General features: G+C 38.3%; 3 protein-coding genes across 3 annotated transcripts; all 3 read left to right on the top strand.

Annotated features, from left to right (window-relative positions):
- The first annotated feature begins 6,730 nt into the window (after positions 1–6,730).
- Positions 6,731–7,342, top strand: LOC122638756. Its single transcript, XM_043831607.1, has one exon. The coding sequence runs from the start codon at positions 6,731–6,733 to the stop codon at positions 7,340–7,342; it is 612 nt and encodes a 203-aa protein (XP_043687542.1).
- Positions 7,343–21,848: 14,506 nt separating this feature from the next.
- LOC122639625 (senescence-specific cysteine protease SAG12-like) lies at positions 21,849–30,346 on the top strand. The gene is made up of 3 exons (XM_043832498.1): positions 21,849–22,196; positions 28,977–29,089; positions 29,708–30,346. The coding sequence occupies exons 1-3, from the start codon at positions 21,865–21,867 to the stop codon at positions 30,292–30,294; spliced, it is 1,032 nt and encodes a 343-aa protein (XP_043688433.1). The 5' UTR covers positions 21,849–21,864; the 3' UTR covers positions 30,295–30,346.
- A 19,372-nt stretch (positions 30,347–49,718) lies between these two features.
- On the top strand, positions 49,719–60,611 carry LOC122640610 (senescence-specific cysteine protease SAG12-like). The gene is made up of 3 exons (XM_043833825.1): positions 49,719–50,179; positions 50,797–51,389; positions 60,602–60,611. Exons 1-2 carry the CDS (start codon positions 49,735–49,737, stop codon positions 51,381–51,383), a joined length of 1,032 nt encoding a protein of 343 aa, XP_043689760.1. The 5' UTR covers positions 49,719–49,734; the 3' UTR covers positions 51,384–51,389; positions 60,602–60,611.
- Positions 60,612–60,948: the final 337 nt, after the last annotated feature.

Here is a 60,948-nt window from a genome sequence, read left to right as displayed (position 1 = left end):
TATACCTATTGCTCGTGGTCGCGAATTGTAGGCACGTGGTTCTTTTGATATACCTGAAGAATAGGTCACACAAACTCAGAGTAATCGAGCTAGTGCCTTTTTTGAGTGGCAAAGCACTCCACAGCACACTAGTGAATACCCTCGCTGGTGATTCTAAACTCGTATAGTAAATATCAAGGGCTGTAGCTTCGCCGCAAATTACCCATGACTACTCATAGGGTCCAACGACTAACTACGGGGGTAAGAGGGGTTCCCATGCAGTGTATGTGTGTAAGAAAGTGGTACAGGAAGCGGCTATCATCCGATCTCAGAGTACTTAGTATGACGTGCCTCACCTCCCCGGGGGTAAAGGCACGACAGGGAGTACCCTCGCCGTTTGATTTTATTTCGAGCACTATGCATGATGCGGTTAGTACACACAGGGGTTAGCCAGACAAACATATTATGGTATTTATTTATTTATTTATTTTGTATTTTATTTTGTACATTTTTTTATATATATATATATATTATATTTTTATTATTATTATATATATTTTTTATTTTTATTTTTTTTTTAAAGTTTAGAGAGAACATTCTGTCATTTATTGATAGCACCTATTTAGAGAGTTTGACCTCAGGTGGACATTTGTCCACCAAGTCCTCAGTGAAGTCGCCATTGTAAGTATTGTGGTCCTCGGGACGAGGGTTCCTCAGCCCTTATGGTCTATGGCGACATAGGGTTTTGGGAGAAGCATGTGTGTGTGTACATGGATATGGATAATATTGTCAATGTATAGTATTGATAAATGGGGGATTAGGATCATACATTAAAATATGCTAATATAATGTGAAGTCGCCACCTAGGGTTAGGGCCTAGGACCCATTAAGTGTAGCCCTATCCATTGTGAACGGAATCGGGCTACATGACTCCATATGGTCTTACCGAAGGTTCGGGTAAGGGGTCAGGTTACGAGTGTGGAAAGGTGTTAGGCACCCACCTCGCCCGGCCGAAGCCGGTCTCTCTATATTAGATGCTACATAAAGACGAATGTTCTCTCTCTTTTATTATGAGGATGAGGGATATTATGAACTACATTTAGATGCTATGAATTGAACTAAACATAATAAACTACATTACATATATGAGAAATACGGACTAAAATGATGAAATATGGAAGGACTACATTGAATCAACAAGAATGCAGTAATTATAATTGTATGGTTGTATTCCCCTGGCTCAAGGGAGATAGACGAATAGACTGACGTCGATTCTTTGTCGGCAGAGTAACGGATCTTTCAAGTGATTTGGAGAGGGGTAAACAGACAGAATAACATCTGTAATAAAGGAGTTTTGATGGTTATCCGTGCACAGACGGGATAACAACGCCAAGGAGCAAAAGCGCTCTATACTCAGAGGGACAATCGAAGGATCTGTCCACCACAAGAAAACTTTAAGCACTCACACTCTCATGAGAGAAGGAGGAGAAATGAGGGTGAAAAGGGAGGAAAAGATGCTAGGAATTGGGGAGGGTCTCTCCACCCAAAATTCCCTTGGGAAATGTGGGAGGGGACCCTCCTATTTATAGGGAGGGATCCCTTCTCTCTCCTAGCCGGATAAGTCCTCCACGGCACCGTGGAGATGTCCACGACGCTGTGGGGGACTTTTCCAAGGCGCCGTGGGTCACACCCCCTCATGGCACCATGGAAATCCGATACAAATCCCCACGGTGCCGTGGGAAGGCGTCCACGGTGCCGAGGGAAGGATCCACGGCGCCGTGGGAGCGCAGTGCCATTTTTCCTTGTTTTTGGGCCTAAAATGGGCCATTTTGTGCTTAGTATGGCTCTTGGTCTTATGGGTCAGGTACCTTGGGTCTAAAATGAGGGAGAGTGTGTCGTCCATCGTCCATGTCCCGTTGTCATCATCGCCAATTAGGGGGTAACAAAAAATCAGCGTCTACAACAAGCAATTCTCAAGTCAAGCCGAGTTTCCTTAAGTCTCCAGTAGACGATAACATGTATGGTATCAAACCTACTTTACCATAAGTAGGTTTCAAATATGTTTTACATTCACTACTTTCCATTTTGAAAATATTTACTCAATCCCCAAAGTTAGTTAGTACTCATGCCACAAAAGAGTAAAATAAAAGCAAATTTCCAAAATTGCTCCTAAACCATGATGGGTAAAATAGGAAGGAAGGGGCGTGCAACTTTCTCTACCTGTTTCCTTTTTCTTTTTTTTCTTTTTTTTTTATCGAGTTTGCTTTCACCCATGGTTTATGGGATCACATTAATCGTGGAGCGGGAGAAGGTGGGAATAGGTATAATGAGGGTATTTTGGAATATACTAAAACCCTAGGAGCGGTATGGGATCCAATTCACCTTGAACCATCTGCTTTTTGTTTCGTTTTATTTTGTTTTTTTTTTTTCTAATACATTTCTATTGTTTGCAATTCCAGAATTAAGGTGTAATTCCCTTTGGACTGGATGCTATAGTTTGTTTTCATATATATATATATTGCCCTGATTTCAATGTGGAAACGTAGCAGATGACCTACTGGTTAACCTGGATCCGGCTTCCTGGCCTTCCACAGGAATACTTGCTTGCATGATGAAATTTTGTTTTCAATTGCTAATGCAGTGGGGTGACCTGTGGCCATTGAAAGGAAGACAAAGGATTCGTTTTATGGCCACTTCACTAGGGTTTGTGTGGATGTGGATGAAACCCTGCCTAGGGTTACAGAAGTATTGGTGGAGCGGGAACAGCAAGGTAGTGCAGAGTTATTCGTCTTCAAACAACCAGTTGTGTTCGAGGATCCTCCGTCATGTTGTGGGGAATGTAGGAAGTTTGGTCATAAATCAGATTCTTGCCCAAATCGTGTGTAAGAGCCAAGAGAGGAACCTTCGATTTTGGGTGCAGTCTACGTTGATGATAATGAAAGACCACGACGTGGGATCTGGAGAAGGAAAAGAAAGGCAGGTTCTCCCCCAAACCATGCCGTGGCGAGTGGGGCCTTGGGGTCAGGAGAGGCGAGCATGGGGGTGGAGGTTCCACAGGTGCAAGCGGCTTATGAGGGTTCAGCGAGTGCTATGGAGTTGGTGGTACATCAAGGGGCTGAAAAAGATGTCCAGCCTGTTCATGCAGATTTGGGGGGTTCTATTGAAGTGGTTTTGGAGTGCCAAGACATCATGGGCATTCAAGAGCAGCCCTCAGAGGTGGAGGAAGTGAGGCAGCAGAAGAAGGGGGATGCAGAATTTTACTTGGAAGGCTAGGGGAGTGGTCAAGATCCATCCATTTCGGTGATGGCCTTTGATGAGGTCGGGCAGGTGGATGCAGCATTGGTTGGCACTTTTACGCCAGTAACGAGTAGAAGAGCTGGTAAACAGCCTATGAAGGTGTAGAATCAACCACACAGAGCCGCAAGGGATTCCACGAAGACCTTGGTTTTAAAATGAAGGTAATCTTTTGGAATTTGTACAGAATTCTGAACAGCCGAACAAAGGCTGCGTTAAGAATTCTAATCAAAACTCATGCACCTGATGTGTTATGTATAGCGGAGCCAATGATTGGTCTAGAAAAATACCCAAAGGTTTTCTTAAAGCATTTGGGGTTCTCTGTTGAGTGTGTGCACAATGAAAGAGAAGGAAAGAACCCGAATCTGTGGATCATATGGAGGAGCTGCTTTCGAAAGCCTGTGGTTATTAGCTCCTCTGAGCAACAAATTACAATTTTCTTCTAGGTGGGAGGGGAGAAATTCTTTCTCTCATCGATTCATGCTAGTAGCTTCCGTGCACGGAGGAGAGATTTGTGGTTGGACCTTTCGTGTCAACCTATTTCGGTAATGCCCTGGTTAGTGATTGATGATTTTAATGCCACCCTACTTGCTTCAGAGAAGCGGGGTCCTGATGCCTTTAATAATGGATCTGCAATGGAGTTTGCTACTTTTTTAGACGCCACCTCCCTTATCCAAGCCGCCTTCTAAAGGGAATAAATTTACATGGAGCAATAACAGGAAGCAAGGGAATGCAACAGCAGTTTTGGAAAGAAGCTTTTGTAATGCGGCGTGGCTAGATGTGTTCAGTGATTCTTACCAGCGCGTCCTACCACGATCTGTCTCTGATCACTCCCCCTTAGTGGTAGCTTTGGAAGCGGTGCCAAAGCCTTTGAACTGCCCTTTTAGAATGCAACGTTTTGGCTGGAACATAATGATTTTGCTGCTGTGGTTGAAAGGTCATGGGTTGAGTATGTATCGGGTTCCCCTTTCTTTGTGGTGGTTTAGAAGCTTAAGCGGGTAAAGGGGGTCCTAAGAGCTTGGTCTAGGTCTGTGTTCCCCAACGTGAATGTGGAGGTTGACCGTTCTAGAGTTGCTTTTGAAGATGCACAAGAGGTTTTGGAAACTATGGGAAGCTCTGAGTTCTTAGTCCAGTGTGAAGAACAGGCAAGGAAGGAATATGTCTCAGCTATTACCCTACAGGTGAAATACTGGGCGGAGAAGTCCAGAGTTAGGTACCTCACTTGTGGCGACTGTAATACAAAATTTTTTCACCTTGCTACAATGATTAGACGGTCAAATAGCCTTATTAGAATGTTGAGGAAGCCAGATGGAACTATTCTCACTGAAAACACTCAGATCGGTAGCTTTGTTACAGAATTCTATGAGGAGTTTCACAAGCGAGTTCCCTCAGTGGCCCGCCCTGAGATTTTAGTGTCCATCCCCCCTGCTATTTCAGAGGAAGACAACGCTTTCCTTACTGCAGTCCCTAGCAGAGTAGAGATTAAAGCGACGGTTTTTTATTTGGATCCAGATTGTGCCCCAGGGCCTGATGGTTTCCCTGGGGCTTTTTTCAGACATTGCTGGAAGATCATCGAGAGAGATGTGTGTAGGGCTATTATGAGCTTTTTTCGTGAGGGCATTATCACTAAGGGGGTGAATAATAATTTCATCACTTTAATCCCCAAAGTGGATGAAGAAATTACCCTGGACAAGTTTTGGCCTATTGGTCTGGGGAATTTTTTGTATAAATTGATTCCTAAAATCTTGGCCACTCGATTATCGGGGTTCATGTCTAAGCTGATCTCCGAGGAGCAAGAAGCATTCCAAAAAGGGAAGGTGATTTTTTCCAACATTTGTGCTGCGTCTGAGTTAACAAACATTTTACATGTAAAATCTTATGGGGGAGGAATGGGTCTCAAACTGGATATCCAAAAAGCTTATGACACAATGGAGTGGGACTTTATGTTTGATGTTATGAGGAAGTTCGGGTTTTACACCTCTTGGGTAAACACGATCCATAAGCTCCTATCCTTGGCTAAGCTCTCTATTTTGCTTAATGGAGGACCTGTGGGGTTCTTTGGTGTTGAGAGGGGACTCAGGCAAGGGGATCCTTTGGCACCTCTTCTATTCATTATTGCAGAAGAAGCTTTATGTAGGGGTTTCACAAAATTAAAGGAAGCAAGGAAGATTTTGCCTCTTCCAAGGCCACGTGGGGTCGCGGTCCCCACCCATTTGCTTTTTGTTGATGATGTTTTCCTGTTTGTTAAAGCAGGTATCTGCTCTGTTCGATGTCTGAAGGATTTCTTGGGAGATTATCATGAGTACTCGGGGTAGAGTATAAACATACACAAGAGTAAGATGTTCCTGTGCAATGTGAGTGCTACTAGAAGGGCCAGGATAAAGGACATTGTCGGATTCTCTGAGGGAAGTTTTCCTACCAGATTTTTTGGAATCGACATTTTTAAAGGAAGGGTTCAGAAGGATGCAATCTCGACATTGATGGATAAATTCAAATCCAGATTGGCGGGATGGAAAGGAAAGCCAATTTCAATGGCAGGGAGAGTTCAACTGGTCAGGTCAGTTATGTCAAGCATGCCAATTCACACCTTCTCAGTTTATCGGTGGCCTACTTCTTTCATTTCTTTAATGGAGAGATGGGGTCGGAACTTTATTTGGTATGGAGATCCAGATATAACTAAGGGAATTACGGTGAAATGGGAGTGGGTGTGCAAGCCTCGCGAAGAGGGGGTCTGGGCATCAGGAAATTAAGGGAGGTTAACAAGGCACTACTTTGCAAACTTTTTTGGGGAACTAAGGCCGATAACTCCCTTATTAGTAACTTACTTCGATCAATATTCACATCTAAGGGCAGTATTAAACACCAGATCAATTCTTCATCTTCAATCTGGCTTGGGATAAAGAAGATGTGGGATTTTGTCTCAGCACATGAAGCTTGGGTTGTGGGGGATGGCTCAAAAATTGACTTCTGGCATGATCGATGGCTTAAGGGAGATACTGTCGCAGCTCACCCTGGGTTGCATGGGTGGGAGTATTGGATAAAGACCCTTCACACGCCACTGGCTAGCTTCATTACCAATCAAGCATCCTCCATACCATTACCATCGATCAAGGCTGAGGACATAAAAGTTTGGACCCTATCCAAACAAGGTGCGTTCACAGTAAAATCGGCGTGGGAGGGCGTTAGAAGAGCAGAAAACCGGATAGCCTAGCATTCAATGGTCTAGGCATCCAAGTTGCAACCTCAACATTCAATGTTTGGCTGGGGGTTGATGCAGAAGAAATTGCCAACTGATGATTTGGTTGCCCAGAAAGGCGTCCCATTAGCCTCATGCTGCAACTTATGTTTGAAAGCTACTGATTCTCAAAGACACATTTTTCTTGAATGTTCCTTTTCTTTGAAGTTGTGGCAGGGGTTTCTCTCTTGATTTCAAAGAGCATGGCCAGCAAAGGAATCAATGCACGAGTTGCTCGTTTGGTGGAAGGAGAAAGCCGACTCTAGTGCTCTTGCTAAGGTGTGGCTAGCGGGTTTCATCCTGGTCCCTTTTCATATATGGAGTGAGCGAAATAGGAAACGCTTTGAAGGGAGTTGCAATAGGTCTGCCTCAGTTTTGCGACTCTTGAAATCAGATCTCAGGGACGCCTCAACGCTAATGAAGTGCTTCATCAAGTCTATGCAGGATCTGGTTTTAGCTCGTGATATTGGTGCTTCTTTTCCAAATGCCAGGGCTAGAAGGATTATGGAAGTTCAATGGAGAAAACCTGAAGAAAATTGGATGAAGCTAAACATTGATGGTTGCCCCATAGGGAATCTGGGACATTCAAGTGCAGCAGGGATCCAACGAAACTGCCAAGGACACCCTAAGGGAAGTTTTGCACAGTACCTAGGAGTGTCTACAAACTTTACAGCTGAGTTCTTGGCATTTTTTCTTGGAGTTCAAATGGCCAGGGTGAAGGGAATACAGAGGCTTTGGATAGAGTGTGATGCAGAAGCAGTGGTTACATCAATAAGAAATAGTATAGTTCCTTGGTTGTTCAAACAATCTTGTGGGAAGTTGCAGCATATCTGAAAGACATTATGTGGAAAATTACACATAGCTATAGGGAAGCAAATACAGTAGCAGATCTACTAACCAAAAGGTGCGCCTCTTCTAATGTCTCCCAGCGATGGGATGAAGCCCCAAGCTATGCTAGAATTGAGATAGAGTGGGATATCCTTGAAAGGAGTAGGTTTCGGCTTCGATAAAGATCTACAGAGGGACTAGGGTGTTTCCAAAGGGTTCCTAATTTATATTTGGTTCTGAACTTTGATGGTTGCTAGCCATAGTTGAGAGGTTTTGATTTTGCCCTGACACTCCTAGTTGGGGACCTCTCCGATCTTGTATTATGTACTCTTTTGTTGGTTAATATACACTTTGCTGACTTTTAGCCAATATATATATATATATATATATATCATACTATATTATAAGTGTAAAAACTAAAAAGTCATGGCAAATCTTTTCATACCAAAAATACCCTTCAACAATATCAATATGCCAGAAAATACCCTTCATTAATCATTAATCCTTAATTATTAATTTTATTATTATAATTAAATAAGTTTACATTGAAATTTGCACAACTTGAAATAAGTATACATTGAAATTTCCCTTTTTTTAGGTAAGTGGATTTAAATTATTTAAGAAGTGAAGAATGAGTAGTAATAGTGATACGACTATCAAAAAAAAATTTTAATTATTAGTTATTATTTTTATTATTATTAGTAAATAAATTTACATTGAAATTAGCACAACTTGAAATAAGTTTACAATGAAATTTCTCTTTTTTTTTTTTTGTAAGTGGATTTAAATTATTTAAGAAGTTAAGAATGAGTAGTAATAGTGATACGACAATCAAAAAAAATTTTAATTATTAATTATTACTTTTATTATTATAATTAAATAAGTTTACATTGAGATTTGCACAACTTGAAATACGTTTACATTGAAATTTTCCTTTTTTTAGGTAAGTGGATTTAAATTATTTAAAAAGTTGAGAACGAGTAGTAATAGGGATACGACTATAAAAAAAAAAAAGACTTTTCCATTCTTCCAAAAAAAAAAAAATAGAAACGACTCTTCGTACTAAAGATTACTCTCTCTCTCTCTCTCTCTCTCTCTCTCTCTCTCTCTCTCTCTCTCTCTCTCTCCCTGCTTTAGGAATCGGTATCCTAAATGGGGATAATACCATGTTGCTTTTGTTGTCCTCTTGCTTCCTCTGCATTTTATGGCATTCAAGGAAGGAAAAGAGAAATAATTCTTGGTCTTGGAGTTGGAGATGTACAGGGTCATACTCATATATTTAGGATACCTTTCAACCTATCCTTCCATTTTTTCTCTTGACTTGGGTCTTCATCAATTGGGTCTTGTGGAAGAGGACGAAAGAGATTATTGGGATATGAGAAAAATTAAACAATAACGAAGTAATAGGCAAGAGACATGAAAGTTTCTTTCAGCATTTCAATTACTCCCGTCAACGGTCAGCTTGTCCCATTGTCTAACGTTCCATTTCCTTCTTGACTTGGGTCTTCGTCAATTGGGTCTTGCGGAAGAGGACGAAAGAGATTATTAGGATATGAGAAAAATTAAACAATCAATAAGTGATTGGCAAGAGAAATGAAAGTTTCTTTTAGCCTTTCAATTACTCCCGTCAACGGTCAGCCCATCCTATTGTCTAACGTTCCATTTCCCTCTTGACTTGGGTCTGAAAGAGATTATTGGGATATGAGAAAAATTAAATAGTCACGAAGTGATAGGCGAGAGACATGAAAGTTTCTTTCAGCCTTTCAGTTACTCCCTTCAATGGTCAGCCCGTCCCATTGTCTAACGTTCCATTTCCCTCTTGACTTGGGTCTTCGTCAATTGGGTCTTGGGGAAGAGGACGAAAGATATTGTTGGGATATGAGAAAAATTAAATAGTCACGAAGTGATAGGCAAGAAACATGAAAGTTTCTTTCAGCCTTTCAGTTACTCCCGTCAACGGTCAGCTCGTCCCATTGTCTAATGTTCCATTTCCCTCATGACTTGGGTCTTCGTCAATTGGGTCTTGGGGAAGAGAACGAAAGAGATTATTGGGATATGAGAAGAATTAAGCCGTCACAAAGTGATAGGCGAGAGACATGAAAGTTTCTTTTAGCCTTTCAATTACTCCCATCAACGGTCAGCCCGTCCCATTGTCTAACGTTCCATTTCCCTCTTGACTTGGGTCTTCATTAATTGGGTCTTGTGGAAGAAGACGAAAGAGATTATTGGGCTATGAGAAAAATTAAACAATCACAAAGTGATAGGCGAGAGACATGAAAGTTTCTTTCAGCGTTTCAATTACTTCCATCAACGTTCAGCCCGTCCCATTGTCTAGCGATTCCCTCTCTGCTGCAATGAGCAATGAGTGATGACCTCGTTTTGCATAATTTGCTATCAATCATCTCTCCACAATTTCTCTAATTTCCTTGAAAATTCCACCAAACATCAATGAGAATCTAAGATTGTAATTGAGAGATTGATTGAGCTTCTTTTGTTCTTCCACATGTCAAGACTGGTTACTCTCGCCCTGCCCTTCTTTTTTTTTTTTTTTTTTTTTTTTGTGTAAACCCATTGTTCCCCCTTAAAGTCTTGGAACCAGACAAAAATTTGTAATAGGAGCTTTGATTTCTACTCCTACAATTACGGTGCTCTTTTATATGATTGCACGGTTTTTAAAACAGTTAAATTTGGTTGGGGCAATTTTGTAACTTTGATTTTATTTTATTCTTGCATGGCATGAGTACCAATCAACTTTGAGGATTAATTGAATCTTTTTAAAATAGAAAGTAGTGGATATAAAATAAATTTGAAACCTACTTATTTTGTAATTTCCGTTCTAATCTAGTGGATCTAAGAAAAATGGTGTCATACCGAAAGGGTAAAAAAAAATAAGGGAAGGTTATAAATTATTTGACACCTTGAAAGGTGTCAATAAGAAAATCCCTAATTTATAACCTTACTTTGTTTCTCTTTTAATATGACGCACTATTAATTAACCAATAGCTGCCTAGTGCAGTTGGTGAGCCGTGGTGCACTTCATGCCCATGCTCACCAGGAGGTCACTGTTTTTAAAAACCTTAGGACAAAAAAGGGATAGATGAAGAAACTGCATACACTAGAACTAAGAACAACCACTATCAAAGCGATAGCAAGGTGTTTCCTGATAGTTCTTAATAATATCCTGAGGAATAGACAAAAGAGAAGAAGGCCAACTATGAGAAACCTATAGTGAAGTACTATTCTTCGCCAACAAGTCTACTCTATTGTATTTGCTTCCCTATAACAGTGAGTGATTTTCCAAATAATTGATTTTCGAAATTACTCATAATGTGCTCATTGTTGCTCAAATGGATTGGTTAAACATTAACGTACGTCTATGGTTTCAATTAAGAACAGAATAAAACTGTCTCTACTATAATGACAAATAAAGATTCCGCTTTGAAAAATCAAAATATATAGTAATCGGTCTCAGTCAATATCAATATTGAATAGGTCAAGAATCGGCCGATCCGATACCTATTCCTTGAACCATGATTGAGATAGAATATTTCAACTGGAACAAGCAAGAAATTGGAGGATGAAATTGCATGATTAGCTACTTTTGGGTTTTCATTTACAAAACTGTCCACCCTATGTTTGAGTTAACAAAAATAGACAAAAACAAGTTAAGGTTTACAAAACTGGACAAAATAGTGTCCCTCCCTCCCACACTTACTTTTTAAGACATTTTTACCCCTATCATTGCCTTCTTGCCGAGGCATCCTCCGTTCCCTGCAACTCTACCCTTGTCCCAGCCACCGCCATTCTCTGCTACCCCAAGTAACAGAGGAAAAAAAAAAGAGATTTTTTTAGAGGGGAACTGCCGAGGAAGGAAGGAGAGTCACTGTTTTGTCTAGTTTTGTAAAACTAAACTTGTTTTTGTCTATTTTTGTTAACTCAAACATAGGGTGAACAGTTTTGTAAATGAAAACCCAAAAGTGGCTAATCATGTAATTTTCGCTTTTATTAACCAGTATTCCCAATAAGTTTAACGAAACAACTCTGGGACGAACTCACACAAAATCAAAAGCAATCAATCAATCCATCTTATCAAAGATTCCTAACTAATTGGACTTGCAATCTACACGTAACTAAACCAAACCTATATTGGCCATATAATAGGATTATACCCTTTGAATGGTGTCATGTAGAAATAGTGAACGATGCTGGATGAAAATTTAGTGATACATAATGATACTACTAGGTAGGCTTGTGGATTTTTTTGGCACACCCCTCGGGATGCCATGGCATGTATTTGACAGATATCTGTCAAGTTCCTCAAAAAAAATTTCTGGTGAATGTTAATATGTTATTCCTCCAGACCAAGATGGCTTGCGTATTTCTATTGTTTGCTATTCTAGAATTAAGGTGTAATTCCCTTTGGACTAGATGCTATAGTTTGTTTTCATATATATATTGCCCTGATTTCAATGTAGAAATGCAGCAGATGACCCATTGGTTAACCAGGATCCGACCTCCTAGCCTTCCGCAGGAATACTGGCATGATGAAATTTTGTTTTCTATTGCTAATGCAGTGGGGTGACCTGTCACCATTGAAAGGAAGACAAAGGATTCGTTTTATGGCCACTTCGCTAGGGTTTGTGTGGATGTGGATGAAACCCTGCCTAAGGTTACAGAAGTATTGGTGGAGCGGGAACAACAAGGTAGTGCAGAGTTATTCCTCTTCAAACAACCAGTTGTGTTCGAGGATCCTCCGTCACATTGTGGGGAATGTAGGAAGTTTGGTCATAAATCGGATTCTTGCCCAAATCGTGTGCAAGAGCCAAGAGAGGAACCTTCGATTCCGGGTACAGTCTACGTTGATGATATAGAAAGACCACAACGTGGGATCTGGAGAAGGAAAAGAAAGGCAGGTTCTCCCCTAAACCATGCCATGGCGAGTGGGGCCTCGGGTTCAGGAGAGGCGAGCATGGGGATGGAGGTTCCACAGGCGCAAGTGGCTCATGAGGGTTCAGCGAGTGCTATGGAGTTGGTGGTACATCAAGGGGCTGAAAAAGATGTCCAGCCTATTCATGCAAATTTGGGGGGTTCTATTGAAGTGGTTTTGGAGTGCCAAGACATCATGGGCATTCAAGAGCAACCCTCAGAGGTGGAGGAAGTGAGGCAGCAGGAGAAGGGGGATGAAGCGTTTTACTTGGAAGGCCAGGGGAGTGGTCAAGATCCGTCGATTTCGGTGATGGCCTTTGATGAGGTCAGGCAGGTGGATGCAGCATTGGTTGGCACTTTTACTACAGTAACGAGCAGAAGAGCAGGTAAATAGCCTATGAAGGTGCGGAATCAACCACACAGAGCCGCAAGGGATTCCACGAAGACCTTGGTTTTAAAATGAAGGTAATCTTTTGGAATTTGCACGGAATTCTGAATAGCTGAACAAAGGCTGCGTTAAGAATTCTAGTCAAAACTCATGCACCTGAAGTGTTATGTATAGCGGAGCCAATGATTGGTCCAGAAAAATACCCAAAGGTTTTCTTTAAGCATTTGGGGTTCTCTGTTGAGTGTGTGCACAATGAAAGAGAAGGAAAGAACCCGAATCTATGGATCATATGGAGGAGCTGCATTCAAAAGCCTGTGGTTATTAGCTCCTCTGACCAACAAATTACAGTTTTCTTCCAGGTGGGAGGAGAGAAATTCTTTCTCTCGTCGATTCATGCTAGTAGCTTCCGTTCATGGAGGAGAGATTTGTGGTCGGACCTTTCGTGTCAACCTATTTCGATAATGCCTTGGTTAGTGATTGGTGATTTTAATGCCACCCTACTTGCTTCAGAAAAGTGGGGTCCTGGTGCCTTTAATAATGGTTCTGCAATGGAGTTTGCTACTTTTTTAGACGCCACCTCCCTTATCCAGCTGCCTTCTAAAGGGAAAAAATTTACATGGAGCAATAACAGGAAGCGAGGGAATGCAGCAGCAGTTTTGGACAGAAGCTTTTGTAATGCGGCGTGGATAGATGTGTTCAGTGATTCTTACCAGCGCATCCTACCATGATCTGTCTTTTGATCACTCCCCCTTAGTGGTAGCTTTGGAAGTGGTGCCAAAGCCTTTAACGGCCCTCTAAGAATGCAACATTTTTGGCTGGAACATAATGATTTTGCTGCTGTTGTTGAAAGGTCATGGGCTGAGTATGTATCGGGTTCCCCTTTCTTTGTGGTGGTTTAGAAGCTTAAGCGGGTAAAGGGGTTCCTAAGAGCTTGGTCTAGGTCTGCGTTCCCCAACGTGAATGTGGAGGTTGACCATTCTGGAGTTTCTTTAGAAGATGCATAAGAGGTTTTGGAGACTGTGGGAAGCTCTGAGTTCTTAGTCCAGTGTGAAGAACAGGCAAGGAAGGAATATGTCTCAGCTATTACCCTACAGGAGAAATACTGGGCGGAGAAGTCCAGAGTTAGGTACCTCACTTGTGGCGACTGTAATACAAATTTTTTTCACCTTGCTACAAAGATCAAACGGTCAAAGAGCCTTATTAGAATGTTGAAGAAGCCAGATGGAACTATTCTCACTGAAAAGACTCAGATCGGTAGCTTTATTACAGAATTCTATGAGGAGTTTCACAAGCGAGTTCCCTCAGTGGCCCTCCCCGAGATTTTAGCGTCCATCCCCCATGTTATTTCAGAGGAAGACAACGCTTTCCTTACTGCAGTCCCTAGCAGAGAAGAGATTAAAGTGGCGGTTTTTGATTTGGATCCAGATAGGGCCCCATGGCCTGATGGTTTCCCTGGGGCTTTTTTTAGACACTGCTGGAAGATCATCAAGAGAGATGTGTGTAGGGCTATTATGAGCTTTTTTCGTGAGGGCATTATCACTAAGGGGGTGAATAATAATTTCATCACTTTAATCCTCAAAGTGGATGAAGCAATTACCCTGGACAAATTTTGGCCTATTTGTCTGGGAAATTTTTTGTAAAAATTGATTCCTAAAATCTTGGCCACTCGATTATCGAGGTTCATGTCTAAGCTGATCTCCGAGGAGCAAGGGGCATTCCAAAAAGGGAAAGTGATTTTTTCCAACATTTGTGTTGCGTCTGAGTTAACAAACATTTTACATGTAAAATCTTATGGGGGAGGAATGGGCCCCAAACTGGATACCCAAAAAGCTTACGACACAATGGAGTGGGACATTATGTTTGATGTTATGAGGAAGTTTGGGTTTTGCGCCTCTTGGGTAAACATAATCCAGCTGCTCCTATCCTCGGCTAAGCTCTCTATTTTGCTTAATGGAGGACCTGTGGGGTTCTTTGGTGTTGAGCGGGGACTCAGGCAAGGGGATCCTTTGGCACCTCTACTATTCATTATTGCAGAAGAAGCTTTATGTAGGGGTTTCACAAAATTAAAGGAAGCAAGGAAGATTTCGCATCTTCCAGGGGCATGTGGGGTCGCGGTCACCACCCATTTGCTTTTTGCTGATGATGTTTCCCTATTTTTTAAAGCAGGTATCTGCTCTGTTCGATGTCTGAAGGATTTCTTGGAAGATTATCATGAGTACTCGGGGCAAAGTATAAACATACACAAGAGTAAGATATTCCTTTGCAATGTGAGTGCTACTAGAAGGGCCAGGATAAAGGACATCGTCGGATTCTCTGAGAGCAGTTTTCCTACCAGATATTTAGGAATCGACATTTTTAAAGGAAGGGTCAGTAAGGATGTAATATCGACATTGATGGATAAATTCAAATCCAGATTGGCAGGATGGAAAGGAAAGCTAATTTCAATGGCAGGGAGAGTTCAACTGGTCAGGTCAGTTATGTCAAGCATGCCAATTCACACCTTATCAGTTTATCGGTGGCCAACTTCTTTCATTTCTTTAATGGAGAGATGGGTTCGGAACTTTATTTGGTACGGAGATCCAGATATAACTAAGGGAATTACGGTGAAATGGGAGTGGGTGTGCAAGCCTCGCGAAGAGGGGGTCTGGGCATCAGGAAATTAAGGGAGGTTAACAAGGCACTGCTTTGCAAACTTTGTTGGGGAATTAAGGCCGATAACTCCCTTATTAGTAACTTCCTTTGATCAAGATTCACATCTAAGGGTAGTATTAAACACCAGATCAATTCTTCATCTTCAATCTGGCTTGGGATAAAGAAGATGTGGGATTTTGTCTCAGCACATGAAGCTTGGGTTGTGAGGGATGGCTCGAAAATTGACTTCTGGCATGATCGATCGCTTAAGGGAGATACTGTCGCAGCTCACCCTGGGTTCCATGGGTGGGAGTATTGGATGAAGACCCTTCACACACCACCGGCTAGCTTCATTACCAATTCAAAGTGGAATTTCCCTGTGGTAGACTCCCCGGTGCTACAACAGATTATCAATCAAGCATCCTCCATACCATTACCATCCATCAAGGCTGATGACATAAGAGTTTGGACCCTGTCCAAACAAGGTGCGTTCACAGTAAAATCGGCGTGGGAGGGCCTTAAAAGAGCAAAAAATCGGATAGCCTGGCATTCAGTGGTCTAGGCATCCTACTTGCAACCCCGACATTCAATGTTTGGCTGGCAGTTGATGCAGAAGAAATTGCCAACTGATGATTTGGTTGCCCAGAAAGGCGTCCCATTAGCCTCATGCTGCAACTTATGTTTGAAAGCTACTGATTCTCAAAGGAACATTTGTCTTGAATGTTCCTTTTCTTTGAAGTTATGGCAGGGGTTTCTCTCTTTGTTTCAAAGAGCATGTCCTGCATGCAAAGGAATCAATGCAAGAGTTGCTCGTTTGGTGGAAGGAGAAAGCCGGCTCTAGTGCTCTCGCTAAGGAATGGCTAGCGGGTTTCATCCTGGTCCCATTTCATATATGGAGTGAGCGAAATTGGAGATGCTTTGAAGGGAGTTGCAATAGGTCTACCTCAGTTTTGCTACTCTTGAAAGTAGATCTTAGGGATGCCTCAACGCTAATGAAGTGCTTCATCAAGTCTATGCAGGATCTGGTTTTAGCTCGTGATATTGGTGCTTCTTTTCCAAATGCTCAGGCTAGAAGGATTATGGAAGTTCAATGGAGAAAACCTGAAGAAAATTGGATGAAGCTAAACACTGATGGTTGCTCCATAGGGAATCTGGGACATTCAAGTGCAGTAGGGATCCTATGAAATTGCCAAGGGCACCCTAAGGGAAGCTTTGCACCGTACCTAGGAGTGTCTACAGACTTTACAGTTGAGTTCTCAGCTTTTTTTCTTGGAGTTCAAATGGCCAGGGAGAAGGGAATACAGAGGCTGTGGATAGAGTGTGATGCAGAAGCGTTGGTTACATCAATAAGAAATAGTATAGTTCCTTGGTTGTTCAAACAATCTTGGCTGGAAGTTGCAAGATATCAGAAAGACATTATGTGGAAAATTACACATAGCAACAGGGAAGCAAATACAGTAGTAGATCTACTAGCCAAAAGGTGCGCCTCTTCCAATGTCTCCCAGCGATGGGATGAAGCCCCAAGCTATGCTAGAATTGAGATAGAATGGGATATCCTTGAAAGGAGCAGGTTTCGGTTTCGATAAAGATCTATAGAGGGATTAGGGTGTTTCCAAAGGGTTCCTAATTTTATGTTTGGTTCTGAACATTGATGGCTGCCAGCCATAGTTGAGAGGTTTTGATTTTGCCCTGACACTCCTAGTTGGGGACCTCCCCGATCTTGTATCATGTACTCTTTTGTTAGTTAATAAACACTTTGTTGACTTTTAGCCAATATATATATATATATATCATACTATATTATAAGTGTAAAAACTAAAAAGTCATGGCAAATCTTTTCATACCAAAAATACCCTTCAACAATATCAATAAGCCAGAAAATACCCTTCATTAATCATTAATCATTAATTATTAATTTTATTATTATAATTAAATAAGTTTACATTGAAATTTGCACAACTTGAAATAAGTTTACATTGAAATTTCCCTTTTTTTTAGGTAAGTGGATTTAAATTATTTAAGAAGTTAAGAATGAGTAGTAATAGTGATACGACTATCAAAAAAAAAATTTTAATTATTAGTTATTATTTTTATTATTATAATTAAATAAATTTACATTGAAATTTGCACAACTTGAAATAAGTTTACATTGAAATTTTCTTTTTTTTTAGATAAGTGGATTTAAATTATTTAAGAAGTTAAGAATGAGTAGTAATAGTGATACGACTATCAAAAAAAAAATTTAATTATTAATTATTATAATTAAATAAGTTTACATTGAGATTTGCACAACCTGAAATACGTTTACATTGAAATTTCCCGCTTTTTTAGGTAAGTGGATTTAAATTAGTTAAGAAGTTGAGAACGAGTAGTAAAAGGGATACGACTATAAAAAAAAAATGACTTTTCCATTCTTCCAAAAAAGAAAAAAATAGAAACGACTCTTCCTACTAAAGATTACTCTCTCTCTCTCTCTCTCTCTCTCTCTCTCTCTCTCTCTCTCTCTCTCTCTACTTTAGGAATCGGTATCCTAAAAGGGGATAATACCATGTTGCTTTTGTTGTCCACCTGCTTCCTCTGCATTTTATGGCCTTCAAAGAAGGAAAAGAGAAATAATTCTTGGTCTTGGAGTTGGAGATGTACAGGGTCATACTCATATATTTAGGATACCTTTCAACCTATCCTTCCATTTTTCCTCTTGACTTGGGTCTTCGTCAATTGGGTCTTGCGGAAGAGGACGAAAGAGATTATTGGGATATGAGAAAAATTAAACAATAACGAAGTCATAGGCAAGAGACATGAAAGTTTCTTTCAGCATTTCAATTACTCCCGTCAATGGTCAGCTCGTCCCATTGTCTAACGTTCCATTTCCTTCTTGACTTGGGTCTCCGTCAATTGGGTCTTGCGGAAGAGGACGAAAGAGATTATTAGGATATGAGAAAAATTAAACAATCAAGAAGTGATTGGCAAGAGACATGAAAGTTTCTTTTAGCCTTTCAATTACTCCCGTCAATGGTCAGCCCATCCTATTGTCTAACGTTCCGTTTCCCTCTTGACTTGGGTCTGAAAGAGATTATTGGGATATGAGAAAAATTAAACAGTCACGAAGTGATAGGCGAGAGACATGAAAGTTTCTTTCAGCCTTTCAATTACTCCCTTCAATGGTTAGCCCGTCCCATTGTCTAACGTTCCATTTCCCTCTTGACTTGGGTCTTCGTCAATTGGGTCTTGGGAAAGAGGACGAAAGGGATTATTGGGTTATGAGAAAAATTAAATAGTCACAAAGTGATAGGCGAGAAACATGAAAGTTTCTTTCAGCCTTTCAGTTACTCCTGTCATCGGTCGGCCCGTCCCATTATCAAATGTTCCATTTCCCTCTTGACTTGCATCTTCATCAATTGGGTCTTGGGGAAGAGGACGAAAGAGATTATTGGGATATGAGAAGAATTAAGCAGTCACGAAGTGATAGGCGAGAGACATGAAAGTTTCTTTTAGCCTTTCAATTACTCCCATCAACGGTCAGTCCGTCCCATTGTCTAACGTTCCATTTCCCTCTTGACTTGGGTCTTCATCAATTGGGTCTTGCGGAAGAGGACGAAAGAGATTATTGGGATATGAGAAAAATTAAACAATCACGAAGTCATAGGCGAGAGACATGAAAGTTTCTTTCAGCGTTTCAATTACTCCCATCAACGATCAGCCCGTCCCATTGTCTAGCGATTCCCTCTCTGTTGCAATGAGCAATGAGTGATGACCTCGTTTTGCATAAATTGCTATCTATCATCTCTCCACAATTTCTCTAATTTCCTTGAAAATTCCACCAAAACTCAATGAGAATCTAAGATTGTAATTGAGAGAGATTGATTGAGCTTCTTTTGTTCCCAGTCCCATTCCACATGTCAAGACTGGTTACTCTCGCCCTACTCTTCTTTTTTTTTTTTTTTTTTTTTTGTGTAAACCCATTGTTACCCCTCAAAGTCTTGGAACCAGACAAAAATTTGTAATAGGAGCTTTGATTTCTACTCCTACAATTAAGGTGCACTTTTATCGGATTCCACGGTTTTTAAAACAGTTAAATTAGGTTGGGGCAATTTTGGAACTTTAATTTTATTTTATTTTTGCATGGCATGAGTACCAATCAACTTTGAGGATTAATTGAATCTTTTTAAAATAGAAAGTAGTGGATATAACACAAATTTGAAACCTACTTATTTTGTAATTTCCGTTTTAATCTAGTGGATCTAAGAAATTGTTTCTAAGAAATATGGTGTCATACTGAAAGGGTAAAAAAAAAAAGGGAAGGTTACAAATTATTTGACACCTTGAAAGGTGTCAATAAGAAAATCCCTAATTTATAACCTTACTTTGTTTCTCTTTTAATATAACGCACTATTAGTTAACCAATAGCTGCCCAGTGCTGTTGGTGAGCCGTGGTGCACTTCATGCCCATGCTCACCAGGAGGTCACGATTTTTAAAAACCTTAGGACAAAAAAGGGATAGATGAAAAAACTGCCTACACTAGAACTAAGAACAACCACTATCAAAGCGATAGCAAGGTGTTTCCAGATCGTTCTTAATAATATCCTAAGGAATAGACAAAAGAGAGGAAGGCCAACTATGAGAAACCTATAGTGAAGTACTATTCTTCACCAACAAGTCTATTCTACTGTATTTGCTTCCCTATAACAGTGAGTGATTTTCCAAATAATTGATTTTCGAAATTGCTTATAATGTGCTCATTGTTGCTGAAATGGATTGGTTAAACATTAGCGTACATCTATGGTTTCAATTAAGAACAGAATAAAATTGTTTCTGTTATAATGACAAATAAAGATTCCGCTTTGAAAAATCAAAATATATAGTAATCAGTCTCAGTCAATATCAATATTGAATAGATCAAGAATCGGCCGATCCGATACTGATTCCTTGAACCATGATTGAGAAAGAATATTTCAACTGGAACAAGCAAGAAATTGGTGGATGATATAATTAACCAGTATTGCCAATAAGTTTAATGAAACAATTATTGTTGGTTAGACATGATGGGAATCTCTGGGACGAACTCACACGAAATCAAAAGCAATCAATCAATCCATCTTATCACAGATTCCTAACTAATTGGACTTTCAATCTACAAGTAACTAAACCAAACCTATATTGGCCATATAATAGGATTATACCCTTTGAATGGTGTCATGTAGAAATAGTGAACGATGATGGATGAAAATTTATTGATACATAATGATACTACTAGGTAGGGTTGTAAACGGATTGGATTTGGTTCGGATAGTGCTATATCCGCATCTGCATCCGATTTGCTATCGGACGGATTCGGATAGTGCTAAATGGATATGGATACGGATACGGATCGGATATTTTATCCGTTTACATGTAAATATAACTTTCGAATAGCTATAGCCTATCCGTATCCGCATCCATTTAGCTGTCGGAAGAATTCAAATAGTGCTAAACGGATACGGAAACGGATTTCGGCTATTCATTTACATCCCTACTACTAGGTAGGCTTGTGGATTTTTTTGGCACACCCCTCGGGATGCCATGGCATGTATTTGACAGACATCTGACAAGTTCCTCAAAAAAAAATTTCTAGTGAATGTTAATATGTTATTCCTCAAGGCCAAGATGGCTTGCGTATCTAGTGTGTCCTATAACAAGACTTGCTTCCAAAAATTTCTACTGTTTTTAATTTCTGGTGAATGTTAATATGTTATTCCTCAAGGCCAAGATGGATTGCGTATCTAGTGTGTCCTATAACAAGACTTGCTTCCAAAAATTTCTACTGTTTTTAATTTCCATGGTCACTTCTTCCAAGTAAGTTGTGGTTAATCTTAACTTCTACATCCCTAAGTGGTGAAGAGCTGGAATCAAGGTGCCAAGCCAAACCTTCTCGTGTGGATGTGAACTCTTGGATTTTTATCCGTTGTTGAGTGAGGCCCTTCCTTCCATTTTGACACCATCAGATCACTAAATTAAGCCCACTTTTGTCCCTGCTCAATACGGAATTGGCCTTGGGTACGTGAACGGCTTCCAACTGTTTAGATGAAATCCATCTATGTTGATGGGTCCAACAAAGTGGATTCCATCTGAACAACTAAGAGCCATTCTTGTACACTGGACTCTCCAACATGTGGGTCACGCTCCCTTCAATCTTTGCACTCACGGGTCGAACAGGAAACCTTTTTACATGCCTCCGTCAATCAAGCAATCCCATTGTAGTAATGTAACTACACATAAAATGTAGTCTTAATCCAAGATCCAAACCCCACGCTTGGGCGACCCAGCAAAGCACTACGTGTCTTTTGAGCCCAACTTTGACAAAAAGATTCCATTTCAACATTATTTATTGATTAATTGAAGTAAAGTAACCGATACTTATTAGTAATATACTATATCACCCTTTCTAAACTAGAAGTCTCCAACCCTCTTTTTTTTTCTTTTTTTTTAAATTTAAATTAATATCTCCACTAATAAGTGTTTACTAAGAAGCAAATAGTCTATATAAACTAGAGAAAACCATTCAAATTCATTGAAGTACTTCAAGTCTTAAGTCTTTTAACAACAATGGCTTTGACACTCCAGTGCTGCTTCTGCTTAGCCATATGCCTTGGTTTAGGGTTCTGGGCTTCTCAAGTAGAAGCTAGAACTCTTGATGAAATGGCTATGGTGAATAAGCATGAGCAATGGATGGTTCAATATGGGCGTGTGTATAAAGATGTTAAAGAGAAGGAGAAGCGGTTCTTGGTGTTCAAGAACAACGTGGAACGTATAGAGTCTTTCAATAAAGCTGGGAATAAACCATATAAGCTAAGTATCAATCAATTTGCAGATTTAGACAATGAAGAGTTCAAGGCAGTTCGTACTGGATCACTACAAGAAAAGGCGTCCTTTGCGGCGTTTTTTAAGTGTCTCCGTAGCTTTAAAAAACGCCGCTATATTCAACGGCGTTTATTACAAACGCCGCACGCACATATGTCATCAAATGTACCGCCGAAAATATATCACAGCGTTTATGCCATATGCCCGTGTGAGTATACTTTCGCCGGCGTTTGTTAACAAATGTTGCCATATATATTTTATAACGGCGTTTTCTGAAATGTCGCTATAGATTGGTAAGCGTTGGTATAATATGATTTATTTACGCCATGTTTACATAAACGCCGGTAAAATATCCTAGAGCGGCGTTTCTTAAACGCCAGTAAAAGGTCCATATAGTGGCATTTAGTAAGAAACGCCGCTACATATAGTATTTTAAAAAAAAAATTTATTTACTTAATCCTTTAACTTGTTATTTTTGTGGTGCCAATCCTTTAACCTGTTTAGTTATCTTATCCTTTAACCTATTGATGTGAAGAGACAGAAGACTTCCACAAAAAAAAAAAGAAGAGAACATTCATCCCTAAAAACAATGAAATAATGACAAGATCCAAAATAGTTTAAGTTTACCTGTATAAATGACCGTTTGAAACTTAATTACATTTAATCTACTTTACCCCAAAGGACACTTACAACCTATGACCAATTATTAAAATTCAAAAACAAAATAAACAATATATATACTTTGCTCTATGTCTTCAATCAATGAACACCTTAGACAAGGAGTGCTTTAAATCACCAAGCAACTCCAGTAAACACACAAAATTTAGCAATAACTCATTGACATTAGTATTCAAAGGGACGTTACCTGCAGCAATATAACCATGTACCAATCTTTATTAGTTTGATCATGTCAAAAAAGTGTTTGGTTTGAAATCAAACTCGCAATAGGCAGTACCTGTAGCAATATGACCATGTACCAATTTTATCAGCTCATATCGGCATAAAGTATCATAGAGAACAAAGAAGAAGAATTTACAATGATTGATACACCATCTCTATGTCTCTGTATAGTTCAATCATATCTTCTGATAATATCCCCAAAAGAACAAACTAAAAAAGAACTACTACAGACACACTTTTGCTAACTTTCAACTAAGAAGCATGACCAGATTTTCAGTACATCATCTATATCCAATTTCAACCAATGAATATGCCTAACCTACCATGAAAAAAATAATGTTAACAGCTATATCTTAAGGTTGAAAATAGAGCTCAAAAAACACCCAAGTTTGAAAAGAGAACAAAGGAAATCCTAAACCAAATGGAGTAGGTTCCCTACTTGAGTTAGAAAAAGATAGTAAAGTCAAAGAACCCAGAAAACTACTACTCACTTGGCTGAAAATGCTTGTTGTTTTTCTATTCTTCTTCTCCCGACCTTCTTCTCTCTCGTCTCATATAACTCTGCAAGAATGTACATTGATCTAACAAGGGAAACATATAGACACATTTATTCGAAAGTGAAGAAAATAAATACAAAGCAACAATTAAAAATAAATAATGTGGAGAAGGAAGTCGTATTTTTTACAAAATTTGTTCCATGAAACAACTTCTTCACGACTGAACTGCCATGCAAAGTTCCACACCACACCACAACATCTATCTCTGCTTGTTTCCGGAGTTTCTAGAACATTGAAAGGAAAAAAAAAAAAAAAGAGCATGTATGAATCAAACAAATTTCCATGTACCCTAGAGTTGCATTGGGGAGCCAATAGCAATGGGGAGTGCAGTATACAAAATGGGAATTAGAATGAAAGGAAGAGTAATTATTGAGAAAGAATCATGAACAACTCTATGCCATCAAGTGAAGTTTGCTACACAGAAAGCAACTCATTTAAAAACATCTAGACCAATTTACAGAAGAAGAAAAGACTATCCATTACCTCATCAACATCTCCATTGTCATTATAAAAATAATAAGTTAGTAGGCCAAGAGAAAAGTATGAAGTCAAATTCAGATTACCGTAGATGTTGGAGCATAGGACATCATGTTTTCATCCCCAAGAAACTACATGGATGGTGTCCAATCATTACTCCACCACCTGAGCCATTTTAAAGACCTCGCTGATCAATTCATAAAATGAGACTTTCTCATGGCGGATGAGGAAACAAATTGCACTCTTTCATCACACTCAAACCAAATATTAGAAAAGCACCAAAGAGGGAGAGTCATGAACACACATTTTCACAAAAGCACGAATAGAACTTATGGATATTGTCTACTGAACAGAAAATATTCAAGAATCGAGAGAGAGAGAAAGAGAGATTGACAAAGCTACCAACTCCACATTACCCTTTTCCCTCCTTTTCTCTGTTTTTTTTTCTTTCTGTAGACTACTCTGTAAAATCTTTTCTATATATACCCAGAACCCATGGTACTCAACTTTCATAACAAACAGCCAAGAGAATTGAGATAGTCTCCTTTCACTTGTTAAAGTTTGCTTATTGAGGGGAAAACAAAGTAAAACAATGTCTCTGTCTATGAATATTTAAGGTTGTGCACCCGAAAATTTTCCAAGTTTGAACCAAAAGGCTGGATTCTATATGTGTCTTTTGATGTTTCTCTGTATATAATTGATTTAATACAGAATTGTTTCTCTGTAATCTATGTTTTAAAACCCAAGATGAATAGAAATCGCAAAGATACATACAAGTGATATTTAGTTCCAACTTCCAATCCCAATCTTGATCTTCTTAGGCCAAGAGGGGAGAATTAAGGGGCTGGGGGTGCTGGTGTCAAGCTGTAATGTTCATATATGACCTTAGGGTGATTTACTAAAAGGAAAGGGGTCATGGTCTTGACCTTATAATGAGAGACCATTATTAATGGATCTTAATTAAAAAAAATTTCTTCTAATGTCATGTTTAGACCAATGGATTGTTGATGTGTGAGAAAACATATAAGAAGATCCAAAAAAATGTAGGAATAAGTCACCCGGTACAACCCATAAAGTCAGAATCAAGACAAAACCTATTGGAGATCTTTCTTTAGTTGGTTTTAAAACATATAAGAATCTGTGAATGGTTGGGATTTGGGGAAAAAGTTCAAGAGTTGAAGGTAACAAGGAGAAGAGGGGAGATAAATCCATTAATATCAGAAACTTAGAGAGGTGAATGAATATATGGAGAAAAGCAACAAATTTAACAGCAAATCTGAGAAGTATCAAATATCAATCCCTTCCCCTGTTAAAATATTTTTTTTAGGTCAATGTCCATCTCTACAATGAGAGGGAGTTAGAGATTGAGAGTAACAAACAGGGGGAAGAAGATGTATGGGGGGGTGTTGAGATTAGAGAGTTGAGAAGCTTTCATCATTTACTCCATTGCTTTCAAAATAACTGAGTCAAACAAAAGCTTCTATGAGGAAAGGAACTACTTTTGAATTTAAAGCAAACCCAGGAATCACCAGTCCCTAGTTCCCTTTCTTTCATCATAAGGTCACCTGGGTTCATTTCTAGTATTTAGGTTTATGACAAATATTTTTTCCCTTAGACCAAAAAAAAAAAAAATTTCAAAACCACAGTAAAGATGTTGACAGATTCTTCTTTGGATCAAATCAGTGAACTCAGAAAATCTTAAGCATTTTAGTATTGAAATTAGAGTGTTTTGCTTCATGGTTTTGATAGTCTTGGAAAAGATATTCACTGGTACAAGGTAAATTGTTTTGCTACATTGAGAAATTCAAACTAGCCATCATGTATAATCCCAATAACGTGAGATCTCTTAAACCAACTTTCCTGAATTAAAAGTAGGAGTAAATAATGAGATAGCCACTTTAATCTCTGATGTTTGTGGGGGACAGAATCAATTTTCAAATAGCTTAATAATCATTAATAGATTTAGAGGATGGGAGTCATGGGACCCTCTAATGAATGGAAACTTAGAGAAACTAATACAAAAGAAGAAAGAATAGAAATTCAAGAATAGAGTTACTACTAAAACCTAGGTATTATAGAAAGCTACAACTCAAAATTAAACAAAATTGATGAAATTTAAGGGTAGAAAATGATGTTAAACTGAATAGTAAATACCATTCAACTTTAGCTTTAAATAAGCTCAACTAAATGTCTAAAACAAACCCAGAAAGAGGACTATAGAGCTATTGGTGGTTGGATCAGCAAAGGGTATCATCCACAGTGTTCATGTTGCTTTGAAATCATTCTTCTTAGATAAGACAGCTTATTGTGTGAGCCATCTTGTTGGAAAATGAGAGACCACTTCACATTGTGCTTCAAGAATTATCAATTCAAGCACCAGAGAGGGAGGGAAATCAAGAAATGGGACAAAAGTGATTCTCCTGTTAAGAGTCAAAGGCTGTAATCTGAAAGTATTTCTGAGACATTTCAGCTAAAGCAGGTGAGAATTTAAATGAACTGCAGAAGCACAAGGACAGAACAGAGAAAAAGGGGCATGGTGGGATGTGGATGTGAATGTAGCAGCCCACAATTCATCATCATCGACTCCAAAATCAGTCAAATAGTGTTCACATGAAGGACATGTGAACTCACTCTCCTCCCTAAATCTCAGAAAGAAACATTGAAAGGGAAAGAAGAGAACCCACCATTAACATCATAATCAATAGCCATTAAGCACATCTCCACTCAATTTCATACATGAATCCAAAATCCTTTTCAGGCCTAACAATCCAAAAAAGAAAAAGTTTTCAACTTTTCTCTTTTCCTTCTCTCTCTCTCAAGGATACAACAACAAAAGGTCAGTTTAAAAGGAAAAGAAGAATTAAAACTTCTAATTCCTCTCCTATTTTACCCTTTAATTCGATCCTTTTTACACCAAAATTGAGCAAAAGTATGATCAGATAAGTTTGGATTAATTAAAGCTTATCATCTTAATATATATTGATTTTCCTACTGTACATTCTACTACCATCATAAGATTCAATTGGACCAAGAACCTAGAAGGCTGGAATGTATACTAGATACCAGCTAGAGACGCTTCAGGAGAGACAACTTACTCCGGTTAAAAGAGAAAAATGTGTTACATTAGAAATTAATATAACTTTTTAATGTCTGGCTTGATCGGAATGTCTATGTTGATCTAAATGCTGAAATAGAAACAGAGGTAAAATTATTACTTGAGAATTCATATAGCTCACTCCCTGTGTGAAGGATTCCTTATGAGCAATCTGTGAAATTTATTTACTAGGCAATAAATACACCACTGTAAGCATTTATACGTAAGCTGGACGACGAAGGATTAGAAACACAAACTTAAGTGGAGAATCCATTACCTGTGCATTTGGACCAGGTTGAACTCCAACAACATCCCTTTTATCACCACTCTTTGTAGATCCCTTGGTATCACCCTATCAGAACCATAAATAGACAACAAGATGAGTAAACCATTCCAAAGAATGAAAAAAAAAATACAATGAACAGATGTCGGAGGACAGCAGAAAAACGAAAAAGAGCAGAGCTACAACATAAAGGGGAGAAAAAATATCAACGAGTTAGTTTTAAACTTTCCAAACTAGTCAAAGAGCACAAGATTGGAGATCGATGAAAAGAATAAGCAAACACAAGTGAACATAAAAAAGAAAATTCAACTAAACAAAAACCCCATAGAAGAAAGTTCACAAATTACCTCTCTGTTCCTATTCAGATACACCTTAAGGGGATCAATATAATCTTCGAAACCCAACGTCGCCATCGCCCAGAGCAGATCATCACCATTAATCGTCTTTCTTTTTTCTCGCTGACATTTATCGCTTGCCCTAAACCACTGACGGGAGAGAAAAATAGAAAGAGATCAAAGAGGAATAAGAACAGTAAGAGCTTACTACGTACCTCAAAGTAGGAGATGTTCCCCGAGCAGGGAGGCCGAGAGCAACACCACCGTCAGCTACAGCAGGCTGGAGCTCCTGGCAGTGGTAGCCAGAGCAACACCAACCCTAGAATCTGTCCCTTGATCCTCAATCGGCTGTTTTAGCCCCAAATGGTCCACAACGGCTGCAGCGGGAGCGAGGTTGAAAGAGATTTGAGAGAAATCCGACAGAAAATGTGAAGATTAGAGAGGGACAGAGGGACGGTGATCAGTGCACAGGAAGTGAATAGTTTGGGTTGTCTGCTGAACCACAAATAGTCCAGAGCTTGCCGCGGAAGCAAGAGTGAAAGAGATTGACAGATTGAGAGAGATTTGAGGGAGAATGAGAGAGATTGGGAGAGAAACGTGAGGAATTGGGATTTGAGGGAGAACCATCGTGATAGATTGAGAGAGAAACGCGAGGGATTGGGATTTGAGAATTTAGAGAAAGTATCTTAGCGCGCAGAAAGAGGCGGGAAATGAATAGAGCTTGGAGTTTCTGTGCGAAAAAAGGCATTATATTCAGCAGCGATTATTAATAAACGTCGTGAAATTGTACCCCATATAACGGCATTTTTTACTAAACGTCCGAAAATACATATGCAGGGGATAAATATAGTATGATACTATGGCATTTACAAATAAATGTCGCTGTATTGTTACATACTCCGCCAATTCAAAACAAACGCCCCCAAAGATTTATGATACTACGGCGTTTATTTATAAACGCCGTTGTATTGTTACATACCCCGGCAGTTCAAACCAAACGCCCCCAAAGATGTATGTGTAGCGGCGATTACATATAAACGCCATGATTTCTACGTATTATACTTTATATACCGACGTTTGTTAGTAAACGCCGTCGAATATTCCTATATGACTGCGTTTACCGATAAACGCCGCTAAGGCCCGTCTAAAAATGCCGCAACAGACCCTTTTTCTTGTAGTGGATACATGATGAATTCTACAGGAAATAAAAGGTCATCTTCTTCAAACACAGTTTTTAAGTATCATAACGTGACTGATGTGCCAACTAGCTTGGACTGGAGAAGTGAAGGAGCTGTTACCCCTATCAAAAACCAAGGCCAATGTGGTGAGAACCTTACCTTTGTTAATTTACATATTATTTGCAAATCATTCATCAATACTATTGTAATAGTAGTAGTGTTTTGTTTTTTTTTTTTTTTTTTTTTAAACTCTACTTTGCGAAAATCTTCTTGTAACTAAGGTTGGTTACAACAAAATTATAAACTTACTTTTTTCGCTCCTCGTCAGATTTTCAAAAGTGATTTTAGTTACTTATTATTATATTATTTTCAAAAGTTGGCATTATCTATGTGAAATGACAGGATTAACTCTATATTAAATAAATTTTTGGGAATAAGACAAGGGGTAAAAAACTAAGGTTACAATTTTTTAGTTCATGCCCTCGTCATAAGTTCAAAAGTGATTTTAGTTATGGATAAAAAAATGGTTTTTAAAATAAGTTGAAGTGACTTGTTATTATTTTATTTTTACAAATTGTCATTGTCTTTAGGTGAAATGACGAGGTTAACCCTATATTAAACAAAATTTGAGAATGAGATAAGGGGCAAAAAAAATACGGTTACAACTTCTTAGTTCACGTACTTGGTAACAACAAGTACATGAACCTTATGTATATTATTTTCTTTTCTTTCTAATAAATTTGATATTACCTATCAAAATATAGGTTGTTGTTGGGCATTCTCAGCAGTTGCAGCCATGGAAGGAATTACTGAACTAAAGACTGGTAAGCTAGTCTCTCTATCTGAACAAGAACTAGTAGACTGTGATATAAACAATTCGGGCTGCGAGGGTGGACTCATGGACAATGCTTTCCAATTCATCCAACAAAACCAAGGCCTCACAACTGAATCTAACTATCCATATGAGGGAATTGATGGAACTTGCCATGAGGAAATGGCAGCTTACCCTGCAGCAAAGATCACTGGATATGAAGATGTTCCTGCTAACAATGAGCAGGCACTACTCCAAGCAGTGGCTAATCAACCTGTCTCTGTTGCCATAGAAGGAAGTGGAACTTCTTTTAAGTTCTACTCAAGTGGGTTATTCACTGGGGAGTGTGGCACTAATCTGGATCATGCAGTTACTGTGATTGGTTACGGTGAGAATAATGATGGAACTAAGTATTGGTTGCTGAAGAATTCTTGGGGGACTGGTTGGGGTGAAAATGGGTACATGAAGATTCAAAGAGATGTTGCTGAAAAAGAAGGCCTTTGTGGACTTGCCATGAAAGCATCTTACCCTACTATATAATAATAAGTTATATAGCTTATAGAATTAAGTGATGAAGGAACTCCAGTTCTTCATGTTTTATTCCAGAAATGAAAAATATGTGGACAGTCATGTCAATTGTCTGTTGGTGTTGCTTGTATAATAAAAACTTGTAAGCATGGACTGTTAGTAAAATATGGAAGTTCAAAACCTTCTTATTATCTTCTGTAATTCCTAGTTTTTAATGCATGAGAGAACCCATGAGTTAAGGAATATATATATATATATACATATATATATATATATAGAGAGAGAGAGAGAGAGTTATGGAATAGTAAACACAAAGCTGCTAGTTGAACCTTAAGAATAAGATGGGAAAACTAAGGGTGTCAAAATCAAACCAAAACCGTATATCGAAATCGAACTGTTTAAATCAATACCATGAAACCGTTGATAAATGGTTCAGTTATAGTTTCAAAATTGAAGCTGTTTAAATAAATGGTTTAAACCGAGTTGAACCGTTTAACACTTTTAGATGTACATAAATGTGCCAAAAAAAAAATTCGTTTACCGAAATCGAATTGAACCGTTTAAATTAAAATAATAAAACTGTTTAATAAATGAATCAATTATGATTTCAAAATTAAGATAATTTAATTAAACGATTTAAACCAAACTGAACCGTTTAAATAATAATGATAGAAAACAACTTGTAGTGGACCATAAGAAGAAATGGAGGTTGGGGGAACACAGGAACCATACGGGTGTCTTCAAGATTTACAGACAGCTTGTGTATCCTTGTATACCATTTGCCTTTCTGATGAAGTTTCCTTATAATAATTCAGAGTAGTTAATCCCCGATGATGTCCAGATTTTCTAATAAACTAATAATCAATAACAGAAATATGATCTGATATTTTTCAAGACCAAGCTAGAGATTGCAAAAACCCTTCCATTGATTTTTCATCCTGGACAGTTAGGCACATGATTTAAAAGGATCCTAAAATTAAAGGTGGCTTGTTGTCATATAAATTGATTCCTATTAGCAAAATCCCAACATACAAAATGTACTTGGAAAATGAAAGAATAGAAAAAAGAAGTTCAAATTTATAATACCAAAACAAAACAAAAACAAAAAAAAACAGTTCTGAGTTATACTTTATGGTCATTTAATTGATAACAGAACATTTGTCACGGAGTGATTCTAGGGGTGTACATGATTCAAAATAATCAATCCACACCAAAAAGTGATTCCCCGGCCATCAAGTCCCAACTTGTGCTTTACACTCACAAAGCATGCATAGAATTGCAAAATATATATGATTTTTCAAACTCAATGGAAGAAGATATTCACTTCTTTAAATATTACCAAAGAAAGATGAGGCTTTGACCAAAAAATAAATAAATAAACAAAGAAAGATGAGGCAAAACGTTTTCTGTGCAGTCTGGAGAATGGAGATACTCTAGTGAAGTCGACCTAGAGAAACTGTTTCTACCATTTAAGACAAAAATAAAGAGAGAAACAAATTAATAAATTAATAAATAAATAAATAAAAAGCTTGTTTCTACCCATTTCCTCTTGTTGTGATTAACGATGCTTCTCAGCTACATAAACATGACATACTGAGAGACAATCAAGCAGGGCCCTTTGTAGAGAAAGTCAAATCAATCAAATAAAGGTCCCTGTTATGACCTAAATGGAAAGGACAAGTCACTAATAAATAAATAAAAAACCCAAAGGACCTGCCATCATTGCATTAACAAAAAAAAAGCATTAATATAGGAGCTATTAACAAATAAAGTACTGAAGTTTCCACAATTATCTCACAGGAACTTTCCCATACAATTTGTTCACTCATCTAACATGCACCAGCACTACAAGCCCAGTTTATTTATAGGGAGCTGTCCAGTGACATGGGGTCCAGTGACATGGGATTGTTACAATGAATAATATAGGGAAGGGAAGCAGTTTTCTGCACGGGAGTGTGGCCTACGCCAGCACTCCCATGTGTCTATCTCTCTCCTCCTTAAAATAAGGGGCCAGAGGTGTCTTTTCATATGGGGAGAAGAGAGATAGACTCATAGGAGTGCTGGTATAGGCCACACTCCCGGACAGAGATCTTTTACCCTATAGGGTATGAGCAGATGGATCTGGAGTGCCAATAATCTGCCATGCCCCTCATATCCTCGGATCGAAACCACGATTCAGTAGATTGTATTTCAACATGATAATGTAGTCCTAGATTGGTAGAGGACCAACTAGAAGCAAGTAAATCAGGACATGTTATGAACAGGTGAATTGGCTAAGTAAAAATAGGATTTTTGGTGAAATTAGGGTTAAGGTTTGATGTTAGGATTAGGTTAGGTATGTGTAGGGAAGTCTAACAATGAAGGTCCCAAGATGTTTTAATGGATGGAAGTATGCTGATTTGAATTAATAGCAATTTAGGGTTAAATGGGGGGATGGGTCCAGGGTTTAGAATGAGGGGATGAGTTTAGGGTTAGGATCGTGTGCTAATGGGGTGTGAATGAGGTTCGGTCAGATTATGGAAGGGTTCTGATGGCTGGAATAAACTTAGGGTTTTGGGGTTTTGTGGGGGATGATGGAATCTAGGGTTTGAAAGGGAGTTTGGGGACCAAACTCAAATCGAGTTTTCCAATTGGGGAGGGGAAAGTTCGATCCAAATTTAGGGCAGAACTGATGGTTAAATTCGTTTACCAAAATCGAATCGAACCTTTTAAATTAAAATAATAAAACTGTTTAATAAATGGATCAATTATGATTTCAAAATTTAGACAATTTAATTGAACGATTTAAACCGAACTGAACAATTTAAATAATAATGATAGAAAGCAGCTTGTAGTGGACCATAAGAAGAAATGGAGGTTGGGGGAACACAAGAACCATACGGGGAAATGATACGGCAAATGTAATTAGTTGGATAGATAGCAAGACTTTGATAATTCCACTTTACCATATGATCCATCTTTATTGGATCCTTGACCATTCTATATTTTCAGCCACTAAACCACTTTACTCCTATTTTGATTTTTAATTATTTTGTGAATTTGCAACCTGGCAAATGGACCCATTATGTTAGCTTGAACTTTGAAATATGTGTAGGTGAAATTGAGGCTCACTTTTTTTTTGGTTTAAAAATTGAGGCCTTACTTGTGCACCTAATTTGGGTGCCAAACGTTGTATCTCATTTGCTGTTTGTTGATGACACTTTCATTTTCTATCAAGCTACTGATGATGATTTCTTAACTATTAAATCGGTCCTTGACCTTTTCTCTGCAATTATAGGACAAGAAATCAATTTTGGTAAAAGTGAAATTTTCTTTAGTAAAAGGGTTGGTTTGGAAAGAAAAAAGCAACTCTGTAACCTTCTCAAGATGAAGGAAATGACAACTAAATCTGTCTACTTAGGAACTAGACTGTGTCACTCCAGATCCAAGCATAAGGACCTCACTACCCTTGTGGACAGACTCCGATCTAAGCTTTCTACTTGGAAGGCGAATCTTCTCTCATATGCGGGGAAGAAGAGTGTTGATTCAATCAGTTTTGGCCTCTACTCCTGCTTATCATATGTCCCACTTCCTTCTGCCTCAGAAGACGTGTCAAGAGTTGGACAAAATTTACCTTAGGTTTTGGAATAATGACCATGGGGACAAGACCCGCAGTCACTTGATTGGGTGGGATTCTATTTGTAAGCCCACGGCTGTTGGTGGTTTAGGTCTCCGTAAATCCAAAATCCATAATAAGGCTTTAATACTTAAGCTTGGTTGGAGACTTATCACTGAACCATCATCGGTCTGGGCTAGAATTCTGAAGGCCAAGTATTTCCCCAACTCCTCGATTTTTGACCCTAAAATTGGGCAGAAGAGAGGGTCTTGGACCTGGAATAGTATATCCAAGATATTACCTGATTTGAAAACAATCTCCTTTCGCCGAATTGGGAATGGGCAGACTACTTCTTGTTGGCATGACCCTTGGGTCCCTATAAGAATAGGTAAATCCATACCTCGGGTAATTCTCCCCTCTCAAAACTTTCACTTTTTAAGTGATTTCATTAATAATAATGCCTGGGACTTTTCTAAGTTAATTGCCTGTTTTCAATCTTCCACTGTGTATGCAATTCTTAGAATTAATATCACTGAAGCCAATGACTCTGGGTGGTGCACACTTTCTAGAAATGGGAGCTTCTCTACCAGGAGAGCTGCCCAATTTCTCACCACCTCAACTTCAACAAATTGTACTTACTCTAGATGGTGGAAATTTTTTTGGAAATTACGAATTCATCCACGATTTAAAGTCTTTTTTTTGGCGTGTCTTAAATGCAGGGATTCCTACTCGAGGCACCCTTTCGAAATGGATGGCTATCGAGCCTCAATGTGCTCTCTGTGGCTCTAGTGTTGAGTCCATCTAGCACCTCTTTTTGTCTTGTGATTGGACTAAGCATGTGTGGACTTCGGGTCTCCTTGGATTGAGAACTGAGCATTTAGCTGCTCTATCTCTCACTGATCTTGTTATCTCTTTACCTAGCACACTACTCTTGGACAAGGCTTCCTTAAGTTGGTTTTTCTCTGTTTTTATTCCTACTTTTTATTTTATCTGGTCTGTAAGAAACAAAGTGATCATGTGTAATGCTCGTGTGGACCCTCTTATGGTTTTCAACAATGTTTCCTGCTGGTTAGCAAATATGGACATCTCACCCCCAACTCGGTTTTTGAATGAACCCCAATCCCCCCTGCTAATTTCATATCCTATCTCTGGTAATCAGTTTAATTTGAATAAGTCTGGTTTGGTGGTCGTAGGAATTTATGAATCAAATCTTAAATTATCAAGGTGGGCTTATTGATGAATGGCAATCGACACAGAGAGGGGGGTGAATCTGTGCTTATTAAAAATTTTTGCAAACTCAGATTATAACAACCAACATACAATCGTATGGTCACACACCAATCACTACAAAAGTAGCTTGGTCTACCAGTGAACCACACCCACTCTACATGCAAGCACTTCAAAAAAAATATCAAACCACAACACAAGCATATACGTGGTTCGGCATAATGGCCTACGTCCAAGGACCAATAGCCCTCACGGGTTTCGTGTTTTGCTCAGCACATTTCTATTAAAAACCCTTATTACACAGGTTCAACATAGTTCCATATGACACAGGAACCACAGGAAATACTCCCACACACCTAACTGTATCAGCACAGTAGGCTTTAAATACTAAAAATGAGTTTATATGATCAATCCAAATTCCAAACACTCAAAATTACAAGAATCTCACTCCCCAACAAGACTAAATGATAAGAAGGGGAACTTGAATGAAAAACTACCTCAAGAACAAAGTAGAACTACAACCACTGTCGATGCAGACCTTCTGGACATCAGTAGCAGCGTGCGACATGTCCTGGAAGCCTCTGACACGGATCCCAATGCATCGATCTACTCAAAATACCTTCTTCTCTGAGAAAATTTAAACATTAAATCATAGAGGCATCAAACCCTAAATCCGACTTCACCACTGCTTAGAGGACGTCAAAATATTGGGGGTAGTGTCTCTACTCAAATCCCAAAATTCGACTTTTAAATAGCCCAAAGTTCGAGGCAAAGATTGAATCAATCTGGGCCATTAGATCAGATCGTACGGAGGGCCCAGATTAAAATAAGATTCGATCTTCCGTCTTCCGCTTTACACGGGAGCGGAGCACATATAAGTCGTTGGATTCTCATCTTTGATATGAGATTAAAACAGAACCATCAGATTAGATTCCTGATCCACCAATGAGAAGTCATCACTTATGTGTACCAATTTCGCATGTGCTTAATTGTGAGGTGTCCATTTATAATCTTTTATCTCAGCCATTGATTATGATTTAGATCAACCAATCAGAACAAGAGATTCTAATTCAAATTTAAAGATCAATCTCAGCCACACAATTGCTGCATTTTTGGGACAACGATGACTCATCCATGATCTGTACACGTGTCAAAAAAAGCTGAAATTTTTATCTCCCACTATTTGCTACGTGGGCTTCACATCTGTACCGTTGGAATTCCCATGTGATGCTCCGAAAAGATCACTAACCTATTACAGAGAATGACTTCCAGTAGCTTGATTTTCAAAACCTCCAAATATTTTCCAAGTATATGAGCATCCACAATCTGTTTGACAAAATGCCCAAGAGGGCTGGGATGTTGTGTCCATGGGGCTGAGCAGCTAGGCTGCTGCCTGGGCTACTGTGTCTGATGAGCACATTTATATGTGAAATCTTAGGGCATAAAACATACATTTTACCACATTGGACAGAGTTACTTCGGTGCTTTCTTGTGCTTTTCAGGTTTTAGGTGAATTCTTGTGAAAATGGAGCAAAAGATGCTAAGAATAGCCGAAAGCGCCCAGGAGTCGAGAAAATCAAGTTTGGATTGAGTACTGAAAGAATCACGCCAATCAATCAAATTTGAATGTGATTACAGTAGGCCCCTTAACATAATTTGTAAATTCACCTAGAGGGGGGGTGAATAGGTGTAGGTTCAAAAATTAAAAAATATGCGGATATATAACACCAAAAACATAAGTAGAGAAGAGTAAAGACAAGCAATAGACAATAAGAGAAGAGACACAAGAATTTTATAGTGGTTCGGCCAATATGTGTCTACGTCCACTCCTCTCACCTTAGAGATAAATTCACTATAAGAATCTTGAGTGAACAAGAGGACTCGTACAACTACTTTTGAGAATTGAGTAAGAGGACTCAAAGACTACTCTTGAGAAACCGAGCAAGAGGACTCAACAACAACTTTATGCAAAGTAAAGTAAAATACTAAGAAGTTTAAGATTACCTCAAACCTTAGTAAAATAAGTGCTACCTTTCAATCTATGCAGCTTGAATGCAAATATGTATGAAGGGAGCAAGAGTGAGATTGAACTTCTTTGATCTGGAGGGTATAATCTCACTAGAGAGTAATTGATTCTTTTAGAGCTCTTGATTGCGAATAATTGTTATGTTTAGAACACAAATCAAGAGGGTATTTATAGGCAAGGAGCCTAGAACCAATAAGGAATCCAATTAACAATCGGATGCCACAGTCCATAAATAATCCGGTATACTGGCCATCCAGTATGCTGGATGGGAATCCGGTATGCCGGATTACCTAACTTGTTTAAGGAACAGGGGAATAACGGTCATATTTTAACAGTCCAGCACTGATTCGGTATGCTGGATTGGGATCCGGTATGTCGGATCAGGGCAAAAACACAGCCAAGAAAGGATCTAGTATACTGGATCCTTATCCAGCATGGTTAAAAGAGTTACTGGAAGTGTTTCCCTGAGACACCCATTAATCCGGTATGCCGGATCAGGAACCGGTATGCCGGATTGGGCAATTTCAGTGTGATTTAAATCCAAATTCCTCAGGGGTTGTTTTGGGTATTTCAAACCCATTTGGTCACATGATTAGGGGGTCAAATAGCCTCCTAAGGTCATTCTAGATGGATGCATGCGTGTGTGTGTGCATTGCATCGAATGTGACTCAAAGAATAAAAAATTACATTATTACATATGTCTAAATTTAAAAAGGTCTTTAAACATGGTCTCTTCACAATTTCTTCAACACATGTTTGACTGTGGCTTCCAAGCTCCAATCTTCTTTAAGAGTGATCTTTGTACACTTGTATATGCTCCCCCTCACTTGGTGTTATGCTTTGACTCTAAAACACTTAGAACATAAGCATTAGTCCAAGTCTTATTTATTATCATTAAAACATCATCATAGGAATGACTTGGAGGGTATAGGATGTTGGGTCATTTTCCCTAACAATCTCCCCCTTTTTGATGATGACAAATAATCTGTAAAAGATAAACAATGGAGAGCAATAATGAAGACAAAAATTCAATTCATTCAAAATATCAATTCATTAGTCCAAACATGGTGTATTACAATAAGCATAAATATATAAGCATAAACAAGCATTACTACTTAGCAAGTTTCAAACTTTCTATACTTCTCCCCCTTTGGCATTATCAAAAAGGGAAAAAAAATACATCTTATGTAGGGGGATCAAAGGGTGGAAGAGGAGGAATAGAGCTTGATGCACCGGCGAAGGTCGGTGGAACTCCTTGCGGAGTTGCTCCTGGTGTATCAAGAGAAAGATGTCCAAGATTGAGAGCAAGAGTTTGAATAGAGTTAAGAATCTTGTCTTGGAGCAGGTACATGTTGTCAAAGCCGGTCCTCACATCAGCATGGAGGGATGCCACATCATCTTAAATCCGTTGTCCAAGTTCAAGTTCCATGATACGAGTGTTTTGAAAAACATTTTCAATTTTATTCAAAAGGGTCACACAAGCCAAGATCTCTTCTAAGAGAGCAGAATGTTTCTTCACTCAAGGGTTTTGTGAAGATGTCTGCGAGTTGCTTCTTGGTCTCAATGTAGTCAAGTCGGATTTCACCTCTTTGAGCTGTATCACGTAGAAAGTGATGACGAACATCAATATGCTTAGCTCGAGAGTGTAAGATCGGATTCTTGCTAAGGTTAATGGCACTTGTGTTATCACATTGGATTGAGGAGGTGTCAAACTTTACTCCATAGTCCTGGAGGGTTTGCCTCATCCAAAGCACTTGTGCACAACACCGTCCGGCTGCATTGTATTCGGCCTCAATGGTAGAGAGAGCAACTGAATTTTTCTTTTTACTAAACCACGACACCAAACAAGATCCTAAGAAGTGGCAAGTTCCACTTGTACTCTTACGATCAACATGACACCCGATAAAATCAGCGTCAGAGAAGCTAACAAGGTCAAAGTCATTGTCCATAGGGTACCAAAGTCCAATGCTTTTTACTAAACCACGACACCAAACAAGATCCTAAACATTGATGGTTGCTCCATAGGGAATCTGAGACATTCAAGTGCAGCAGGGATCCTACGAAACTGCCAAGGGCACCCTAAGAGAAGCTTTGCACAGTACCTAGGAATGTCTACAAACTTTACAGCTGAGTTCTCAGCTTTTTTTCTTGGAGTTCAAATGGCCAGGGAGAAGGGAATACAGAGGCTATGGATAGAGTGTGATGCAGAAGCGGGGGTTACATCAATAAGAAATAGTATAGTTCCTTGGTTGTTCAAACAATCTTGGCTGGAAGTTGCAGGATATCTGAAAGACATTATGTGGAAAATTACACATAGCTACAGGGAAGCAAATACAGTAGCAGATCTACTAGCCAAAAGGTGCGCCTCTTCTAATGTCTCCCAGCGATGGGATGAAGCCCCAAGCTATGCTAGAATTGAGATAGAGTGGGATATCCTTGAAAGGAGCAGGTTTCGGTTTCGATAAAGATCTACTGAGGGACTAGGGTGTTTCCAAAGGGTTCCTAATTTTATGTTTGGTTCTGAACTTTGATGGTTGCTAGCCATAGTTGAGAGGTTTTGATTTTGCCCTGACACTCCTAGTTGGGGACCTCTCCGATCTTGTATTATGTACTCTTTTGTTAGTTAATATACACTTTGCTGACTTTTAGCCAAAATATATATATATATATATATATACTAGTAATGAGCTACGTGCAAATGCACGTGTCAGCATACGTGGATTTCGATGTATCATGAATGTTGTGTGGGCCAAAAGTACGTATCTTCCTTTTGTCATTAACCGCTTGCCCTACATGGATATGAATAGGAAATCCTACAAAGACAAACATGTAACTGAGGAAAAAAAATAAATTGTTGAAAATGCTTAGCTAATAAATCCTAGATTTAAAGAGAAGTAGTTATTGAAGCCCAATTTGAATTTAGTGAGAGGAATGTGAACAGAAGTTTTTATTATGACATATAGAATGAGGAAAATGAGTATGATGAGCAAGGCCTACACCACAATCTTTGCAATCCATCGGCCATGGTGCAAATTTGGGAAATAAGAAATTTCCCTAGCTGACACGAAGGACAACATTTGTTTGAAACCATTCCTTAGTGTTAGTAGAGGTGTTTATCCCTATAAAGAGAAAAGGAACAATTTGATGAACAAGTGAAGTTTTTACTCTGAAGGCACTATTCCAAAATTCTACAAGAAGAAAAATAGGTAGGGGTCATACTACAAGTAATTCTCTATTAGAAGTTAAAACTTACAATGCAATTTGCTGTTTTCCTTGGTAAGTGTGGCTCTAGTTCTGATCTGTTTTTCTTTTATTTTAATTCTTCTGTTTAGTAGATTTCTGCTTGGTTTTCATTATTGTAAATTTTAATCTCTACTTCATCTACAAAATGTTCTACATACCTACCTTCAATGCTTCCTGTCTATCATTTTCCTTTAGCATTCTCGACATCGCAATCACTTTATTGGTTGATGACGGTTTTTAGGCTGGAGTTGATGATTTATTTTAATTGTTACTCGCTCTTGTGTTTTCTATCAATGTTTAATGGATTGACGATCAGAGCTGCTTTAGATTTATCCAGTGAACAATATACTTATATATTTGGTCATGGATTTGATTTGATTGGATCTCCTGTTTTTTCTAGTTTGGTTTTTTGGAATCTGATTATTGAAAGAATGTTTGAATAATCGAAATCCTTGTTCGATGGCAGTGGCAGGAGGTTGAAGAAGAAGAAGAAAGGGAAAGGTGTAAGGGCATTTTGGTCATAGCAGGTAATTTACTAACTCTGTTAACGGACTTGGGTTTAGTGAAATCAAATTTAAAAAGTAGGGGAGGTCTGAGTAGTTGTTAGAAGGGCAGGTGATGTTCCCTGAATTGTTAAAAAGGTCTAAGTAATTTGCTCTTATTTTTATTACACATCTCTTAATCTTATGCCTCATCACTCTCATGTTTTTGTTCCTGATAAAGGATGCTCAAACGTTCCTTGGGGTCTGTAACTCTAAATATAAAAGTGAGTTAGGGTAGAATAGGTAAATGAAAAAACCTCAAGGGTTGTAGAACATGTTTACCCTAAAAATAGTTACCTCTACATTTTTAAAAATAATACTAACCTTCCATATAAGATGGTTGATTTTCTGAGCTTTCAGCATTTGATGTTGTAGCCCTTGGTTCTGTAAGTTGTGCTTTAAGCAACCAGTTTTGGAGACTTTTTCTTTTCGTCCTTTTAGCCTCATTATATCTTTCACGTTGATTTTCAGTTAACTTTTGTTTTGATGACATGATAATCTAGTTGAAAAAACATTCAAATTATAATTAAGAAGAATATAAGTACGTATCAACGTAAAATTAAATTCAATAAAACAAGGATTAATTACGAAAATGATATAATTAAAAAACAATAAACATATGAAGAAATAATTCAAAATCTTGTAATTTCAACTTATCATAGAGCACCTCGTATTAATTCCACAGACAACGAATAGTATAATAAATGAATCATGATATATATTCCAATTGTGCATTAGTTTCCAAAAAAGATGATAAACCAAGAAAATTTAGACAGAAGCATTCTGCATATATGCTTAAGTATCAAAAGAAGAGGTTGGGAAAGATTGACAAATAACAATGGAGAAACAAAAGATTTCCAATAATAACAAGTGAAGCCCTCTACCCACTATCCACTACCCCTCTATCTCTTTGTCCCTTATTGGGAAAGCATTGCTATGAATACAGAGCACCATTGCCTTGGCTGAATGTGCATGTACATGGAACCCTGGTTGATTTAATACTTAACTAAGCAGCTCCCATTCCCTGATACTGTCCCGTGATTTTTTTAATGCAATTATACTTAAATTTTCTAAATATATATGAATCAGTCTTATGCTTTCCATAAATCTAGGTCTTGGAGCAGAATTAGAATTGATTCTCAGAAGGCATGTATGGCTAGATTCTGATGGGTTAGGTCAAGAAATTACATCTTAAAAATTTTCTATATTCGAATTCAGGATCCCAATAGAAATGTGGAAAAGCTTACGAATTTGTAGTTTCTCTTACATAATCAAGTTGTTTAATAAGATCATGACCACAAGGAAAACAACAGATGAATGGAGGAGAAACATTGTGAATTCAATTTACAAAAAATAAAGATGATATTCTAAACTATAGTAACTGTAGAGACATAAAGAGAGAAGAAAGGAGAGGGTTTTCTCCAGCCTAAAATCACATAAAGTGAAAACGCAAATTACATACCATGAGAGATTCTAGCAAAGATAGATCTCTGGGATGCAATCCACCAATATTGTTTCCTAAAAAGAGGTTTATCCGTCGGTGTCCCAATGAGTCAGCTAATTGTTGGTGTAGAAACTGTAGTTGAATCCGAATATTATTTCATCACTGAAATAACTTTCCATGCCAGTTTGTCATCACCTACCAGCCAACTGCAGCTAAAAAAAATTTGTATTACTGTTGATTCATCATGTACATCCTCCTTGAACTTCTAAAGGCAGCTATCATTTGAACAACCAGAGACATGGAATGACTCCAATTGTAGATAATCAGAGAATTGTTGGATGTCTACTCCCCCCTCTATTCACAAAGTGAGTGCAAAAGTCTTAATAACAATGCAATCTAAGATGTTAAAGACAGCTCATATTTATAGGACAACAGTACATTAACTTAACTTTGTGTTCAACCACTCCAAGTATTGACAACAATTCATTCGTAAATGTCACAATGATAGGCCCTTGAAGATCTGTGTAACCCACATCAAAATTACCTTCTTGAATGATTGGCTTCAAGCAATTCTAATCTGGATCAACATGCCTGTAGCATCTATTTCACATAATTGAGCTAAAGGAACACACACTGATTCATTATTTACCGAATCATAACACTCAATTCCAAATTTCATCTGGATTCTCCTTTTCAGTGTTATCACATTTTAGGCTTTTGACCATCTACAAGTATTACAAGCTTTGGGAAAAGAAATTTGACAAGATCCATAATCCCTTCAGTATCCTTATGAGGACTAAAAGACAGCTGATAAAATCTACATAAGATTTATTCAGAACCATTATAAAGAAGAAAAAAAAAATAGTGCACCACTGAAAAAGGTAATGCTAGCCACTTTAATGGAAGGAAACAATGACTACATTATTTCAAATATTAACTTTGTTTTCTTCAATGATTGTGAACCAAATGCAACTTGCATACTGCAAGACTTTAATTCAATTTTAACAATTATAATCCAATGGGAAGCAAAAATTAACTTTGGAAGAAGGTTACATGAACTTCCCGTAGGAGATCAGCTCACGACATGATTGCAGGGATAAAGGAAAATCCAGATTAGATGGAAAGTCAATAGCTTACTCAAAACAAATCAGATTCCTATAAAATTCTGCTCAAAATGCCATTCTGTCATGAGGAACAATCTAGTGAAGTTGGGTTCAAAACTGAAGGTCAGATTTAGAAATATGAAACACAAGTAAAATATCCAACTGGATTGAAGTAGAGACAACTGGATTGAAGCAGAGAGAAGAAAGGAAACGGGTTTTCTCTAGGCAGTGGCTAGCCGGAGAGGCTTTAGTTGAACTCAAATCCACAGAACCATATAATAGAAGACCATATAATATGTATTTTCCAAATGATGACCTGCTTAGCCATAGCTCTTCAAAATTAATCAAGCAAAAACCATAAGGCTTTAACGCAAATCAAATTACAAACCTCATCGGGTATCAACGCAGGCAAAAACCCCAAGTATTTCATTGTAGCAGACTCATAACATTGAACTCTGTCTGTCTCAGCTGCGTTCCCCTTCTTGGTATCTGCACCAAAATCCCCCATGGCAAGTAAGAATAAGGGAGTTTCACATTCAGGGCAACCATAAAACAGATTTCTGAAGACTAACAAACTTTAATAGCAACGAACAGAAACACACTACTTTGGTAAGACAGCTTGGAGAAGATGAAGCAACAAACAGAAACACACTGAATATATAGATCTCTGCTTGGGGTAATGTAGACCTATATCTTTTTCTTTATTTTTTATGAGAGAGAGAGAATGAGAATGGGGAAGATGAAGTAGAGGGTGGAGAAACACACAGCTTGGAGAAGATGAAGCAACGAATAGAAACACACTGAATATCTCGATCTTTGCTTGGGCTAATGTAGACCTCAATCTTTTTTTTCTTATCAGACAGAGAGAGAATAAGAATGGGCCAAAGATGAAACAGAGGGTGGAGAGGGAAGGAAAAGGAAAGGTTTGGTAAAGATGATGAGCAACATATAGGTATACCATCGATTTAGTCGATCGATTTTCTCTGTGGAAGATGAAGGAGAAGGAAGGAAAAGCAAGAGTACCATTAAATAAAAACTAACTAATTTAAAAAAATAAATATTAAGATACTAAAGGGTACCAATATAAATATAAAACACAAATAAAAAAGAGAAATAGAGAGTGAAGAAATCGTGGTATTTAGTGTTATTTAAATAAAAATGAAGGGTAGGATAGGAAAATGAAAAATTTGCCACCACATGCTTTTATATAGTAGTATGATATATATATCATACTATATTATAAGTGTAAAAACTAAAAAGTCATGGCAAATCTTTTCATACCAAAAATACCCATAAACAATATCAATAAGCTAGAAAATACCCTTCATTAATCATTAATCATTAATTATTAATTTTATTATTATAATTAAATAAGTTTAAATTGAAATTTGCACAACTTGAAATAAGTTTATATTGAAAATTTTCTTTTTTTAGGTAAGTGGATTTAAATTATTTAAGAAGTTAAGAATGAGTAGTAATAGTGATACGACTATCAAAAAAAAAAATTTTAATTATTAGTTATTATTTTTATTATTATAATTAAATAAAATTACATTGAAATTTGCACAACTTGAAATAAGTTTACATTGAAATTTTCTTTTTTTTTTAGGTAAGTGGATTTAAATTATTTAAGAAGTTAAGAATGAGTAGTAATAGTGATACGACTATCAAAAAAACATTTTAATTATTAATTATTACTTTTATTATTATAATTAAATAAGTTTACATTGAGATTTGAACAACTTGAAATACGTTTACATTGAAATCTCCCTTTTTTTAGGTAAGTGGATTTAAATTATTTAAAAAGTTGAGAACGAGTAGTAATAGGGACACGACTATAAAATAAAAAAGAAGACTTTTCCATTCTTCCAAAAAAAAAAAATAGAAACGACTCTTCCTAGTAAAGATTACTCTCTCTCTCTCTCTCTCTCTCTCCTTGCTTTAGGAATCGGTATCCTAAAAGGGGATAATACCATGTTGCTTTTGTTGTCCTCCTGCTTCCTCTGCATTTTATGGCCTTCAAAGAAGGAAAAGAGAAAAAATTCTTGGTCTTGTAGTTGGAGATGTACAGGGCTATACTCATATATTTAGGATACCTTTCAACCTATCCTTCCATTTTTCCTCTTGACTTGGGTCTTCGTCAATTGGGTCTTGCGGAAGAGGACGAAAGAGATTATTGGGACATGAGAAAAATTAAACAATAACGAAGTAATAGGCAAGAGACATGAAAGTTTCTTTCAGCATTTCAATTACTCCCATCAACGGTCAGCTCGTCCCATTGTCTAACGTTCCATTTCCTTCTTGACTTGGGTCTTCGTCAATTGGGTCTTGCGGAAGAGGACGTATGAGATCATTAGGATATGAGAAAAATTAAACAATCAAGAAGTGATTGGCAAGAGACATGAAAGTTTCTTGTAGCCTTTCAATTACTCCCGTCAACGGTCAGCCCATCCTATTGTCTAACGTTCCATTTCCCTCTTGACTTGGGTCTGAAAGAGATTATTGGGATATGAGAAAAATTAAACAGTCACGAAGTGATAGGCGAGAGACATGAAAGTTTCTTTCAACCTTTCAGTTACTCCCTTCAATGGTCAGCCCGTCCCATTGTCTAACGTTCCATTTCCCTCTTGACTTGGGTCTTCGTCAATTGGGTCTTGGGGAAGAGGACGAAAGAGATTATTGGGATATGAGAAAAATTAAATAGTCACGAAGTGATAGGCAAGAAACATGAAAGTTTCTTTCAGCCTTTCAGTTACTCCTGTCAACGGTTAGCCCATCCCATTGTCTAATGTTCCATTTCCCTCATGACTTGGGTCTTCGTCAATTGGGTCTTGGGGAAGAGGACGAAAGAGATTATTGGGATATGAAAAGAATTAAGCAGTCATGAAGTGATAGGCGAGAGACATGAAAGTTTCTTTTAGCCTTTCAATTACTCCCAGCAACGGTCAGCCCGTCCCATTGTCTAACATTCCATTTCCCTCTTGACTTGGGTCTTCATTAATTGGGTCTTGCGGAAGAGGACGAAAGAGATTATTGGGATATGAGAAAAATTAAACAATCACAAAGTGATAGGCGAGAGACATGAAAGTTTCTTTCAGCGTTTCAATTACTCCCGTCAACGGTCAGCCCGTCCCATTGTCTAGCAATTCCCTCTCTGCTGCAATGAGCAATGAGTGATGACCTTGGTTTGCATAATTTGCTGTCTATCATCTCTCCACAATTTCTCTAATTTCCTTGAAAATTCCACCAAAATTCAATGAGAATCTAAGATTGTAATTGAGAGAGATTGATTGAGCTTCTTTTGTTCCCAGTCCCATTCCACATGTCAAGACTGGTTACTCTCGCCTTGCCCTTCTTTTTTTTTCTTTTTTGTGGGTAAACCCATTGTTCCCCCTTAAAGTCTTGGAACCAGACAAAAATTTGTAATAGGAGCTTTGGTTTCTACTCCTACAATTAAGGTGCACTTTTATCAGATTGCACGATTTTTAAAACAGTTAAATTTGGTTGGGGCAATTTTGGAACTTTGATTTTATTTTATTCTTGCATGGCATGAGTACCAATCAACTTTGAGGATTAATTGAATCTTTTTAAAATAGAAAGTAGTGGATATAAAACAAATTTAAAACCTACTTATTTTGTAATTTCCGTTCTAATCTAGTGGATCTAAGAAATTTTTTCTAAGAAAAATGGTGTCATACCAAAAGGGTAAAAAAAAAAAGGGAAGGTTATAAATTATTTGACACCTTGAAAGGTGTCAATAAGAAAATCCCTAATTTATAACCTTACTTTGTTTCGCTTTTAATATAATGCACTATTAATTAACCAATAGCTCACCAGGAGGTCACGATTTTAAAAAACCTTAGGCCAAAAAAGGGATAGAAGAAAAAACTGCCTACACTAGAACTAAGAACAACCACTACCAAAGCGATAGCAAGGTGTTTCCTGATAGTTCTTAATAATATCCTGAGGAATAGACAAAAGAGAAGAAGGCCAACTATGAGAAACCTATAGTAAAGTACTATTCTTCGCCAACAAGTCTACTCTACTATATTTGCTTCCCTATAACAGTGAGTGATTTTCCAAATAATTGATTTTCGAAATTACTCATAATGTGCTCATTGTTGCTGAAATGGATTGGTTAAACATTAACGTACGTCTATGGTTTCAATTAAGAACAGAATAAAACTGTCTCTGCAATAATGACAAATAAAGATTGTGCTTTGAAAAATCACAATATATAGTAATCGGTCTCAGTTAATATCAATATTGAATAGGTGAACAATCGGCCGATCCGATACCGATTCTTTAACCATTATTGAGATAGAATATTTCAACGGGAACAAGCAAGAAATTGGAGGATGAAATTACATGATTAGCTACTTTTGGGTTTTCATTTACAAAATTGTCCACCCTATGTTTGAGTAAACAAAAATAGACAAAAGCAAGTTAAGGTTTACAAAACTGGACAAAATAGTGTCCCTCCCTCCCACACTTACTTTTTAAGACATTTTTACCCCTATCATTGCCTTCTCGCCCAGGCATCCTCCGTTCCCTACAACCCTACCCTTGTCCCAGCCACCGCCATTCTCTGCTACCCCAAGTAACAGAGGAAAAAAAAACAGATTTTTTTAGAGGGGAACTGCCGAGGAAAGAAGGAGAGTCACTGTTTTGTCTAGTTTTGTAAAACTAAACTTGTTTTTGTCTATTTTTGTTAACTCAAACATAGGGTGAACAGTTTTATAAATGAAAACCCAAAAGTGGCTAATCATGTAATTTTCACTTTTATTAACCAGTATTCCCAATAAGTTTAACGAAACAACTCTGGGGCGAACTCACACGAAATCAAAAGCAATCAATCAATCCATCTTATCAAAGATTCCTAACTAATTGGACTTGCAATCTACACGGAACTAAACCAAACCTATATTGGCCATATAATAGGATTATACCCTTTGAATGGTGTCATGTAGAAATAGTGAACGATGATGGATGAAAATTTAGTGATACATAATGATACTACTAGGTAGGGCTGTAAACGGATCGGATTTGGTTCGGATAGTGCTATATCCGCATCTGCATCCAATTTGCTATCAGACGGATTCGGATAGTGCTAAACGGATACGGACACGGATACGTATCGGATATTTTATCCGTGTACATGTAAATATAGCTTTCAGATAGCTATAGCCTATCTGTATCCACATCCGTTTAGCTTTCGGACGGATTCGAATAGTGCTAAACGGATACGGACACGGATACGAAAACGGATTTTGGCTATTCATTTACACCCCTACTACTAGGTAGGCTTGTGGATTTTTTTGGCACACCCCTTGGGATGCCATGGCATGTATTTGACAAACATCTGTCAAGTTCCTAAAAAAAAAAACTTTCTGGTGAATGTTAATATGTTATTCCTCAAGGCCAAGATGGCTTGCGTATCTAGTGTGTCCTATAACAAGACTTGCTTCCAAAAATTTCTACTGTTTTTAATTTCCATGGTCACTTCTTCCAAGTAAGTTGTGGTTGATCTTTACTTCTACATCCTTAAGCGGTGAAGAGCTGGAATCAAGGTGCCAAGCCAAACCTTCTCGTGTCGATGTGAACTCTTGGATTTTTATCCGTTGTTGAGTGAGGCCCTTCCTTCCATTTTGATACCATCAGATCATTAAATTAAGCCCACTTTTGTCTCTGCTCAATACGGAATTGGCCTTGGGTACGTGAACGGCTTCCAGAAGTTGAGATGAAATCCATCCATGTGGATGGGTCCCACAAAGAGGATTCCATCTGAACAATTAGGAGCCATTCTCGTATACTGGACTGTCCAACACGTGGGTCGAGCTCCCTTCAATCTTTGCACTCACGGGTCGAACAGGAAACCTTTTTACATGCCTCCGTCAATCAAGCAATCCCATTGTAGTAATGTAACTACACATAAAATATAGTTGTAATCCAAGATCCAAACCCCACGCTTGGGCGACCCAGCAAAGCACTACGTGTCTTTTGAGCCCAACTTTGACTAAAAGATTCCATTTCAACATTATTTATTGATTAATTGAAGTGAAGTAACCGATACTTATTAGTAATATACTATATCACCCTTTCTAAACTAGAAGATTCCAACCTTCTTTTTTTTTTTTTTTTTTAAACTTTAAATTAATATCTCCACTAATAAGTGTTTTTGTGTAGGAACTAGGAAGCAAACAGTCTATATAAACTAGAGAAAACCATTCAAATTCATTGAAGTACTTCAAGTCTTAAGTTTTTGAACAACAATGGCTTTGACACTCCAGTGCTGCTTCTGCTTAGCCATATGCCTTGGTTTAGGGTTTTGGGCTTCTCAAGTAGAAGCTAGAACTCTTGATATAATGGCGATGGTGAATAAGCATGAGCAATGGATGGTTCAATATGGGCGTGTGTATAAAGATGTTAAAGAGAAGGAGAAGCGGTTCTTGGTGTTCAAGAACAACGTGGAACGTATAGAGTCTTTCAATCAAGCTGGGAATAAATCATATAAGCTAAGTATCAATGGGTTTGCAGACTTAGACAATGAAGAGTTCAAGGCAGTTCATACTGGATACATGATGAAATCTACAGGTAATAAAAGGTCATCTTCTTCAAACACAGTTTTTATGTATCATAATGTGACTGATGTGCCAACTAGCTTGGACTGGAGAAGTGAAGGAGCTGTTACCCCTATCAAAAACCAAGGCGGATGTGGTGAGAACCTTAGCTTTGTTAATTTACGTATTATTTGCAAATCATTCATCAATACTATTGTAATAGTAGTAGTGTTTTGTTTTGTTTTTTTTTTTTTTTTTAAACTCTACTTTGCGAAAATCTTCTTGTACCGAAGGTTGGTTACAACAAAATTGTAATCTTACTTTTTTCGCTCCTCGCCATATTTTCAAAAGTGATTTTAGTTACTTATTATTATATTATTTTCAAAAGTTGGCATTATCTATGTGAAATGACAAGATTAACTCTGTATTAAATAAATTTTTGGGAATAAGACAAGGGGTAAAAAAGTGAGGTTACAATTTTTTAGTTCATGCCCTCGTCATAATTTCAAAAGTGATTTTAGTTATGGATAAAAAATAAAGGTTTTTAAAATAAGTTGAAAGTGACTATATTTTATTTTTACAAATTGACACTGTCTTTATGTGAAATGACAAGGTTAACCCTATAGTAAACAAAATTTGAGAATAAGATAAGGGGCAAAAAAAGTAAGGTTACAACTTCTTAGTTCATTTACTTGGTAACAACATGTACTTGAACCCTATGTATATTATTTTCTTTTCTTTCTAATATATTTGATATTACCTATCAAAATATAGGTTGTTGTTGGGCATTCTCAGCAGTTGCAGCCATGGAAGGAATTACTAAACTAAAGACTGGTAACCTAGTCTCTCTATCCGAACAAGAACTAGTAGACTGTGATATAAACAATTCGGGCTGCCAAGGTGGAATCATGGACAAAGCTTTCCAATTCATCCAACAAAACCAAGGCCTCACAACTGAATCTAACTATCCATATGAGGAAATTGATGGAACTTGCCATGAGGAAAAGGCAGCTTACCCTGCAGCAAAGATCACTGGATATGAAGATGTTCCTGCCAACAATGAGCAGGCACTACTCCAAGCAGTGGCTAATCAACCTGTCTCTGTTGCCATAGAAGGAAGTGGATCTTCTTTTCAGTTCTACTCAAGTGGGTTATTCACTGGGGAGTGTAGCACTAATCTGGATCATGCAGTTACTGTGATTGGTTATGGTGAGAATAATGATGGAACTAAGTATTGGCTGCTGAAGAATTCTTGGGGGACTGGTTGGGGTGAAAATGGGTACATGAAGATTCAAAGAGATGTTGCGGAAAAAGAAGGTCTTTGTGGACTTGCCATGAAAGCATCTTACCCTACTATATAATAATAAGTTATAGCTTATAGAATAAAGTGATGAAGGAACTCCAGTTCTTTATGTTTTATTCCAGTAATGAAAAATATGTACGTAGTCATGTCAATTGTCTGTTGGTGTTGCTTTTATAATAAAAACTTGTAAGCATGGACTGTTAGTAAAATATGGAAGTTCAAAACCTTCTTATTATCTTCTGTAATTCCTAGCTTTTAATGCATGAGAGAACCCATGAGTTAAGGAATAGAGAGAGAGAGAGAGAGTTATGGAATAGTAAACACAAAGCTGGTAGTTGAACCTTAAGAATAAGATGGGAAAACTAAGGATGTCAAAATCAAACCAAAATCGTTAAAAAAAAAAAAAAAAAAAAAAAAAAATAAAAGAAAAAAAATAGGATTGGTTGAAAAAAAAAAAGAAAAAAAAAAAAAAAATAAAAAAAAAAAAAAAAAAAAAGATAAAAAAATTAAAATTTTAGATGTACATAAATGTGCCAAAAAAAAAAAATCGTTTATTGAAATCGAATCGAACCGTTGAAATTAAAATAATAAAACTGTTTAATAAATGATTCAATTATGATTTCAAAATTAAGACAATTTAATTAAACGATTTAAATCGAACTGAACCGTTTAAATAATAATGATAGAAAGCAGCTTGTAGTGGACCATAAGATGAAATGGAGGTTGGGGGAACATAGGAACCATACGGGGAAATGATACGGCCAATGTAATTAGTTGGATAGATAGCAAGACTTTGATAATTCCACTTTACCATATGATCCACCTTTATTGGATCCTTGACCATTCTAGTCAATGGAATCTCCCTCTCTCTCTCTCTCTCTCTCTCTCTCTCGTTGCATTTAGTGGTTAAGTTATGTTTTACTTGACTTGGCACTTGCAAGGAATTGCATTTGGATGATTAATCACAGATTACTCCAAAATAAGAAAACGATTATAAAGTAAATTAACATAAACTAATGAAATACAGTATTAAAGACATTGGCATATTTTCTCATAAATTACAGAAAAGAAGCTTCAAACCCCCCCCCAAAAAAAGAAAGAAGAAATAAGCATTCTTTTCTCAAAAAAAAAAAAAAAAAAAAAGAACATAGGCATGTATCATTTGAATTTTTATCCTCTTCTATTACAGCACGGTGCTGTACTGCATCGTGCGGTGCTGCAGAGGCCATGTGGCACAGCGCACCCCACATGGTGCATATAGCCTCTGCAGTCACCGCACGATTCACTATAGCACCGTGCTGTAACAGGAGAGGATAACAATTTTGTATCATTTATTAAAGACAAGTAGCTTTCCAATTGACGAAAACAATCGATTTTTATACGAGGAAAGATTCACTTTTCTATTTCTTGTCGACCGAAATTAATATTACTTTATTACCCCAATTGGTTGGTCAGAAATGAGTCAATATTTTTTTGTTTTGTGTGTGGAAGAAGACCAGGGGTCGTTTGGGCCAATACAAGGCACTCTGAATTGGTATCAGATCGGTATCACTGAGGTTATCCGATTCCTAAAACCCTAGCCAGATGATCTTTGGATTGGCAAGGTTGGCTATTCCGAAGAGTCTCAACCACTCAACCTGTTTCCTTGCTCGACAAGCAATTATCAAGTCAAGCCGAGTTTCCTCAAGTCTCCAGTAGACGATAACATGTACGGTATCAAACCTACTTTACCATAAGTAGGTTTCAAATATGTTTTACATTCACTACTTTCTATTTTGAAAATATTTACTCAATCCCCAAAGTTAGTTAGTACTCATGCCACAAAAGAGTAAAATAAAAGCAAATTTTCAAAATTGCTCCTAAACCATGATGGGGAAAATAGGAAGGAAGGGGTGCACAACTTTCTCTACCTGTTTCCTTTTTTTTTTTTTATTTATTTTTTTATCGAGTTTCCTTTCACCCATGGTGAATGGGATCACATTCACCGTGGAGCGGGAGAAGGTGGGAATAGGTATAATGAGGGTATTTTGGAATATACTAAAACCCTAGGAGTGGTATGGGATCCAATTCACCTTGAACCATCCTCTTTTTTTTTTCATTTTATTTATTTATTTTTTTTCTAATACATTTCTATTGTTTGCTATTCCAGAATTAAGGTGTAATTCCCTTTGGACTAGATGCTATAGGTTTTTTTCATATATATATATGCAGTAAATATATATATATTGCCCTTATTCCTACTGGTATCAGAGCCTAACTTCTATATATATATATATATATATATATATATATATATATATATATATATATATATATTGCCCTGATTTCAATGTGGAAATGTAGCAGATGACCCATCGGTTAACCTGGATCCAGCTTCCTGGCCTTCCGCAGGAATACTGGCATGATGAAATTTTGTTTTCAATTGCTAATGCAATGGGGTGACCTGTCACTCGCCATTGATAGGAAGACAAAAGATTCGTTTTATGGCCACTTCGCTAGGGTTTGTGTGGATGTAGATGAAACCCTGCCTATGGTTACAGAAGTATTGGTGGAGCGGGAACAGCCAGGTAGTGCAGAGTTATTCCTCTTCAAACAACCAGTTGTGTTCGAGGATCCTCCGTCATGTTGTAGGGAATGTAGGAAGTTTGGTCATAAATCGGATTCTTGCCCAAATCGTGTGCAAGAGCCAAGAGAGGAACCTTCGATTCCGGGTGCAGTCTACGTTGATGATAATGAAAGACCACGACGTGGGATCTGGAGAAGGAAAAGAAAGGCAGGTTCTCCCCCAAACCATGCCGTGGTGAGTGGGGCCTCAGGGTCAGCAGAGGTGAGCATGGGGGTGGAGGTTCCACAGGTGCAAGCAGCTCATGAGGGTTCAACGAGTGCTATGGAGTTGGTGGTACATCAAGGGGCTGAAAAAGATGTCCAGCCTGTTCATGTAGATTTGGGGGGTTCTATTGGAGTGGTTTTGGAGTGCCAAGACATCATGGGCATTCAGGAACAGCCCTCCGAGGTGGAGGAAGTGAGGCAGCAGGAGAAGGGGGATGCTGCATTTTACTTGGAAGGCCAGGGGAGTGGTCAAGATCCACCGATTTCGGTGATGGCCTTTGATGAGGTCAGGCAGGTGGATGCAGCATTGGTTGGCACTTTTACGCCAGTAACGAGCAGAAGAGCTGGTAAACAGCCTATGAAGGTGTGGAATCAACCACGCAGAGCCACAAGGGATTCCACGAACACCTTGGTTTTAAAATGAAGGTAATCTTTTGGAATTTGCACGGGATTCTGAACAGCCGAACAAAGGCTGCGTTAAGAGTTCTAGTCAAAACTCATGCACCTGATGTGTATTGTATAGTTGAGCCAATGATTGGTCCAGAAAAATACCCAAAGGTTTTCTTTAAGCGTTTGGGGTTCTCTGTTGAGTGTGTGCACAATGAAACAGAGGGAAAGAACCCAAATCTGTGGATCATATGGAGGAGCTGTATTTAAAAGCCTGTGGTTATTAGCTCCTCTGACCAATAAATTACAGTTTTCTTCTAGGTGGGAGGGGTGAAATTCTTTCTCTCGTCGATTCATGCTAGTACCTTCCGTGCACGGAGGAGAGATTTGTGGTCGGACCTTTCGTGTCAACCTATTTCGGTAATGCCCTGGTTAGTGATTGGTGATTTTAATGCCACCCTGCTTGCTTCAGAGAAGCGGGGTCCTGGTGCCTTTAATAATGGCTTTGCAATGGAGTTTGCTGCTTTTTTAGACGCCACCTCCCTTATCCAGCTGCCTTCTAAAGGGAATATATTTACATGGAGCAATAACAGGAAGCAAGGGAATGCAGCAGCAGTTTTGGATAGAAGCTTTTGTAATGCGGCATGGCTAGATGTGTTCAGTGATTCTTACCAGCGTGTCCTACCACTATCTGTCTCTGATCACTCCCCCTTAGTGGTAGCTTCGGAAGCAGTGCCTAAACCTTTGAACTGCCCTTAAGAATGCAACATTTTTTGCTGGAACATAATGATTTTGCTACTATTGTTGAAAGGTCATGGGCTGAGTATGTATCGGGTTCCCCTTTCTATGTGGTGGTTCAGAAGCTTAAGCGGGTAAAGGGGGTCCTAAGAGCTTGGTCTAGGTCTGCGTTCCCCAATGTGAATGTGGAGGTTGACCGTTCTAGAGTTGCTTTAGAAGATACACAAGAGGTTTTGGAGACTGTGGGAAGCTCTGAGTTCTTAGTCCAGTGTGAAGAACAGGCAAGGAAGGAATATGTCTCAGCTATTACCCTACAGGATAAATACTGGGCGGAGAAGTCCAGAGTTAGGTACCTCACTTGTGGCAACCGTAATACAAAATTTTTTCACCTTGCTACAAAGATCAAACGGTCAAAGAGCCTTATTAGAATGTTGAAGAAGCCAGATGGAACTATTCTCACTGAAAACACTCAGTTCGGTAGCTTTGTTACAGAATTTTGTGAGGAGTTTCACAAGCGAGTTCCCTTAGTGGCCCGCCCCGAGATTTTAGCGTCCATCGCCCCTGTTATTTCAGTGGATGACAACGCTTTCCTTACTGCAATCCCTAGCAGAGAAGAGATTAAAGCGGCGGTTTTTTATTTGGATCCAGATAGTGTCCCAGGCCCTGATGGTTTCCCTGGGGCTTTTTTCAGACATTGCTGGAAGATTATCGAGAGAGATGTGTGTAGGGATATTATGAGCTTTTTTCGTGAGGGCATTATCACTAAGGGGGTGAATAATAATTTCATCACTTTAATCCCCAAAGTGGATGAAGCAATTACGTTGGACAAGTTTCGGCCTATTTGTCTGGGGAATTTTTTGTATAAATTGATTCCTAAAATCTTGGCCACTCGATTATCGGGTTTCATGTCTAAGCTGATCTCCGAGGAGCAAGGGGCATTCCAAAAAGGGAAGGTGATTTTTTCCAACATTTGTGCTGCGTCTGAGTTAACAAACATTTTACATGTAAAATCTTATGGGGGGGGGGAATGGGTCTCAAACTGGATATCCAAAATGCTTATGACACAATGGAGTGGGACTTTATGTTTAATGTTATGAGGAAGTTCGGGTTTTGCGCCTCTTGGGTAAACATGATCCATCAGCTCCTATCCTAGGCTAAGCTCTCTATTTTACTGAACGGAGGACCTGTGGGGTTCTTTGGTGTTGAGAGGGGACTCAGGCAAGGGGATCCTTTGGCACCTCTTCTATTCATTATTGCAGAAGAAGCTTTATGTAGGGATTTCATAAAATTAAAGGAGGCAAGGAAGATTTTTCCTCTTCCAGGGCCACGTGGGGTCGTAGTCCCCACCCATTTGCTTTTTGCTGATGTTGTTTTCCTGTTTGTTAAAGCAGGTATCCGCTCTGTTCGATGTCTGAAGGATTTCCTGGGAAATTATCATGAGTACTCGGGGCAGAGTATAAACATACACAAGAGTAAGATGTTCCTATGCAATGTGAGTGCTACTAAAAGGGCCAAGATAAAGGACATCATCGGATTCTCTGAGAGCAGTTTTCCTACCAGTTATTTAGGAATCGACATTTTTAAAGGAAGGGTCATGAAGGATGCAATCTCGCCATTGATGGATAAATTCAAATCCAGATTGGCGGGATGGAAAGGAAAGCTAATTTCAATGGGAGGGAGAGTTCAACTGGTCAGGTCAGTTATGTCAAGCATGCCAATTCACACCTTCTTAGTTTATCGGTGGCCTACTTCTTTCATTTCTTTACTGGAGAGATGGGTTCGAAACTTTATTTGGTACGGAGATCCAGATATAACTAAGGGAATTACGGTGAAATGGGAGTGGGTATGCAAGCCTCGCGAAGAAGGGGGTCTAGGCATCAGGAAATTAAGGGAGGTTAACATGGCACTGCTTTGCAAACTTTGTTGGGGAATTAAGGCCGATAACTCTCTTATTAGTAACTTCCTTCGATCAAGATTCACATCTAAGGGCAGTATTAAACACCAGATCAATTCTTTATCTTCAATCTGGCTTGGGATAAAGAAGATGTGGGATTTTGTCTCAGCACATGAAGCTTGGGTTGTGGGGGATGGCTCGAAAATTGACTTCTGGCATGATCGACGGCTTAAGGGAGATACTGTCGCAGCTCACCCTGGGTTCCATGGGTGGGAGTATTGGATAAAGACCCTTCACACGCCACTGGCTAACTTCATTACCAATTCAAAGTGGAATTTCCCTGTGGTAGACTCCCCGGTGCTACAACAGATTATCAATCAAGCATCCTCCATACCGTTACCATCCATCAAGGCTGATGACATAAGAGTTTGGACAATTGGACCCTGTCCAAACAAGGTGCGTTCATAGTAAAATTGGCGTGGGAGGGCCTTAGAAGAGCAGAAAACCGGATAGCCTGGCATTCAGTGGTCTGGGCATCCAACTTGCAACCTCGACATTCAATGTTTGGCTGGCGGTTGATGCAGAAGAAATTGCCAACTGATGATTTGGTTGCCCAGAAAGGCTTCCCATTAGCCTCATGCTTCAACTTATGTTTGAAAGCTACTGATTCTCAAAGACACATTTTTCTTGAATGTTCCTTTTCTTTGAAATTGTGGCAGGGGTTTCTCTCTTTGTTTCAAAGAGCATGGCCAGCAAAGGAATCAATGCAAGAATTGCTTGTTTGGTGGAAGGAGAAAGCCAACTCTAGTGCTCTCGCTAAGGTGTGGCTAGTGGGTTTCATCCTGGTCCCTTTTCATATATGGAGTGAGCGAAATAGGAGACGCTTTGAAGGGAGTTGCAATAGGTCTGCCTCAGTTTTGCGACTCTTGAAATCAGATCTCAGGGACGCCTCAACGCTAATGAAGTGCTTCATCAAGTCTATGCAAGATCTGGTTTTAGCTCGTCATATTGGTGCTTCTTTTCCAAATGCCCAGGCTAGAAGGATTATGGAAGTTCAATGGAGAAAACCTGAAGAAAATTGGATGAAGCTAAACATTGATGGTTACTCCATAGGGAATCTGGGACATTCAAGTGCAGCAGGGATCCTACGAAACTTCCAAGGGCACCCTAAGGGAAGCTTTACACAGTACCTAGGAGTGTCTACAGACTTTACAGCTGAGTTCTTGGCTTTTTTTCTTGGAGTTCAAATGGCCAGGGAGAAGGGAATACAGAGGCTGTGGATAGAGTGTGATGCAGAAGCGGTGGTTACATCAATAAGAAATAGTATTGTTCCTTGGTTGTTCAAACAATCTAGGCTGGAAGTTGCAAGATATCTGAAAGACATTATGTGGAAAATTACACATAGCTACAGGGAAGCAAATACAGTAGCAGATCTACTAGCAAAAAGGTGCGCCTCTTCCAATGTCTCCCAGCGATGGGATGAAGCCCCAAGCTATGCTAGAATTGAGATAGAGTGGGATATCCTTGAAAGGAGCAGGTTTCGGTTTCGATAAAGATCTATAGAGGGACTAGGGTGTTTCCAAAGGGTTCCTAATTTTATGTTTGGTTCTGAACTTTGATGACTGCTAGCTATAGTTGAGAGGTTTTGATTTTGCCCTGACACTCCTAGTTGGGGACCTTTCCGATCTTGTATTATGTACTCTTTTGTTAGTTAATATACACTTTGCTGACTTTAGCCAAAATATATATATATATATATATCATACTATATTATAAGTGTAAAAACTAAAAAGTCATGGCAAATCTTTTCATACCAAAAATACCCTTCAACAATATCAATAAGCCAGAAAATACCCTTCATTAATCATTAATCATTAATTATTAATTTTATTATTATAATTAAATAAGTTTACATTGAAATTTGCACAACTTGAAATAAGTTTACATTGCAATTTCCCTTTTTTTAGGTAAGTGGATTTAAATTATTTAAGAAGTTAAGAATGAGTAGTAATAGTGATATGACTATCAAAAAAAAATTTTTAATTATTAGTTATTATTTTTATTATTATAATTAAATAAATTTACATTGAAATTTGCACAACTTGAAATAAGTTTACATTGAAATTTGCTTCTTCTTTTTTCAGGTAAGTGGATTTAAATTATTTAAGAAGTTAAGAATAAGTAATAATAGTGATATGACTATCAAAATAAAATTTTTAATTATTAATTATTACTTTTATTAGTATAATTAAATAAGTTTACATTGAGATTTGCACAACCTGAAATACGTTTACATTAAAATTTCCCTTTTTTTAGGTAAGTGGATTTAAATTATTTAAGAAGTTGAGAACGAGTAGTAAAAGGGATACGACTATAAAAAAAAATGACTTTTCCATTCTTCCAAAAAAAAAAAATAGAAATGACACTTCCTACTAAAGATTACTCTCTCTCTCTCTCTCTCTCTCTCTCTCTCTCTCTCTCTCTATCTCTCTCTCCCTGCTTTAGGAATCGGTATATTAAAAGGGGATAATACCATGTTGCTTTTGTTGTCCACCTGCTTCCTCTGCATTTTATGGCCTTCAAGGAAGGAAAAGAGAAATAATTCTTGGTCTTGGAGTTGGAGATGTACAGGGTCATACTCATATATTTAGGACACCTTTCAACCTATCCTTCCATTTTTCCTCCTGACTTACGTCTTCGTCAATTGGGTCTTGCGGGAGAGGACGAAAGAGATTATTGGGATATGAGAAAAATTAAACAATAACGAAGTCATAGGCAAGAGACATGAAAGTTTCTTTCAGCATTTCAATTACTCCCGTCAACGGTCAGCTCGCCCCATTGTCTAACGTTCCATTTCCTTCTTGACTTAGGTCTTCGTCAATTAGGTCTTGCGGAAGAGGACGGAAGAGATTGTTATGATATGAGAAAAATTAAACAATCAAGAAGTGATTGGCCAGAGACATGAAAGTTTCTTTTAGCCTTTCAATTACTCCCGTCAACGGTCAGCCCATCCTATTGTCTAACGTTCCATTTCCCTCTTGACTTGGGTCTGAAAGAGATTATTGAGATATGAGAAAAATTAAACAGTCACGAAGTGATAGGCGAGAGACATGAAAGTTTCTTTCAGCCTTTCAATTACTCCCTTCAATGGTCAGCCCGTCCCATTGTCTAACGTTCCATTTCCCTCTTGACTTGGGTCTTCGTCAATTGGGTCTTGGGAAAGAGGACGAAAGAGATTATTGGGATATGAGAAAAATTAGATAGTCACGAAGTGATAGGCGAGAAACATGAAAGTTTCTTTCAGCCTTTCAGTTACTCCCGTCAACGGTCAGCCCGTCCCATTGTCTAATGTTCCATTTCCCACTTGACTTGCGTCTTCGTCAATTGGGTCTTGGGGAAGAGGACGAAAGAGATTATTGGGATATGAGAAGAATTAAGCAGTCACGAAGTGATAGGCGAGAAACATGAAAGTTTCTTTTAGCCTTTCAATTACTCCCATCAACGGTCAGCCCGTCCCATTGTCTAACGTTCCATTTTCTTCTTGACTTGGGTCTTCATCAATTGGGTCTTGCTGAAGAGGACGAAAGAGATTATTGGAATATGAGAAAAGTTAAACAATCACGAAGTGATAGGCGAGAGACATGAAAGTTTCTTTCAGCGTTTCAATTACTCCCGTCAACGGTCAGCCCGTCCCATTGTCTAGCGATTCCCTCTCTGCTGCAATGAGCAATGAGTGATGACCTCGTTTTGCATAATTTGCTATCTATCATCTCTC

This window comes from Telopea speciosissima, chromosome 9, assembly GCF_018873765.1.
Source record: "Telopea speciosissima isolate NSW1024214 ecotype Mountain lineage chromosome 9, Tspe_v1, whole genome shotgun sequence".
NCBI lineage: Eukaryota > Viridiplantae > Streptophyta > Magnoliopsida > Proteales > Proteaceae > Telopea > Telopea speciosissima.
The sequence above is the reverse complement of the archived record's forward strand: the minus strand, read 5'-3'. Positions and strand labels throughout refer to the sequence as shown.

Bases quoted from the DNA above. Each gene is read 5' to 3' on its own strand.
- LOC122638756 (XM_043831607.1), top strand. From the start codon at position 6,731: ATGCACGAGTTGCTCGTTTGGTGGAAGGAGAAAGCCGACTCTAGTGCT.
- LOC122639625 (XM_043832498.1), top strand. From the start codon at position 21,865: ATGGCTTTGACACTCCAGTGCTGCTTCTGCTTAGCCATATGCCTTGGT. The intron at 22,197-28,976 runs GTTTTTTAAGTG...AGGAAATAAAAG, and splicing joins GAAAAGGCGTCCTTTGCGGC to GTCATCTTCTTCAAACACAG. The intron at 29,090-29,707 runs GTGAGAACCTTA...ATCAAAATATAG, and splicing joins CAAAAACCAAGGCCAATGTG to GTTGTTGTTGGGCATTCTCA.
- LOC122640610 (XM_043833825.1), top strand. From the start codon at position 49,735: ATGGCTTTGACACTCCAGTGCTGCTTCTGCTTAGCCATATGCCTTGGT. The intron at 50,180-50,796 runs GTGAGAACCTTA...ATCAAAATATAG, and splicing joins CAAAAACCAAGGCGGATGTG to GTTGTTGTTGGGCATTCTCA.